The following is a 72089-nucleotide window of genomic DNA, read 5'->3' on the forward strand; positions in this document are numbered from 1 at the left end:
AGACAGAATATCCAGTTTAATTACTAACTCAAGTGTGGCTAGTCTTCCTAGTTAAAACTAAAATTACGATGCTTAAAAACTAAAAGAGAATCAAGATCATACTCTCCAATCTAAGCTATCATCAACTGTCTTTATTTTTTTCTAATTGGAATCATCAATTGTCTTTTGTTGCCAATTAAATTGCAAAGATCTAATGAAAAGGATGAAAAATAGTCTCGTGTTTGATAAAGGCTGTCTTGTGTCCTTTGGAAGTTTCGGTCTGGAAGATTTTGCGGGATATAGTTGGGAAGTATACCCAGGAAGAAAGCTACACGTGGGGCCCTCAAAGATCTGTAAAGATCTATGGGAAACGCGGTAGACCGTAGAGCGGAGAAAAGCATAATGGTAGAGGAGGGAAGGTGGTTGGTGGGTCCCGAGGAGTATTGCGGAGGCCGCATCCCATTCCCCATAGGCTGCGTGCCCCCGAATGCAGCCACAAGATGGCGCCACGTCAGCTCCAGAGAGAGGATGACACGTGGCAGATGGAAGGCTATCATGGGATTACGTCGACAATGATTGTGGGGCGGACCGACAAGGGCCTACCATATGGTTAATTAGCAAAAGGACATGGACATGGTAACTTCATGCCCCTTTGTGCCATCTTTTCACTTAACCACCAAATGTCACGCCCTACATGTTTGTTTTATTTTTGCCGAAGTTATGGGACCACTTTTTTTACACCCATTCAGTGATGAAGCTCGGCCTACCTTTACCACACTATCAATTATTATGTAAGGAATGCTTAAGCATGGCAAGCTCTAGCAAGTAATTTCAAAAAATTAGGGTTTGAATTTTTAAAATTTATTAATTGTCAAAAGAGCTCACCAGCGAAGTTTATAACTCTGTCTCCGAAGATAATATCAAACCCCAGCTTGTAGAGCTACTTGTAAGATAGTTTTCAGATATTTCTTATTATGTGGGTTTATCTAAGATGTATCCAGTCGAACTAAGGATGAATTTGTTGGTGTTAATTAGTTGAAAGGTGTTCATCTCAAAATATTAATAAGAGATTTTTCAAATGTAAAGATTTGGTGTACATAGATCTATGTTCAAGCCATGTTACATCCCACTTAAATTGTTTATCATATTTGAGTTTCGAATGTAAAACTAATTATAGTATTTGTAGTATCTTGCATATCGCCAACTCTGCTTTAGATTTGGACTGGCTTTATCACAACATCAAGCTATGTATCTAAATGTTCTATCTAAACTGAAACTCTTTTTTTTATTTTTTTTTGAAAATTGAATGAAAATTGAAACTTATTCCACCACCATTAATTCTATTTGCATATCTTATATCCATAAATTGTATCTTCAGTAGAAAATCTATATGACTAGCTTTTATTGCCTAAAATGGTAAAGACATAGGCTGTGTGAAATACATACAGCTCATATTATATAAAATCTCCTTAGTTATAATATTATAATTATCAGAGCTAAAACCTAAAATTAGCTGCGTGCATGTTTATTAAAATCATTGTTCATGTATTCAATCAATATTGTTTTCTACTGATTGTGATGTATAAAGTAACCTTTGCCTTATTTAGTTAGTTACTTCATCTTTTAGTTGACATGTTTGTTGTCTTTCAACAATTCTGTCACCAACCATCTTTATTTTAATTGAAGTTCCACAGCACTATGAAGCTAAAATTTTATATTTATCTTCCTAAACAAATAATCAACCTCTAGGTGTCAAGTCAACCCAATGGCAACTACATGTATCATAAATTATCTGGATGTCTGATAAGTAGTCTAATAGTATAAAAATCATTCTTAAATACATTCACTATATCTTTTTAATTCAAATCAATCTATATGGTTCTAATGTTTTATTTTTCTTGGAACTATTTCTATTTCTCTTATATTTGAGAGACACAATGGAGAAGCCATAATCTAGATCCAAATCAAGAGCCTCTCCGGTATGGAGAAGGATGCTAATTAACTAAGATGAACCCAATTGGCTATATTTGCCCCCAATATAATATTTGATTAACCTATCTAAATCACTATCTAGTTTTATATTAAAAAAATTATCTTTTTTTTTTTCCTTGCCATTGTATACATTTTTTTATATATATATAATTTTATTTGAAGGATTTACTTAGTACATTGTGTATTAGTCAGCAATTTTTGTATCTTGTATATAAAATAGGTCAACAAAAGCTATATTATGGCCCTGCCGGTCAACTGGCATAAAATAAGAAGAGGAAAATCTTTATAGAATATTTTTGGCTTAACATGCAAGTTGAAGATTACTTGAAAACTCAAAGTTTGAGCTAATCAAAGTAAAAATAAGTAGTGTATTTTTAAATTCCTATGATATGCAGTCCAAACAACGTCATCATTTAAGTTGAGGTTGTGATTGAGCTTTTTAACCTTTAGGACTATGTTGATGAGTCAGACTCATGTGCATCCTTATGAATCTCTAATGAAGGGTCAACTTTGGTTGGATTAATTTTTTTGCATGAGAACCAAATCTAATTGTTCAAGAGTGCTTATGCAGTCTTAGTGATATGATATAAGGTTTGTCCTACTAACCTACTACATCACTCTTTCAGCACTAGGTCAGCTCTTCTCAAATATTACTAAAATCTTCTGAAAGGTTATAACCCAACATCAGGCCAAATTTCTGGCTCGAACTACACTGATCAAGTCGAGGTTAACCTCTTTGGCAAAAGCCAGCAGTTCGAATAAGAAGATTACCAAAAGAACAAGAAGATAAAGGCACAGGTAGTCATAAATAGCAAAACAACACTAATAATTTCATGATATAAAAGGAAAGCCTTCAGATTTAGGCAATTTTGCTTACCAGGCTTGGTGGGAGCCCTCACGCAGCTGATGCTGGCCACCCCATCGAGATGACTGATGTATCACGTGTGATTCTTTTGCTTCACTTTTCCACCAAAGATATACCTATTTAAAATACGTACCTCCAAGATTACTTATATCTCCCAGAAGGTATACATAACAATATAATATAAATATAAAAATATTACGAGTATTTTACTGAATTCTGTCTCCACGGGCAACGGCGTCGCAACCAACAACGGCCCGAGATAAAAGAAAACGGTCACCCCGGTTTGGGGCACGTGCCGACCGTCCGTCCCGAAAGGGAAGGAGGGAGCTGGGCCCCACCGGACAGCCGGCCAGCACCCAAATTGCGAACCTAATGATCGGGTCGAGCCCACGCCGGACCGAGAGCCGCCACGTACTGACGCTGCGTGCATCATTCCGGCCCCACACCCGCCCCGCTTTCCCTTTGGAACCGAGTCCGGACTCGAGGTTTATTTGCCGGGCTTCTGCTTCCATGGATCGTTTGATTTGATTTCCATTTGGAGAAGAGTCTCCATCGGAATGCTTAGGGCGGTTGAGGGGCCCCGCCTGAGGAAAGCGACCCACGGCAAAGTGAAGATGTGGAAGGGAAGGGGCAGAGAGAAAAGGAGAGGAATACTCATTGTTAAGAGCCAGCCAACCAACCACAGAGAGGCAAATTGGTCCCCCCAGCCACTGGTTCCTTTGAGTTCCCATAATGCCCTCACAGCACCACCACGTTACTTCCATTACTAACAGCAGTGGTCGCAACCTCACAAACAGTTGCAAACTTGGAAGAAGAAGCAGCAGCAGATCATAGAGAGGCTTGCTGTTCGATCTATTACGTCACCTTGGCCTGTGTCATACTGTGGGTTTATTTATTTCCCTTGTTATAGTTTCTTGATGCCTTTCGCCCTGGGTGGTGGAAGGGAGGGAGGGAGGGAGGGAGGGAGAGAGAGAGAGAGCTCGGTCTTCTGGATACTCTTGTCACGGCCTTTTTAATAAAGGTGGTATCCCGTTATCTGTGCTCCGTTATGTTGCTATTGATCTCTAATCTCTTTTCCTTGCTGTTTGGCTTGGGACAGGAGGAAGGAAACGGATATTGTGATCGATCTGGTCGCTATCCGTAGAGGGTGGAGGTGGTGGCGGTTGCGGCCAAGCGGGGCCAAAGGAAAGGGAAGGAAAGGGCTCTTTCTATTTCTCTTTCCGGCCCTCCCGCCATTCCTCCCGGAATTGGAGCCTTTTCCCGCAATCCATCCATCCTTTCCACCGGATCTCTCAGTAGCTCCGCTGATAGAGAAAGCTAACGAGCAAGAAAAAAAGAGAACGAGAGACCTATTAAATATATTTGCATCTATTATCTCTGGACTTTGGGGTGGGGTTATTTAACGCCGAAGCAGCTCTTGCTTTGCCCTATTCCTCAGCCTCTCCTGTGTACTCCTCGCGCGGTCTTTAGAGTTTGTTTTTCTCTGTCTCTTGGGGGGTGGTGGCATTCGGATCTCATCGTTCGCGGGGCCTCGGAAAAGGTTAATAAAAGGGGCGGGAGGGAGGACGAGGACGTACGGCAGCTCAAATCCCGAGGGTTTGTGTCACGCGAGACGACAAAAGGAGGAACAGCAAAAGCTTTCTCCAGTTTCCACCTCTTTTGAGCTGACTCGGATGATCGAGCGTTGCCCAACCTCACGACGTCCGCATTGCACATACCAGCAACAGAGGCTCCACTGAGTGGAGTTTCTTTTTGCATCAACGTTGTTTCTCAGCTTCTTTTGACAGTGAGCTCTCTCTCTCTCTCTCTCTCTCTCTGTTAGATGTATGACTATGATATGGTTTGTGTTTCTTTTTGTTTAATTTGTCTCTTTGGTTTAATGTATGAAGAGATCGACGAGAACTATCCTAATCTAAGCCTAGTGATGGTATGGTTTGTTTCATGCTCATGTTGTTATCGGATCTTATCTAAGATAGTTCAGGGGATAGGCATGTAAATCTTCATGTTTTGCTTTTGTTTGTAAAGATGAAGCTTAAAATATATCCAAAGAACATGAGAGATCTACGGAGCCTAGAAGGAAAGGAAGTATTGCTAAAACAACGCAAGCCTTCATACTAAACGGGTACATATAACACATTTAGTTTCCATCTATGAACTATTGAGGTCTTATATGATGAGCGAGACGAATTTTCTTGTCTTTTCCTTTTTGTTTTTGTAGAAGTTTAATATATTCATTTATTTGTTGTCTCCTATTTCAAACAACAATATAGACAAAATAAGTTAGACGTTAGGTTTAACAGTTGTGCACGTTTGGTGCCTTGAAGCAGTGGAAGAGTTCCATCGATCTGTGTTCACTGGCTGTACAGAAAAAGCCTATAATTAATGAGAAGAAAAAAGAACAAAAAGAGAAATATATTGTCATATACCATTCATGGGGACAAGTACATAATTACTTGGGTTGATATGCATCCATGATGCCTTCTTAGTTGTAGTATTTCATCATAGTTTATTGAGTAAGATGAGAAGTTTCTATCTCACATAATTGTTAGCCACTTATGAGTTACTTGCTTAATCATTGTATTTGTAAAGCAACATTTTCTTTTACCGTATTTAATATATATCAAATATGGTGCTTCTATACATTTTCTTGGTGAAAAATCTGAAGTTCTAGAAATATATCTAGTATTAGCTAATATTGATTTTTTTGGTAAATTAGATAATTTAAATTAAACAAGAATAGATATATTCATAGGAGTTAAAAAATAAAATATGAAAAAATAGATAGGAAGATTAGCTGAGAATGTCCATAGAGTAGATTTCAGATGGTTCATTATGAATGATGCCATCCAGTGAGTAACATTATTAGTTTCTCTATAAATATGTAAAACCTCAAAAGATAGTAATAATTGCATTAGTCTCCAGCAAGTTTGCAGAAGAGGATGAAATCTACTCTCAACAGGAGGATAATTAGAAAAAGCGATCTGATAATCATTATAAAATCATCTTGTAAATAAATATTTGGAGCCCATAATGTGTGAAGCCCTCTAATTAGCAATATTCTTTTTAAGTAATATGATTCTTTTCTCTATAGTTAGTAAAGAGGCACTATATCCAATGTTGTCCTAGTGAAGCAATTTATGAGTAACATGCATAATAGCCCAGCTATATACCTTATTTTCTTGTGAAAGGATTAGATAGATCATTTTTAAGAATGATGGAGATGTTTAACTGGCTTACTTGTATTTAGTACTTATATTTGTTCTCACTTTTAATAGGCACTTTGGGCTAGATAGCGGAGTAAAATATTCAATTCCCACGCATAGTTCTTAGTTTCAGTTGTCAATATTCTTAAAGGTCACTCAAATCTTGAAATGCTTTATTCAATGGATAAAAGGAACATGAAGTGTTTAATTTCTTTCAATGTTAAAAAAATAGAAATAGAGAAAAAAAAGATGTAAAAAAAAGAAAATAAAAAAATAACAGTTGTTCCATTTGCATAGGATAGATTTATTAATTTACTTAACATTTGTGATATAATAAGCTTCCAATATATATATATATATATATATATACACACACACACACACTTGTAACTACCGAAAAACCATCATTTGCTTTTGTAACTCTCTACCCGCATATATTGTATTTACATAAATATTTTCTGTAACAACTTAGAATCTCACCAAAAAGAGGGATTATTTAGATTCTCTAGTCCTGCATAAGTATTTATATGGCTAAGTGTTCAAATCTATATAAGTCCAATTATAAGTACCATAAATTTAATCTCAAATACCATCATTAGCTCATAGTCAATCCAAAAAGACTTGTACTATAATATCTCCTAATCCACATATATAGTTATAAACTAGGTTTGCTGCAATACTATTTATAATAACTCGAAATCTCATCTAAAAAAACTAGTTAAAAGATGTTATATATTTAGATTTCTTAGTTTTGTATAAATATCCAAAATTTACCTATTGCATAGCTAATATAGGACTAAATACATGCATATACGAATCCTCACATATTTGGATACAAATGCTTATACATTTGGAATGAATTTATGAATCTGCAGATTTTTCTAGAGAAATAGATTGGTTACACATTAGTTGACAAGACCACATATGATTGAAAATTTTAGTTTTTTGCTAAGTATATATCAAGTACCATATGTTGATATGAAACATATAGCTAATGATTATTCTAATTTACAAATCCTCATTTTTTGTAATTGTTAAACATATTGGTCCATCAGAACATATACTTCTCTCCTGTATATTTAAATTCATTGTATATATATAGACTAGTTAGTCATTTATGCTAGCTAAATTTGAATGGAAAGTTTCGTCACTCAGTGAAGCCTGGCGAGTTGTTACCTGGTGTGTTATGCAGATTCTAAGTTTGAACCCAAAATCGAAGGAAGAATAAAATATCATATGTTTTTATTCTGCATGTTATGATAAAATTGTGTTCACTTTATGAAGCATGCTTCTATAATTTAATTCCGTCTAACTTTTGTCATCAGTATTTCAATCATATTTCATTCTTGAAAGAATTACTATAGTCCATTTTAGAATATAATACTATAGATTACATAATATGCTTATATTTGTACACTGCATCATAACAGGCCTCCTCAGTAGCTATGAATTCTCATGCAATAATATATGAATTTCCCTTTTTGTCCTTAATTTTCTGTGTTTTTTTCCCTTTTTGAGAATGATTAGGAAACCTGCTTGTCACTTAAGCAGAACTTTTTCTTACACAAATTTCAGTAACCAACTGCTTTTTGGCACCCTCACCCTCTGAAGTAAATGACATTCCATTTTTATCCACAACAAATCGCCATCAAGTGTAGTATGTATACTTCCACTTGAGTTATGAAGTCTCTTTTATCATAGGCATTCTCAAAACCTTTCTCAGTTAGGACATGCATCACAGAATTGTCAAATATGTTTCAGCCTTTAAATAGTATACAATTGCAATAACCGGAGGTCAAGCACGTTAAAATCATGGTCAAGATCATATGCATGCATTTGCGGACTCTTAGATATATGATGAAGTTCATAAATTAAGATGATATTTGATTGGAGAGAGCAGGGGTCTAGAATCGGAATCGGAATGGATGACTTCCATTTCAATCGTTTGGTTGGGAGGAGTCCTATTTCGATTTCGATTCCAGAGTGGAATGGGAATGGTTCAATTTATATAGAACTCAATCCCTACTATCCTCTATGAATTCAAATTTTCATTTCAATTCCGATTCTGATTTCGATTCCGGTCACGAACCAAATGCTTCGAGAGATTTGACCATTTCGATTCCGATTCCAAGCCATTCCGATTTCCATTCCCTTTCTAATTCCGGTTGCTATCCAAACATCCCCTAAAAGGAATTATGTTATGAGTACTTTTTCTATGGAAGCACAGGACCCAAGTTAAAAGAACTAACAATGATCATGATAGAAAACAGAGTAGGCAGCATGTGTAGATTTTAAAATTTTGAAAACATATAGTGAAAAATAAATCGGGTTAAACCCTTTAACCCCACATGTAAGATACCAGATTTAAACATATCTAAGCCCAAAAGAAAGCACATATAATTAATCTGAAATTTAAGAAAAATATGAGATCATATCTCATTACCTTTGCGCGGGTAGAAATTCACCACTTCAGATGATTTTGGATTCATAGAAGATGGAGCCGTACATGTGTCCGGCCTCTACGGGTATCCACCGGGATCAATCTCAAACTTTTCTTCTCGTAGAAGATTCTTCTTCTCAAAAAGAACCTTGGCTTTGAGGACTATGATCAACTCTTTTGATCTTAACTGAGAGATCAACTCCTTGATCTGCAGCCTTCTTCTTCTTCTCCTCGATCCTTGATCTCTAAGTCTTCAGAACTCCTTCTAGACGTGAGGAAAAGAGAACACCCAACCTTTGGGCATGGAAAGGAAGAATATGAGAGAGAGGAGGCATGGAGATGGAGAGAGAGAAGATTTTCTCGATGAAAAATCAATCATAAGAAATCTTAGAGACCTCCCTTTAAATAGACATAAGCCCTGACACATATTAGGAACCCTGTCATCTTAAAAAAGTAGATCCTTATCTCATAAGAATCTTCTACCTTTTAAATATGATTTATACCAAATAAAATCAGATATAAAAGGTAATTAATCAGTCCTTTTAAGCATGTACAATAGCCATCCATGGAATATATGTCAGGTGGTTGGGACGTCAACTCTTTGCGCCCCATAAAGGGATCCCAGTCATAAGAGATGGGGCATGGATCCCACCCTCTCTCCTTCACGCCATGACACATAAGAGAGGGTGGTCCTCTCTAGGATATGGCGCTCAATAATTTTCAAAAAAAAAAATTACGCCACCCATTCTTCTATCTATTCCACATGCATACTTAGAGATAATTACGAAATATGAAGGAGATAATGTTAGGATAATTATGCCAACTAATTGACTTAATTAAATCCTCTTAAACTTATAATTAAGAGCCCAATTAAACCCAAATGAATTTAGATTAGGTTCAAGGCTATGGACTTGATCAAATCAATGTTCCGAGAAGAATTAGGTTTAACCATGTGCTAGCATGATTCTCATAAACCTAATAGAGTTTCAAATAAACCTTAACCCAATTGGAACTTCATAAGTCCAATTGGCAAATTCGAGATTAAATCCCTTAATGTGTGACCCCATAGGTTTCATTCTATCTGGTAGTGAGATATATTATGATCTCTATTACAATATCATCGAAACTCTTTTCGCTGGATTGGAATATTTTTAATTCTACCCTTCGAGGGCCATCGATCATCAAGATGACACCCGATGAGTCTTACAATCCATCAGTAATATTTAGCAGTATGTAGTGGCGACCCAGTAGAATAAAAATATGAACCTTTAGGTACGTTAACGTATAATTTAGTCTTTTTATTGTGAGTCCCGACTTGACGAAGGTCATGAAAAACTCGTCAAACCCCATCATCAGTCTTATATAAAATTGACTCGACTTGAGTTCATTTGTAAATCCCATGAAAACTCTTTTTCAGTATTCATACTTGCTTTGGCCAAAGATTTTCTAAACTCAATCTCACAGATCACATAGGACTTCTCCTTTTCTACCAAGGTCAATAAATTTCATTTAAGTGCATCCTACTCCAAACAGTGAATCTGAACCTACTGAAGCCAACATACACAGCAAGGATCCGAATGACTAGAAACCAAGGAAATGTGCAGTCAAACTCAGTAGCCTCACTGCGAATAGTCAATATCACCGCAGGTCAAAGGACCACTCATACCACTGATGAGTGAGTAGATATCTATGTGGTTCTTGTGTCGGTCACGCTGAGTGCAAGTTGTTCTCTAACAACCACCTGCACCTTCATCCCAGTGTCTCTACACTGCAGACCCAAGACTCATCTGCCCATAAGGAAGGTGAACCGTGCACCGATCTCGAATGGATTGATCACTGTCCTCCGTAATGATCTCTTGATCGGGAGCATTTAGAAATTAACCATTAATTAATATATGTCTTAAATTCTTAACTCTTTAAGAATATACAAAAATTATTTTTATTAATTTTTAGGATAAATCATAGACACATAAGCATGATTGGAAAGAAAAAGCCCTTTATTTATAATGAAAGTATTACAAGTATAAATTTAGGCCCTGAAAATACATAATGTGTCAGCCAACAATTGACTTCTAGAACATAAATCCAACAGACCATACAAGCATGCCAATTAATCACATATTAACTATTTTATTAAGTAAAAAATGTTGATGCTGTTAGAAAGCTTAATTAATGACATAAATATTGCTATTCTTGCTCTTTTTGTTGTCATATGAAATCTCTTACTAGATATCAGACTTTTTAGACCCCTACTGCTAAAGTCATAACCATGCATTGCAACATATATTATATACTCCTTAACTTTCATTGTACATCAAATTCTTATGGGATCTTCTTCCTGCATCACTAGTGAGGATTTCAATTCGCTTAAATATTTCCATTTTACATGATCCGCAGGTACCGACTACATCACATAGAGAACATGACTACGTTTTCAAATGTACCCCCAGGATTTCGTTTCCACCCCACTGACGAAGAACTTGTGGACTACTATCTTAGAAAAAAGATAGCATCAAGAAGGATTGACCTAGATGTCATAAAAGATGTTGATTTGTACAAGATTGAGCCGTGGGACCTTCAAGGTAGAAATTTCATGGATGGCTAATGCTGGTTATGCCATAATAATTTTTCTTTTTTTTTACATATATATGTATTTTTTGTTTTAACTTTGCACTGCCTGCCTTGCTTATTTCACCAGAGAAATGTAAGATAGGGACAGAAGAGCAGAACGAGTGGTACTTTTTTAGCCATAAAGATAAGAAGTATCCAACTGGAACTCGCACCAATAGGGCGACGGCAGCTGGATTTTGGAAGGCAACTGGAAGGGACAAGCCAATATATTCAAAGAACAACTTGATTGGAATGAGGAAGACCTTAGTCTTTTATAAGGGTCGAGCACCAAATGGTCAGAAGTCAGACTGGATCATGCATGAGTATCGGCTTGAAACAAACGAAAATGGGACTCCCCAGGCAAGTTCACATATTGATATTGATTGCTTATATATGCAGAACATAGAACGCTGGGAAATAGTGAATACATTCATTTTCTTGGGCTGCCTACCTTTCTTACTAATAATCTGAAGAGGAAAATATGTTAAAAGGGAAGATATATTTTCTTTGGAATAGAATGCGATACGTAACAATTTCTTACACTTCTTAAGTCTAATATAGTCCAGAAGATCTTTTTTATAGTATTGCTGCCCTGATTTTCTTTGCAAAGAATTACAAATTAATCAACAAGGTTTAATGAACTCAGGAAGTATTATTGCCAAAATTAAAAGTTTTATTTGATGTTCTCCTCATGAGTACAAACATATGACAACTGTTGTAAGTTATCTAATAATCAACTTTATGTAAGAAATATAATTATTCAATAATCAAGTTTGTGCAAGAAACATAAAGAGAGGATGGATTCACTTTGCCAGTTAAAGTACAGATCATTGGAGGCAACAAGTTTTCTTAGTAGAGAGTGGAATAAATAATAAATACTGATGATTTTTTTTGTGAGAAATAATTGATCATTATTTGATCAAACATTATAAAACAACTACTACATCAACTAATATATGGTGCTGTTATAGTCGTACATTATCGGGTTCGAAACAAAGATGAAATACTACTAGACTTCTTTTTTTTTTTTCGGAGAAGTACATATTAGGACTTTTAAAATCAGATAATTAAAAAAGTAATGGATGTTGACATGCTTTTGTGAGGAATAAGTATGACTACCAAATCAAACGTTATCAGTTACACATTCACGTTGTGGAAGCAATATCACTCGTGTATAAGATCATCTTAAAGCTTTTTTTTTGTTAGAATTAGTAAATATCAGTAGCCAGATGTTTCATAAAACTTTTGTTGTATGGATGGGTCCCTTGAGCATGTCACTGACTGCACTTTTCTCCAGCCAAACCGGCAATCCAATCTTTCCAATGAATATTTTTCTTTGAGACTATTAGCTGCAGCTTCCTCGACTCTATTGCATTTTTTTTTCAGGAAGAGGGATGGGTGGTCTGCAGGGTGTTTAAGAAGAAAGTAACAGCTATAAGAGGAGCGAGCGAGCATGAGTCGCCATGTTGGTATGATGAACAGTCCTCTTTCATGCCAGATCTAGATTCTCCGAAGCAGATAGCTCCGCATCCCGACATGGCCTACCATCACCATCTCTATTCTTGCAAACCGGAGCAAGATCTGCCCCACCTCATGCCGAACGACTCATTCCTTCAGCTCCCTCAGCTAGAGAGCCCCAAGCTTCCCAATAATGTCAACCATGGATGTGCTCTCCAGTCATCTACAATTAGGCCTGAAGAACCAATACAACATGGTCACCAGCTTCAGATTATCTCACTCTATAACCCTAGTGGAGGCACTGATCAGTCAGTGGAGCAAGTGACTGACTGGAGGGTTCTCGATAAGTTTGTGGCATCTCAGCTTAGCCATGATGATCATGTATCCAAAGAACCGAACTACTCCAATTCAGCCCAAGGCTTTCATGTTTCTGACAAGCAAGAAGCCACAATAGCATATGCTTCAACATCCACCTCCAGTGGGCAAATCAATCTATGGAAGTGAAGACTGCATGTATAGCGATGCAGCTATATATACGTATATATACATACTGATCGTAGGAATTTACAGCATTAAACCAATGGACAAGCTATGATAATGAAGGTTTCTGTACAAAATATTAAAAAAATTGTAGCATTTGGGGTTGCATCCAACCTTTGTAATATTGGTTAATATCCCCAAGCTAGTTAGACAGAGAATTCTGCTGTTAATAAAGTAATAGATGGATGGCAAAGCCGGGGGTTTCGGTAACTGGCTCGGCACTCCAAGGAGGAGGTGTCTTCCAGGCAGCACAGCCTGTATGTAATGGTCTTTATCAAGCAGTCCATTGTTGGGCAGCCATGTAGGCTGTCAACAAATTAATGTCGACAGAATCTGTCGATGTATTTCTATTTACTTTTTAATCGAAATGGAATTGGGTCAAACAGGTTTTTTCTTTTATTGAAACAATTTTTGTCTAGAAATTTTCTTCCAGTGAAAATAAAATATGTAAATTATTTTTCTTTGATAGACATGGCAACAGTGAATGCGCACTTGATAAAATGGCCAATGTGGATGAAACAATTTAATCTAAAAACTCACGATATATTCATTGGCAATAATATTAATATGATTTCTGGAGGATGAGAATTCATGGTATGCATGTTTTGGGTTTAATTATGAAAGTGATACAAAGTGAGTTTATACGCACATCTCAAGTGACATGGATGGCTCATGTTTTGATATTTAAGCTAAGAAAAAACCATAAATTCTTTTAGAAAGAGAAATATATTATATAAATGCGATCTAAAAGGAAAATGCCAAGATACAGTATCCTACAATGTTCTAGCTTCTGTTATTTGTACTCATTCTGTTGACAAGTATCTGATATATGTTTGACTGTACAGGTCCTCTAGATGCACAAGTTTGGGCTCTTTTATTTGTGGGCCAAGTCCATGGACCGGTGACGTAACGGCCGGAATTATCTCTCAAACTTTTAAATGTTCATTCCTCTTAGTTCTCTAACCTAAGTATGGAGACAAACCAAATGCCCTCATGTTCTCGAATCTTCGATGGTACTGATTGACTTTTAAGAAAGCGAATGCTGATGAAGGGAAGATTTCTTGCAAGTAAGTTTCTTGCATTTTAATTCAAATAAGATGAAATGACTCAATGTGGCTGTAATTCTTGAAATGTACGAGGAAAACATGAGAAAATGCTTAAAAAGTCGACAGCTTTAGCTGCAATATTAATTGTCTCCGACTGGTCAGTCTTAAACTTGGCAAAATAAGTAAAACGAACTAAGAAAAACTATATATGTTACTGAAAAGTTTGAAACTGCAGGAATGTTCCAATAACAGCCTGAACTTATAAAGGCTTAAATGAAAAAAAATATTTTTGAATATTCAAAAATTAGTTTTTCCTATATCATTGGTTCGGTGTGATGATAAAATTCCATTCCTTAATTACGAGTACACTTGATTGTATAGCAGATCGTTACCATCTTAAAGAAGAACTTTGAGATCAATACTAGTAGGAATATACAAAAGGTCATAAAACTTATCAGTTTTTCCTATGTCATTGATTCAGTGCGATGATAAAGTTCCATTCTCTACTAGTACACTTGAATGTATGGCAGATCGTTACTATCTTAAAGGAGAACTTTGAGATCAACACTATTAGGGATATATAAAAGGTCATAAAACTTATCAAGCATCGTTCGGCCTATATGATAACTCTGTTAGCCATCTAGGAAAAGAGAAACGTGTTCCTTATATCAAGGGCTCTGAGGTCACTGGACTCACAAGAGCAAGCATGTGTAATGCACGTGAGAGGTGGTATATACATATAGATGACCGGAGCCTCACAATTACCATTTCACAACCAACCAGAAAAAAGTAAATCCTTTGGGGCCAAGCAAGATGATGCTCCCGTAAAAAGGGTATGAAGTTTGATTCTTCCAGAATTAGTTATTCTGGGAACGATTAAGAATGGAGCGTTGCACGAGTTTGGAGTTGGAGTACAAGAATGCTTCATGCATTGAAAGATAAAACATTGTATCATGCAAGATATCTGAAAAATAGCACTACTTTTTCCCCTAGATTTAAAAAAAAAAAAATGATGCAAATAAGCTAGCACATTATAATTTTTTTCTTTGGGGATATATATTTATATATACTTTTTCCCTCAGATTTAAAAAAAAAAATGATGCAAATAAGCTAGCACATAATAAATTTTTTCTTTGGGTATATGTATATATATATATATATATATATACATTAAAAAAAAAACTCGAGAACATGATATTATAGCACTTTTGGAGTAGAATGGTTATTTTTTTATAAATTTTTTTTTTCTCTCTATGAGATTTAGGCTGATTTACTCCCAAGATATTTTGGATATTTATGAATATAAATCTAATTCTGTTATATTTTACTAGTTGTATTGATCCAATCCATGAATTTCATAAAATTTTGTCTTAATCATCCAAACAAGTATCGCAAACCCTCACAATTATTCTATACTTGATTTGTGTTTAGGTCAAGGCTTATTTGTTGAAATCATCCACATGTTAAATTTTTTATATGGCAAAAATATTTAGACTTTACAACAGCCTTTCCGAATAATATTCACCAGATACGTATGTCTGTTGATGTCTCAGATTTCCTCAACAAAAAGGCATAGCATGATATTGTGCCTTTTGGTAACCACGTCTGGTGTTAAACAAATGTGGCCATGCATCATTAAAACATGCCAAGTTGAAAATTGAAAAATTCTATGGAACTCAAACAAGTGTCACAACCATTTAAACTTTTTGGACAAAACACATCCATCCCACGCGCTGGATCGTAGATGATCACTTGATCATATAGCAAATCACGGGAAGTTACATTCTTCTATATAAAACGGAAGGAAATTATAGGAAAGGTTCATCATTAAACCATAGTACCTGGTCTGCGTACAAATCCGCAGGATCCTGTAACCATGGGGCGCGTCGTAGACCACCGTTCGTTTTAGATCGGACGCGTGTTAAAGAGAATCGAACTCGGACTCTTTGCGGCCCGACGCGCATATATAAGGCCCTTTCTCCTCTCCTCCACTCTATCTTCTTTCTCTGCTCCCACGCCCGCCGCTTCGAAGATGGGAGACTACAACGATGCCATGATGCGCAACAACGCCGCTGTCCAGGCCCGCACGAAAGCCCAGAACCGAGCTAACGTCCTTCAGCTAAAACTGGTACTCTCCCTCGCTCTCTCTCCTCTCGATCCCTAGCTTTCTTTTGATTCGTTTCGTAAACCCTAATTCCTCGGGCTCTCGAGGATCTGCTTTTTTTTTTCCTTCTCTTGCTATCTGATTCGATTACCATAATCCTGTGGTTTGGGATTTCAATCTGGAATTAGGTTTTGGTGATATATTAATTCTGTTTTGTTAGTCAAGGATTTCTTGCGCTCGGACTAAATCGATTATTTTTCTTGTTAAAATTGAGTTGATTTAGTTGTATCGATTTGTTTGAATATATTGTTTTTTTCCCTTTTTTTTGTTTCTTTTCCTTTCTTTTTCTTTTGGATGATGAAAGATTTGAGAGATTTTACGTTGACTTTCTGCATATGAGTGACATTTTTTTTTGTTTGGCCTCTGTGGTGGTTGGTTTTATTGCAGATTGGGCAGAGTCATCCAACTGGCCTTACCACCAATCTTTTGAAGCTATTTGAACCCCGGCCTCCTTTGGAGTATAAGCCTCCTATCGACAAGAGGAAATGCCCTCCATATACTGGTATATTTGCTTTGTGCTGTTCATCGTTACTTCTTTTCTTTTTTTTTTTGTGCTAATGAGGTTGATGTTCTGTGGTATTGACTGTAACATTCCTTTGCAGGCATGGCACAGTTGGTGAGTCATTTTGCCGAGCCTGGGGATCCTGAATATGCTCCGCCCGTCGAAAAGGGTGAAACTATGGTAGTTTTTCTCTTTAAATGTTACAATTCAAATGCATGTGATTTTTGTCTGCCATCTTCTCATATTCTCTGATTTGTCATAGCATTGTCTTCTCATATTCTCTGATTTGTCATAGCATTGGTATAATTCTTCTTTTCTTTTCTTTAATGCGGCTAGGATAAAATGCAACATGCACAGAACAGATCACTTGATTGTGCTTATGATCCATTTACTATGCTAGCTAAGTGCTGGATATTGTCATTATTTTGTTGGTGGAAAATTTGTTACATGATAATTGTTCATGGTTTGCAACATCTTTAGTGTCATTGCTATGTTATTTTGTTGTTGTATAGCTAGAAAAAGAGAATGTATTTTAAACTTGCTCAACAAGCCTTTTACCATTTTTATGGGTGGTTGGATCATATAGATCATATCATGATTGATTGAAGTAGGAGAGGGGAGATTTCTCTCAATGGATCACATAATACCCCCAAAGCTGCTGAACGTTACCTCTTATAAAGAGGCTTGTCCGGCTATAAGTCCTACTCACAGAAGAATTCTCTAATAAGGAAATAATTTTAATCAAAATCAGTGACAAAACCCTCTAGACTTGAGACTGGTCGGCAACCTCTTTTTGAGTTCTTTTAGGACTCCTAAAAGAAAAACAATTGACTAAATCTAGTCAAGAAATATACTATTACAATCTGAAACAACCCTAGCCAAAAGAGATCGAATTATCCAAATGCCTAGGAAGAATCCAAACTGAACCATTAACATTTGGATTGTGAAAATGGTGAAGGGTTTCTTTCAATAGGGTCTATTTCTTGGCGGATATTGAATGTTTGGACAAGATTGGCCATCAATTATAGGTCTGCCTCAGCCTTGGAGAATCAGCATAGGGTATAGGACAATATAAAAAGTGTCATGTCAGAAGGTGGGTGGGCCTTCTTAGCATAGGGTAAAGGAGAATATAAAAAGTGTCATGCCATCAATTATAGGTCTGCCTCAGCCTTAGAGACTCAGCATAGGGTAGAGGACAATATAAAAGGTGTCAATTTCAGCTACGGTTTCATTGGATATCTTACAACTAGAATTCCGTTCTGAGCCTTCTATTCTTTGGTCACAGCCAATGTCAATAATGGTGATGGAGTTTTGGGGGGTGTTTGGTTCGCAATCGGAATCAAAATGGGAATGAAAATTGAAATTGTTTGAAATCGGAATCAGAATGGCCGAATCTCCCGAAATATTTGGTTCGTGATCGGAATCGGAATCGGAATGAAAATTTGAAGTCATAGAGGAGAGTAGGGATTGAGTTCTATATAGATTGTGCCATTCCCATTCCATCCTGAAATCGAAATAGGACTCCTCTCAACCAAACGGTTGGAATGGGAGTCAGCCATTCCGATTCCGATTCCGATTTCAGACCCCAACTCTTCCCAACCAAACACCCCCTTCATGTTTATGGGAGCACCAGCTAAGTACTTATATGGACCTTGGTTGTTGGTAGCAATGGTTTCTATAAAGAAAACTTGAGAGGAGCAGAGGAGGAACAAGTCGACTAGATCATAATGGGAGTGACTCAAATGAACTAAGTTGCTAAATTGCGGAGAAGTTACCTTGGTTAGGTGGATTCAAATTTTAAAAGGTTGCCAAAAATGTGCCGTATATGGCAGCCACAATCAATTGGCCATCCAGGTGATTGATAGGGCTCATGTATAAAACACTATTTGCTAAAAGTTAGCCGATAATGTGCAACATTATGTTGCCAATGGCTCTCGATTTGATTTACCCTAAATCTTGGATATGAAATCCGATGCAAACTAAGCAGCAGTGAATGCCATTGGAAGTGTTGATATTGTGAAAATTTTGAATTTGGAAGAGTAATCTTGGGGATTCCTTGTTTGTCAAGGAGGCAAATTAGGAAAATAATAAAAGGAAAGGAAATTTGCCAAAGCCAAAGCTAGCTATCAATGTCGAAATGCTTAAAAGGTTTTATGTTTTACTAACAGCCAAGCTTGATTAATTAGGCCAAGAACATCTAGTTGATGCATCTACGTTATTTACTCTTGATGGGTATGAATCTAAGGTGGCAACACAAATTGGGAATGATCGTCTACCTGCTTTGACACAGCCTAGGCCTTAGGATCCTACAAGGTAATTCATGAGGCTATGCTTAATATGGTCAAGGAGGTTATTGGTCTTAAGGCCTAAGTGCTAGTGCCAGCAGACTGATGGATGTTGGGCCATTTAGAGTAGATGGCACTTTTGATTTATCCAACAAGAAAGAGGATGCGTTTCATTTAGCAAACAATGAGTTCCCTCTATGCCAAGAGATCTTTATGCAAAATATTCTACTCGCTTGCAAACCCCCATCCCTCTAGAATCCCTAAAACCATTTTTCATGGCTTAAATCCTTGCGTGGAGTTGCTGAAGTTTCTCATGTGTACCAACTGCCAAGATACACGAGGCAGTTCTGTTTGCTCATCATCGTGTGAGCATTTAGACTAGCAGTAGGTCTTCTCAATTGTTAAATAATTTTACACCTCAACTCCAAGACATTGCTTGGATGGACGCTGGTTGTAATCAAGCTAACATGTAGTAATAACTTATTTTACTTACAGAAAAAAATCCTGAAGTTATTTGATGTTGACTTTTCTTTTACCAGCAAGGGCTGGCCAAAGGGATATGCACAGATGCTTCTTTATGGTCCTTTGGTTGCACTACTATTTGCTTTTGCATGCAAATGTGTCTGTCAGTGTGGTAGGAGGTTGTGGGTTGTGTGTGTGGGTGGGGGAGTATGTGGGTGTCTGGGTGGGCCTTCGTTGGTGTGGATGTTGGATGATATGTGGGTGTGCATGGACATGGGTGCTGCGCATGAGTGTGGATGTGCATGTGAGCATCTTGTTATATGGTGTTAGTTCACAATTTCGGGGGTGTTGTGAATATGTACTCCCAGAAAACAGCATAATTCTAATATCCCGTGAAGCATGCATGTTCCATGATCTAGTAAGATGTCACTTTATTGGACTGCATATTATAGATGTTTGTGTGTGATTGATAGTAAACATTAGCACTGAATGACTGTGTAACCTGAACTTTCTTCATTGGCTTGTCTTTCCAAACCACCCTTCTGATATATTTGTTCTCCCTAGACAACGCTATCGCATGGACATCAAACTGCCACTTTTTCACTTCAGACTCAGTTAAGTTATATGAAAGTAGCAAGCACAAGTGTTGAGTTAGCATTATGCAATAGTTAAAAAGTTGATTTGAATGCATGATAACCTCCACGGCTAATATTCTTGATTTTCTTTATACAAATAGTTTTATGAGAGAAGGCTTACCTGCATATGCTGATGTTAGTTCTGTTATAGCATCATTCTGAGCTTGATTACACTTGATGAACAGAGACACAAGCATGCAGAAGTATACATTCAGAGACAAAAAAGCAAATGCATGATCCTTGTATATCTTGTTGATTCTGCCGATCTTTTTACCCCACCTTGAAGCATTTTTTTGGTACAGGCACAGAAAAGAGCTAGAATCCACACGCTTCGGCTGGAGAAAGGTGCAATAAAAGCTGCTGAAGAACTTGAGAAATGTACATCTACTGTTCTTGAAAACAACTGAATAATTGCATGGTTCTTCATCCGGTGGTAATATGATTTTTCCCAATTTTTATGCAGATGATCCAAATAAAGACCCTAATATAACTGGGGATCCATACAAGACATTGTTTGTGGCAAAGCTTGTGAGTCATCAACTCTTTATTTGGTCCTTGTCGTTTTCCTTCTATACCGAGATTTGCCGTACCCATTGGTACCCATCATATTGACCGTACTGTACCATATCGGTACCAAACGGCACATGGTACGGGGATCGTATTGGTGCTCGGTACTATAATAGGATGGTACGGGGATTGAGACGGTGAATCTTGTTTTGTATGATGCTATTGTTCTTCATAAGAGGAGTAATGTGATTGACTGTTTTGGGAACTCTGTGCAGAACTATGAGACTACTGAGCATAGGATCAAAAGGGAGTTTGAAGCTTATGGGCCAATCAAACGGGTAAGTATTTTTGAGTAATCCCATTGGAAGCTCAAGTTATTAACCTTGGGTAAGGAGTTCAGTTATTCTAACTGGTAAAAACTAAAAGAAGGTTTATCTGACAATACTCTTGCTTTGCCTTCATGGAAGTTCTAGCTTCTAATTTCTGCTTTCAGGACTTGAGAAGTAATTTAAACTATTTCTTTTGGTGTCATAAATATTTTAATCTTGATGAAATTCAGGAGATATACTGTAATTATGAAATCATCACCTATATCCCTCTTTGTATGCTTTTTCTTTTAAAAAAAAAAAAGAAAAATCACTGGGAGCTTGGCATATAAGGGGAAGCAGGAATCATTTAACAGCATCTGATCTAGTTATTTTATGCATCCACCTCCTTTTGTGCACTTATCAATATAAATTTGTATCTTTTTCTCATGGCAAGATCTTTACAAGGTTCAGTTGTTTGTACATTTGGGTTAAGCTGTCATGCTCCTGTTCTTTTCTGCATACTAGACGAAAAAATGACCATGCAAACTTTTCGGCAAAATTATAATCCTTGAAGACCAACCTGATTTTTGGAACTTGAGATTTTTATTCTATTTTGACGGGCACAAAGAAAATGCAGAATATTTTTTGACTATTGAGTTATTAGTGCAAGAAATTTGGTAAATCAGGTATTTTTCTTGAATATGGTGGTGTCAGTTGTTGCAGTTCTGCCACCTATGATTAGTACCTACCCATTTTTTATACTTCAGTAGCGAACAAAATCTTATTTAGGCAGCTGTAAGATTTACTAGATAAATGAGTAGGGAGTTATGGTAGGTGCATTTGCTTGAGGTGATGAAGTTAGTTTGATCATATCTGTTCCTTTGGTAAATTTTTTTTTTGGATATGTTGATGACTAATGGAAATTATTTGGAGATCCTGAAGACTTGTTCAGTGGACAAGTTTGGAGTGCCGCAGGTAAACTCACCAGTTTTCTGTGCTTCCTCAGTGAGTTCTTGTTAGTGCTGTGTGCAAAATCATTTGAGGATTGAGACAACATCTTAGCATTCAATATAAATTATATGGTATGCTATGCATTTAGACTCCATGGCAAGTGCATTATCAATGATATTTTGCCAATAAAAATCCATAGTCTGCCCCAGAGTTACCAGAAGAGGTGTAAGTTCAAAGAATGCCATAATAAATGAATGGCACTTGGGGCAACTTGTATTGACAGCTTATGCAGAGAGAGGAAATAAATTTATGAAACTGAAGTTTGAATTTGATAATTTAGCAGGTATATAGGTTTGTTTTACAGTAATTGGCTCCAATTATTGGAAAACTATAATTGAGCACCATTCTATTCTTCAAATGTGATTACAATTGTAGTGCTGCATTTGGTAAGGGAAAACTTTGAACCTTGATGTGAGAACTGAGAAGAACGGAAAACATGTTGCTTATCTATCTCCATTTTCAAGGAGAGTTTATCTCCTTGCCTTTATCCCTCAGACCGTCTGATGCTGCATCAATATTCAACACATTTCAGGGAGTACTTAGCAACCTCCTCCACTGTTATTTAATTGTAACTATAACTCTTTTGCTGCTACTAAAAGTTTTATCTTCTGGTTACAATGGCCAGTGAAAAATCTATCTGCGATCCTGAGGATATCTTCTGGTATTATCTTCATTTTACATAGTGTATCTATTCTTTTTTAAAAAGTTCCTCGGTTGCACATCTGGCAAACGGTCACATTCATCAGTTTTTCTGCCAAGTCGATTGATATGGTGGAATTCATTCTGCATGGCGAAGCTGTACACCTTAAAAGGTGAGCACGGCTGGTGAGGCATAGTGCCTGTCTGTCGTGCGGATTTGGATTTACAATTCCTAAAAACTCCTTTTTGTATATGTAACATAATAATTGATTAGTTAACCCATTTTTTTTGTTGTTTTTGGAAACCTCTGCATCTATTTATTATACTTTTTATTAGCAACATTATATTTGAGAGCTTTTCAGGTCCGGCTGATTACCGACAAGGTGACAAATAAACCTAGAGGATATGCCTTCATCGAGTACATGCATACTCGGGATATGAAAAGTTTGTTTACGTTATTCCTTCAAAAAATTACATCTAATATTATTTTTATGGTACTGTATTCTCTGTGCATTTATGCTGATACATAGCATCATGTAGCTGCTTACAAGCAAGCTGATGGGAGGAAAGTGGATGGTAAGCGGGTACTTGTGGATGTTGAGCGTGGTAGAACTGTTCCAAATTGGCGACCTCGAAGATTGGGTGGTGGACTTGGATCAACCAGGATTGGAGGTGAAGAGGTTAATCAGAAGTATTCTGGCAGGTATTATTATTTTCTGAACTACTTTTATTTTAAAATTGTGCTGAAAATGGTTCTGGTATGGTACTGTACTAACACATGGTATGCCTTCATTTGTTGGCACAACAAAGATGAGGGTACTACGCTTGTTGGTATGGTCCTGTGATGTACCAGTAGTGGTACCTTACGGATATGATCTGGTATGGATTGATATGTACTGGTACTTGAGTTCATGATTTGGAGCCTCCTTCCTGTATAGTGACAATATTGAGATACTAATGTTGGAAAGAATAATTTTTTGTATGTAATTCTTGTTCAAAATAATTTTGGGTTGCTTCTGTGAGACAAACTTGTTTCACATTTCTTGCCTGGAATTAGAACCTGTACAAGACATGAGATGTTCCCTAAAATTTTTTTGGATGGTCTTTTTAATGATGTGCACTAGCTTTGTAAGTAGGGCTCCCAGGAGAATGAGGATGGAACCTTGTATGTAGTTTGTAAAGCGAAAAACAACACCAACAGCTTACCTAAAGCAGCAAAATTTGTTACTATAATCCTCCTTATAAAAAGCCATCAATGTTCTTTTGAATCACAATCCTAAGGATTTCATAATATTCCTAGTCCAACTAGACCTAAAGCAGGGCTTTAAAATGATCTTCCTAGTCAAAATAAAACTTAAAACTCAGCACTTAAATAAGCCCCAAAGCATGGAAAGAAAGTCCTAATTCTTCACCCTTGCTTTCTTGTTAGACCCCAGGTGAAATAGAAAGTAGGTTACCAGGTGTCTACCAGGTATGATTTTTTATTTTATTTTATTTTATTTTTTGATTGAAGGAGAGGCCACCCAAGTGTGAGTCATAACATAAAAATTTATTGTCAATAATAATAATAATATATAAGAAAATGATGTCTAAACATATTCAGGCTTTGAGTTCGGGGGCATGTTGTTCTAGAGGATTTTTTCAAGTCCAGCTCAGATTCTGTTTGGATCAACTCAGCAGGCCTCGGGCTGGCTAGAATCCCATCCTACCTGCATGCATAAACCGGTAAAAATTGCTAATTTACTCAGTTTTTTCTCGTTATCATCTGGTTTCTTGTGTACATGTAATATTAACTGCCTCCAGGTCTTTAAGATTCACAGTCTGATGGTCCAAGTAGAGAATCAGATCATATTTTATGAGGCTAGCTTCATTGGCTGCCTTTCCTGCACTCAGTGCTGGAATTCTTGTGTTCTTCCCACTTTGATTATTGTAACATATTACTTTTAAAAGAATATCATGGTCCTAGATACCCCTGGCCAATTTATAATGACAACAGGTTAGTTTTGGTGCATTGCATGGGTGAGGACTCATGTATCTATATTTACATATATTTGTGCATATATGTTTATGTATCTACGTTTATGTATGCATCTATGGATGTTGGACTACCTGTTGGACAGGTTGGATGTGATTTCAGCATGATCTTAGCCTGACCAACTTCTACTTAGGTCGTGCAAGAATAGATTTAAAATTTATTCTTTTGGTCCTCAATGTTTGGCGTGAATCAGGTCAAAGTAATCCAAATCATAAAAAATGTGAGAAATGCAATTCACCAGAACTCTATTCCCTGCTTCTTTTCTTGTTCTGACATGGTGCCTGGTGAGTGGTCCACCCCCATGGGAAACCTACCCCCATCTGTGTATTACACTAGTCTACAACTGCCACATGGGATAGGCAACCAAGCAGCGAATAGAGTGGTGATTGGTAGCAATACTGAAAACACATTTGATGGATTTGGTTTACCATATCGTTACCATTTTAATTTGGAGCAAAAAGAAATGTTTAAGATACAGTTTCTGGTTACTAAAATGTGTATTAAGTATCATCATTACAAGGCAATAACAATCATTACAAATGTTTACCATATGGTTACCGCTTTCATTTGGAGCCAAAAGTAATGTTTAAGATATAGTTTGGGTTACTAAAATGTATATTAAACATATCCTACAAGAAAATAACAATCATAACAAACATGTAGATATTATCAACTGTCATTTTGCATCAGTTCAGTAAGGAATCCAATTTTAAGTTTTCATCAATAACAAAAATTGATGATGCCTTCTTAAAGAAGTTATAACTAATAGCCCAATGGATTCTTAATTTGAGGGTCAGGGTGGATTGGAAAGAAGATATTGTAGTTCTCTGATTTATAATCAGGTCTTGTATGGTCCATATGTGATCCATTTACGAAAAATGTCAAATGTTTTGATCCAAGCTAGATCCATATAACTAGGGTTAGATAGGACCAGGCTGTTTCATGTCCAGCTTGGGAACATAATTTAATTAGCTTGCAGCCCTTAATATGTTTGCAGGTATTTGAATGAGTGATAAGAGGAACATACATCTCAGCATACTTTGAATTTTAATAATCCCTCAACTCATGGAAGAGAAAGCAAGAAAGTTATAGCCTTGGAACAATTACAAGACCAGTGAATGTTTCCCTATTTTTTTATGTGACAAATGTGTTCAGTTTTACCTGAGTTTTGAGCTGGGACAACGGACACAAGAAGTATAGGAACTATTGACTGCTCACCGCTGGCATAGATGCTTGACTCAGACTTCAATTGAGGTTCACATGCTAAACTAAAATTGCTTTTGACGGGTTTTTGATGGTATGCTAATTTTTATCAGTGCTTGACCTACTAAATTTAGAAGATGTTTGATAATTTCTTCATGTGTTTAGGCTGGGTTCCTCAACCTTAGTGTCATATAGATATCTAGATGGAGATAGGAGTCACTGCTTTAATATGTAATTGTGTTTAGGCTGTTCCTGGCCTTTGCCTTGTTCTTCTCCTTTGTGCTTTGAATCCAGCTTCTTTCCAAGTCTCTGATGACGTTCTAATTTGTCTGTGATGATATTCTTTCCAACCAGGGAGCAACAGCAGGGCGCATTGGAACATACTAGATCAGAAGAGCCTAGATCCAGGGATGACCGCCATTTGGATCGGTAGAACCATTTGTTGCATTGCTTGTTTATAGTTTAGGCATCTAGTATAATTGCTCTTTATTCTTAAATAGGCACTATTTAATACTGTTACTACATTTTGTTCTTTTCTCCCTTTTCTTTTTCCTATATGTGTACTCCATATATTCATCACTAAACATTGTTCCAGGGACAAGGGAAAATCTCGAGAACGAGGGAGGGAAAGGGAACGAGACCAGGAGAGGTCACATGAAAGGTCCCATGACAAGGCACGAGATCGTGATACAAGAGAAGATAGGCACCACCACAGAGACCGAGATAGGAATAGGGACAGAGACAGGGAAAGAGACCGTGGGCGAGACCGTGATCGAGCTCGTGACAGAGACAGGGAGAGAGACCGTGGCCGTGACTATGATAGAGATCGGGAACGTGATCGTGACCGTCCTCGGGAGAGGGAACGTGACAGAGATTATGACCATGCAAGCCATGAAAGAAACCGTGGGCAGTCACATGACAGGGATACTGACTATGATTATATGGAACCAAAGCATGATGGGGAGCTGCCTGAAGTGAAGGCAAGAGACTTTGATCATGGAGAACCAAATCATGGACAAGAGTGGTATGATGGGCCTAAGCATGGGAATGAACATGATTATCCATTTGAGCAACAGAGAAATCAGGAACAATATGATTTCCAACTCCATGGCCTCGGTGATCCTCAGAATGATTCAGAGCGCTCTAGGCGCCAAGACCATGAATACCATAACCATGTGCCTTATGATAAGGTGGATCATGTCAATTATCATGGTCAATTTAACCATGTTGAATCTGAATCACGTGAGGAGGGTGAGGCATTTGGTGACCAGGACTATGAGTAGCATCGCTCAGAGAGATTGCACTCACGGGAATATGGGAACTGAAGCTTAAACGCATGGTAAGTACTAATGACCAGTCTTAATTAATGTTTCAAACCTTTCAACGATTTTGCATAGCAATGCTCTATGCCTTTCGCACGGTTTCAACTTCATGAGTAGAGCAAAAATGCAGATCTATTGCTGCTGTTGTGAATCTCGAGACTATTCTGATTGTTTGATTTGTGGAGTCCGTAATTCTCTTGCAACCAAATGTTTGTATTTGTTTAGTGTTACATTTTTAGTTAAAACAGTCATGGGTGATGAACAAAGTTGCTGTAGTTGTTGCATCTTGTTTTCAGCTTTTATGCTGGTTGTTGACTCAAAAAGTGTCGAGCGGTTGTGTATAACGCTCAATCCTTTCCATTCGTTTCAGCTTGTCCATGGTTGTGATTTGCATTAATTTGCCTTCTGGAGATAAGGCATCTGGCCTTTTGCTGGTTCTACGTTTGCAATATATTGATGAGTTCATACAGATGTCATACACATGCTCAGGCCATATTCACAAAAGAGACTGCTGCGAAGGCAGGAATGAGGTTTGCTGAAACTTGGCAATCTGATCGCCATCGTCTTGTAGTAATTGTCCATATTCTGCTTGGAGGAACTCTATTAGTTGTCATTGGTATTCAAGGATTAGTCAGACGGAGGCCCAATGCATCCATGTTGCATCTAATAATGTCCTGACACTGTTCACTCATATCCATCCATTTTATGACTGGGAAGTAAAATGGTGTACGCTACCGAGAAATATTGGTGAATTTTCTGCATTTAGACAAACCACGAGAATTCAGTACTCTTGGTGTTTTGATGCAGTACTCTTGATTATTATAAATATTGTGGGTGAACTCCAACTGAAGAGTACGTAATATTTTGGAGGATTGATGATGTAGAGTGGAAGCTAGCCAGCTTGATCATTGATCAGCCAACCGTGGTCAAACTCATAGCCTACCATTAACAACTGCCTTACAACCCCGAAATTTCTGATCTTCCTATGTAAGTTACCATGTTATTGTCAGAAATTAAATTTGACCTCCTGAACTGTCAATTTCTTAGCATTACATTTCGAAGATAATGAGAAAAGAATGATCAATTGCTCTGTCCGTACGTAAAGAATGGTGTGTGTTCCTCCAGGCTAAGGTGTTACATTAGATCATAACCTGGCGTTCTTCATGAAAACATAGGATCAAAATAGTCCTTTGCTTTTGGAGGTTTATTACATATGCATCAAGCAAACAAAAATGGAAAATACTAACAGAGAAAATGAGCTAATAAATATTGGAGGACATAAAATATCAATCAAAACCATCAACCTTGATAGAGACTTCTAGAAACATGTACAGACAGATGTCCAATTGATATTTAAGGATTTAAGCTATACATCGGATCGAAAAATTTGATCATGCTATTAATTCCATAGAATGCCTCCGAAAGTGTTATTTGGATGCTAGCTTAGTAATTATTATTTTTATAAACAAATTTCATTAGAGGCTAATTTCTTAGGAACCCTCCATATTGGTTACACATGCTTTCCCCATATCCTCCGATATCTAAGATTTTTGGCTAGCCATCTGTTAGAGAATGGAAGGTGGTGCTAATGTTAAGTCTAGTCCCCAAAGATCTATGCAAACTTTTCCAAAATTAACATATAAATTTAATATCCAAGTATGTTTCCATAGTTATAGGAATGACATGCAACCTCACAATCTTTTTGATGTAGAGGTTAGCTACTTTTTCAAGGGAATAACCAACTATGTATTCCAAGGAATGAGCTACCTTTGTCAGTTGGCCCACAATTACTAAATTGCCTTATTGCCATTAGAGGTTTTGGGCAAACCTTTCACACAGTCAATGCTGGGAGATGGGGAGAGGATGCAATTATCCTCTTGATCTTTCATGCTCAGTTTTCATTTGCTGGCACACTAAATATTGTACAATAAGCCAAGCAATTTCTCTCTTCATTTTATTCCACCAAAAGGTTTCTCTTCAAATCTTGTACCACTTGGTGCTTCCGTGGTGAATATGAAGAGTATTGTAAGCCTATTTTAGAATCTTCTTTTTCAAGTCTTAAATATCATGCTAGACTTTAACTCTTTGAATTTGAAAAGAGAAAATCAACAATAATGAGCTTGATAATCCAATAAGTAACAACCTACTTCAACTAGTTAAATTAAGCAAATATTAAAGAAATTTAAATCAACAAACCCATATGGTGAAATAATACATTTTGATTAAAATAGAGTTTACAATCTAAATTTCATATGTAAAATTATTCAAATATCTCATATATACCAAATCTCAAATTCATCCCAACTTTACAGCCTATAAGACTATTAACGCATGCACAGCCTACAGCATGACTATAAAAATTAGATTGTAAAGTGGTAATACGTGCCTACATATAATCTCTATTAATGAGATCCAAATCATAGTCAGATTGAAATTCAAAAATATGCATATATCCAATTCAAAATATTCATAATTTACTAATATTCTAACAAATTTTTGAGGATAAGCACTTTCAAAATAGAATTCTTCCAAAGATTCAATATTTCTAAAGTATGTACAATTCATAGGAATGTTCCCATCATTTGTTACTTGCACTCCAAAAGAATTTTCAACAAATAGAATTTTTACTTGCTTGATCTAATTTACATAAAGACAAGAAGGATTTAGTGAACAACATATAGAAAGAATGCGACTAATTTAAAATATATAATTTAATATATATGCACTAATATAAATTTAAATAGTTTTCACAATATTTAATAAAAGAAAGTTTTGAAGAAATTCTTGTGGAGTAGTTAATCTATTTATTATTGGTGTAAGTAACATTCTACAATTTAAAATATTTTTATTAATTCAAAAGATATCTGATTCCAAAGAAAGTGTAAAGTACTATTATAAATACACTTGCATGGAAAAAATCTTTTATTTAAAACCTAATGGTTTAAAATCATATATATATCAAAATTATTGTCATACCCATATTCCAAGATAAATTTCTGAAACTTTTAGAACTCTAATTCACTTTTACTAATTTATTAAAAACCTTTAGGAGATCTTAAAAGCTATAAAAGATCAATCGTAATCCCTCATTTACAATCTAACTAAAGCCATAGTACTTCTACACCAATACAATGCTGCATAAAATTTATTACAAAATAAATGATAATTTTCTTATTTCATTGATCCTCAAAGGCTACACTAAACACTACAAGGTTGGTTCAGTTAAAATTTTTGAGATTTATGAATTTTAGAGCTAACCCGACCCATAGCCTAGATGGACTAAGAGATACTGGAGTATGGATCCATTGGTATTGATTATGACCTATCGTGGTGTTTATAAATAGATATATGGATTTGGACTCCTAGTTTAATGAAAATGCCAATACTTAAACTTGGAGAGTATGGACTTTTAGTCTCACATCGATTATTTGCTAAAAAAATTTTGGATATTTATATAAGATTAAGGAACCCAAATAATATTTTTCGACTAATTTTTTTAGATTAAATCCTACCTTGTGACAATCTTAAACTAATCCACACCTTCCCACCCCAACAAGAGAGAGAGAGAGAGAGAGAGCACTTAGCAATCATTGAGAGAAGTTTCTAGTACATTGTTAGGTGTATTTAAGATGCCTAAAAAAAGTGTACTCATTCACCTGCACATCATAATTTAGGAGATGATACTATTAATTAAATTTACTAACTAGAAATTTAAAACATACAAGCATTTGCTTGGAACATTGACATGTCTAATGTTTCTCAAATACAAACCAAGCTCAAGGAATGTCATAGTGGTGATGCATGCCATTGTATGCCATGCAAACAAATTGTAAAATTGCTATGTGCTGAATACTCGTACGTGCAATAACATGACAATTATAAATGTTATAGCGCGCAGAATGTTCATGGTCTAGGTTTTAGCATGCAGTGTCATACAACCATGGCACAATAATGATGAGAAAACAAAGATAATCATGGTGCAAGCAGATATGCGGGAATAATTACACATGGACATGAAGTTCTTTGCAATGTGCAAAAATTTAGCAATTAATGTTAAGTTTAGCAATGATCAAGTTACATTGCTAACAAAAGATAGAAACTTCCACACCCAGATAATTCTTAAAAGTTGTACATAATCTATATTCAAGTTAAAGCAATACAATTTGCATTTCGTGATTAGCCACCTTATCATTACCAGAAAGAGAAAGTGTCCGACCATAATGAAATTCTAGTCAAGTAGTACCACAGCAGAGAAGATGGATGCACGACATGAAGTTTAGCATCCTGAAATACCAGTTTAGATGGAGGAAAAGTCTAAACATAAGCGTCTAACATACTGCATGAACAATTTAGCAAAGAAGACAATCAGCTGCACTTTGAGATAACGTAAACTTGAATTAACTAGGAGCTTTAAATGCATGAAACAACAATTTAAAAATAGTAGTCAATCAGGGTACCGATGAGTTTCGAACATGTGGTTTGTGAGAAATTTTTTCTACTCCTCTCATCAAATAAATCAGTCTTTAATTTGAACAGCTTGTTTATTTAACTGGAGCCATCAAGGCTTCTTCCAATTACGTACCTGGCCAGCCTTATGATTCCTCAATCACCAATAATTCCTATCAAGAGCTACTTTTGACATTATTCCAAACATTTAAATCCTTAATCTTATTTTTCTTCCATGTAACCTTAAGAGAGACTTAGATTTCCCGGCTTCGATACTTCAACTAAGATCCCAACCTCCTGAATCTCTGTGCATGGCCAAGCCATTTCAAATAATGTTTTATCATACAATTTTATCCTTAATTTCTGTAAGAATCTAGCTTCAATTTTCATAAAATGGAGATATATGGATCTGTATGTTTCTGTATACAAGATAGAAAACAACCTTATACGTACTAAGAGCAAGCATAAATCTCATAGAGAATATTTGCTTTAAGGATACGTCGTCATTATATCCCTATAAAAGAACCTTGGACGCTGTTATATATATCAGGTTCATCAAGGTCCCATGGATAAAAAGGAGTCTCAACACAGTTTGGTTTGGACCAAGCAGTTGACAACAACCTATATGCATGGATATGTGCACAAAATGGGATCTCTCAAACCCTTCAGGCGTCCATTTTAAACGAAATAACCCTTCCCATTTCGAGTCAACAAATGATTCTCTAAACCAGATTCTAATCTGCCAAGGAGATATCCATCTTCTTGCAACAATGCAAGTCACTGGTAAAAGTTAAAAGATCACAAACCTCTATAACCGAAGACGACATGTCCACAAGTCCAAGATATGCAGGCCACGTTTTTCTACAGTTTGTTGGCTTTATCTTACGATAACTGAGCTGTGCGTGGAGGAGGTAAAACAGGGAACTCTAGCTCATTCCTATGGTTGTACTTACGTCACAGTGAAGGTAATTCTGGGAACGCCAAACCAAACAATTCAATCAGAAACTATACATTATTTTACACGGTTAAAATCACGAAAGCTTCTTTTGCTCATTCCATTACCCGATGTGGGCACCTTCTTAATCATGCCGGCCATCCATGTTTTGTCCTTTCCTCCTAAATTTAACAAAATATAAAACACTGCTAACGTCTGCACGCAGCAATGGACGTATCAAGCAAATATAATACTCATAGGATTATAGACTGGTGCAAAGTACTTGCCTACGCCCAGCCTTTTGAAGTTTTTTTTTTTTTTGGCCAAACCAGCGGCCTAAATCCTACGCGCGCGGTAGCACATTTAATGAGGCGTAGCAAAAGCTAAACGTGGCTCCTACCATGCAACAATGAACAAAATGGGTGTGTTAAAATTCACGTAAAGCAAGGAACGGAAAGCAAGCTTTTTTAAGATTCAAACCACGCGAGCTCGAGCCGGCCCAGATGCCGAACCAAAAGCCTAAACCGTACCATGAGAGCCGTACGATGTGGTACACGACCACCGGTTCGTACCTTAGGGTCGCAGGGCTACATGGCGAGCACCATCACATGGCCCCGATTGGAGCCACCCGATGTCACTGCAAGCGACCTCTCACCGCGGCCCCTCTCTTCCTCCCTTCTCCTAGACCGACCGTTCCCTCGGGTTGACCCGGCAATGACTCGGTCAACTTACTTTCTCTCTCTCATGCTTCGGTTAGTGAGACGGCTTGAGTTGACCTTAGAAGCAGTAACTCCTCTTTTTAGCTTATTATATATCCTTAGATTGCCCCATCCGTCACCCCCCCCCCCCCCCCCCCCCCCCCCACCTCCCCTCTCTTTTTTTAGGTTTTTTTTTTTTTTTTTTTTTTTTTGTGTTTTGTTTTTTTTGGGGTGGGGGCGTGTTGGCGGGGGGGTAAGGCTAAGATATTTCTAGATTCCCCATCTCAATCTTACAATGTGCAGGCCAGGTCCGACGTCCAAATATTACCTCGATGTGGATGCCTGGAATTTGTGGCCTCTTTTTCCCCTGGTCTTCTGAACTCTGTACTGATGTTGCATGGCAGAGAAGACAGCGAAAGAAGAGGGGTGGAAATGGAAGGGTGCTTTGGTATAGATCATGATGCAGAGGCATAGATATAGATGGATGGATAGAGAGATGGAGAGATGAGAGATGGAGGGGGTGCTCAGGTGGGAACACCCAACAACAACTTGGACAGACCGCATTAACTTCTTACCATCTCGTTTCTTTTTCTTTTTCTCGGTTTTTGGTCACCGTCTCCTCCTGCCTTAGTTCGTCTACACCGACAAGGTCACAAGGATCATCATAGCTCTGTGTCCTCACGTAACGCTGAGGGAGAGAGAGAGTGGGGGAGGGGGTGTTAAGAGTAGAAGTACAAAGATGGCGGAAAGCCAACAATAGTAGGTGGAGAAGGTGGCACCGTGGAAATGGAGGGGAGGGGGGAGTAATGGTATGGTAGTAAGAGACGACAAAATTTTGCCAAGTTCTCGTATCACGAGTTAATCGTACGTGATGCCCGGCCGTGATAGCCGCTGCACACGCAGATCCAAGGGCCTATATCTCCTGTATCCCCCCCTAAAAAAGGAGCATATATCTCTCTTTTTTTGACAAGGGCATATCTCTCTCTCCACTCTTCCTGCTAGCTCTACTTTGGCATTAACTACTTCCGGGGCCAGTTGAGGTGTTGACACGAGTGAAGCATCATAGCCCAATAATAGCAGCATGAACAATGGCGATATAATGGCTCCAAGAAGGAGAATGATGATGTGGCAGTAAGTAACCCCCTAGTTGATGGTATGGTTGTTGGTTGAAGCAGACCCATCAAAGCCGGATAAAATGGAAATACGTACAACCCATACGTATTTGTACTTGTCGCTTCATGGTTGGATTGGTCCACCAGCTCAGTAGTGGATCTGGTCTAACCAATAATTAGTACAGATGATGTGGGTGGAGATTGGGGGTATGAGCTGGTCCTTCGGGTTCACATCTCACTTGGCAAGGAGTACCAATAGCCAAGGACTGGTCACTCCAAGGCAGGCCAAAATAATACGAGAGCTAACTAAAGCTAAAGTTAGGAAGCATGAGTGTGTGGTGTGGGTGCAGTGCAGGCTTTGGTGTAAATGGAGAAAGAGGGGGTCGGTCTGGGTGCGGTGAAAAAGTGGAAGCACAAGTCAGGAAAGGAGAGGGGAGAATGGTTGGCTCGCATGTGGGGTGGTCGACGCTCGGTTTTGGGCTCAGAAGTTAGAAGACTTTGGTCGGACAGAGGAGCCTAGAAATGTGTGAAGGATGGCGAGAAAATTAAAGAACCGGTGCCAAACTAGACATAGCTCAAAATGAGTTAGCAAGGATAATAAAAGGAAAAGAAAGAAAACAAGAGAATTTTAACAAGGGACAAAGGTGGTAAAGATGAGAGGGAGAGAAGGGGAATTTAGAGAGAGAGAGAGAGAGAGAGGGATATCTGCCTCCTGCTGCTGCTGCTGCTCTTTTGTTACCGAGTGAGGGTGGGGTAGTGTGCGGTCAAATCATAAAAAGTAGAAGCTTTTCTTTTGTCTTTTCTTTTTATTTTCACTATGTGTTTGTTTGTATTTGAACTTTTGAGGCAAAGATATCACCCTGAGGAGGCGGAGACGGAGGCGGAGGCTGAGCGGGCTATGCCCCTCTCTACACTACAACTACAACTGCACTGCAGCTATTCTGGGCTATTGCCCGGGAGGCAGAAGAGAGGATCGGGGAAACGAGAAACGCATGGACCCTCCACATACTCTCTTTCTTGCTGCCCTCTTTTTTTTTTTTTTTTTTTTTTTTTTTTTGAGGAGGTCTTTCTTGCAGTTTTCTCTGGTTCTTTCTGGCTCATTACTATACGAAAACAACGGGTGAGCGATGGAAAGCTAAGCGGCCAACGCAAACGTCCCTTTCTCGCTCCTCTCCCCCACCTCTGCCGCCCCTGCCCCCTCTCTCCCTCCCTCTCCCATTGGAAATGCCGACCACCACACACCAGTCTCAGTCTTCACCTCTCCTCTCTCTCTTGGGGACCCTTACCATGGGAGTTTGACGGAGGGACACACATAGGGGAGGGGTCATTTTCACCGTTCATTCCGGTATACCCACGACACACGGAGATCGTCACACCTCAAAGATGTGTTTGAGGAAAAAGACGTTGATCTGATGGTCCTTATCCATCAAATCCTTGGACACTCCAAACAGGATACACCACCACCCTGCTGATCATTGTCGTGCTTTGGTCTCCCGGAACCTTTAATTTTAGGCAAACCCACGTTGTCTAACATGCTAACATGTGTCGTTTCTACGTAAAGTCCGCATAGAAGGTCCCCCACATATATCTTTATTATTATCTCACCTGAGAGGCTGAGCCCCCCAGGCGTATGTTAGCTTCCTGGCTCATCATAGCTCCTGTTAATAACTTATTATGAAGCATCGTCCATGAGACGAGATATACATTACATGATTACCATACATTCGCCCATGCATCAGTGCCAACAGTAACTTCAAGCAATTCCCCTTCACTCAAGTCATTCTGATTGCTTTATTTACCTTTTATTTTTATCTCTGTAACAGCGGTTAGCTGTCCTGTGTGTTATAAAAGAGGGTCATAGAGAGAGAGAGATAGAGAGTTGGGTTGGGGGTTGGCTTGGTCTATATCTCTCTCTTTCTCACCCTCTTGCTAAGCCATTCACCCATCCAACCAAGACTTCTTTCTTGCTCTCCCTTTCCTCCTTTCTTCTCTTTCTTTCCACCATCTTTCCGTTCATTCTCTTCCCTCTCTCTCTTTCTCTCTCTTTCCTTCTCCCCATCCTACCTATTATCAAATCAGAACAACAGATCCGAGGTTATTGAATCAGCGGTCAATCAAAGCATCAAATCGAGGCATCAAATCAAATCAAATCACATCATCACATCAAAGGGAGGAGGTGAAAAGAAAGAAATTCCATCCCGCAGAGATCTTCTTCGGTTGGTCAATCAAATCAGGAGCAGCGCAGCAGCAGAAGAGAGGAAGCAGCATGTCATCCTCCTCAGCCGCCTTTTCTCTTGACCAGCTCTCCCCACCACCCTCCGAGCAGCTCTGCTACGTCCATTGCAACTTTTGTGACACCGTCCTCGCGGTATATGCCATTATTCTCTTTCTTCCCCCCACCTCTTCTTGTCTCTCCTCCTCTTTCTCTTTCTCTACTCCCTAATGTACTCTTCATTTCCTCTTCTTCCTCTCTTTTGTTTGTCTTTCGGTCATCTTTCAAGCCTGATATGACTTGCCCAATTTGGTGTTGGTTGGTTGGTTTTTCTCTTGTATTCGCTTTCTCACTCTGTGGAGTGGCAGGTGAGTGTTCCTTGCAGCAGTTTGTTCAAAACAGTGACGGTGAGGTGCGGCCACTGCACCAACCTCCTCTCCGTCAACATGCGGGGACTGCTCCTCCCCGCCGCCAACCAGCTCGGCCTCGGACACCCCTTCCTGGCTCCCTCACCCCACAATCTCTTGGTACCCACTTCGAGCTCCTGGACCTCTTCTTCTTTACTTAAATTTCACTAGCTTCTTCTTTTGAAGTTTCTTCAAGCTTGGTGCATGTTATCGCTTCTTCTTCTACTTCTTCTTGATCTTCTTTTATTTGTTGGTTATTTCCGGTGCTTCTTGTTCTTTTATCTACGGTCTAATTGTTAGGATGAGATACCGTGCCCCCCGCCGAGCTTGCTGATGGATCAGCCCAGCCTCAACAACAATAACAGCAACGGCAACCACAACCACAATCACAACACGATGGCGCCTGCCCGGGGGACCGAAGAAGAGCTCCCCCAGAACCAAGTTGTCAACAGACGTGAGTAGATTCTTCTTGCCTTCTTCTTTCCTTTTTCCCTCTTCTCCCGCTCTGATTCCTTAATGGTCGTTTCTTTCTGTAGTTTTATGCTGTTGTTATCAAAAACCCCTCTTTTCCTTGAAATATAAAACTGATGGAAGTGAAGATAAAATAATATAAACAGTTGCACCAAATGTCTTTTCGGTGAAATTCTTCCTACTTCATTCTCAAGATCTATACCATCCTATCAAGAAAATGTGGAATATCATGCCCAAAAACAGTTCCATGTAAACATTGGTTGCTGTCTTCTGGTCTGCTCTACAGGAGCAATGCCATTCGATGCATTAAACTCCAAGCTCCCACCTTCTTTCTCCTGACATCCTGTGGCTATAGTAGGCCTTTCCTCATCTCTCCTCCTTTTCCTGTCCGGAAATCAAACCCCATGTTATCATGTCCAAAATACTATATGCAATTGCTTAATTTAACAAAGAACTCAAAGATTAGTTCAGGATCTACTGATTAATAACAAGCTTTCTTCTATTAGTCTTCTAGCTGGTCTTCTATTTCTTTGTAAAAGGCTAAACACAAGATTAACTACTGTTTTTGGTTGCTTTTGTTTTGTGGGTGCAGCTCCAGAGAAGAGGCAGAGAGTTCCATCGGCATACAACAGATTTATCAAGTAAGTAGAAGTCCAAACTTCGATTTCCTAACACCAAGGAGAGGAAGAAAGAAGAAGAAAAAGAGCTCTTCTTTATTTTTTCTATGTCTCTCTTAGTTATTGATGCTGAGAAGCTTTGTTTTTTTGTAATCTTAGGGACGAAATCCAACGCATCAAGGCTGGGAATCCGGACATCACCCACAGAGAGGCATTCAGCGCCGCTGCTAAGAACGTAAGAGTTTAAGACTGCTTTCCCTCTCTTTACTGCCCTACTTCGGGGCCCCTAACTGGGCCACCTCTCTCATTCTTTTTTAGGGTTTCCATTTATTAACATACTAACGTTCTTCTCCCTCATTCTTAGTGGGCCCACTTCCCCCACATCCATTTTGGCCTGATGCCCGATCAGGGTCTGAGGAAGAACAGCGTCCGCCAGCAGGTAAAGGAAATTAAGAAGAAACCCACTTCCTTATATACACAAAAACTAAAGTAGTTTTCTAAGCTTAGCCTCTGATGGCCTCCTCTGGGGCCTGTTTTCCTTCTTCACGGACTTCCCTTTTAGGGTTTTGATTGGTTAACTTTCTTCTTTTTATATGCATATATATATATAATATGTAGGAGGGAGAGGACGTTCTTCTCAAGGACGGGTTCTACGCAGCCGCGGCAGCCAACATGGGGATCACTCCGTTCTAGGCGGCAAGGACGCTGGCTGGCTGGTTCTAGGGTTTTCGTTGGCTTGTGCTGCTACTACTGTTAGGGGTTCCTCTTTCTTTCCCAGCTTTATTATGCTGAGAGGAAGTGTCAACAGCCTTTATTTCTAGGGTTTCTCTTTCTTCCTTTCTTTTTCTCTCCTTGGTTTCAATGTCGAGTAAAGAGAGGCGGTATTCTGTCGAGAACGCCTGTGGAAAAGGTCGGTATGCTGCCTTTTATTCCAGACGTGTTGTTATGGACAAATATATCTTTGAAACTACTTATGACTCTACCGTTCCCGTTTGCTTTCTCTTTTATCTCTGCTCTTCTTCTTCCTTCTCTCTTTGCTCAGAGACCCTTTTGTGAGATTTTTAAGCCTTTATTTGGTATCCAATTCGCTTTTATCGTATACATGACAAGGTTCCTTCTAAGGGCACTGCTATTAGTGGTAAGATTAGGTTTCTTTCCAGAACATTTTTAGAACTATTCTGGAGAACTGATATAGGTAATAGACATTGGAACTCTCACCTGCTAATTAGTCCAGTCGTCTCTCGATTGCACCTTCTATTTTCTCTGAATGTCAACAATGTTGATATGTGCACGGGGAAAGGAACTAAATGGAGAGAATGAGAAACACACTAGAAACGACGATGAAAGAAGAGAGCAAGTGTCAATATATGTAGATCGCGAGAGCAATTTGATGCCAAATTAATTCTGGAGCAAGTTTTCGCTGTCACAACTAGCAACAGTTTTTGGCTGTCTAAATGGTTTTGTGCGGTTCCTAACCTCCCTTTTGTTCAAAAAATGGGGAAAAAAAACTCTAGGGGAAAAATGATGAACTGGGGAAAAAATATTTCCACCTCCTTGCTGATCATGTCATTTCAGCACAAATTTCTGGGCATTGGCAACCCTGCTTCCAGGTCGGTTAGGGTTCAATTGCTATGGATGTGTCGAGAATTCTTATTGATTGAGTCCAGTGGTCCATAGTCCTTCTCCCTAGCTCATATATCGGTGTCGGGGCTTCAACAAGCACAAAGGAGGCTCCGCGTTGTATTCTTGTCTAGGATAATAATTAAATCTAATAAGAATTCCTACCTTCTTTGTCTAAAATACGCTTGTTTTGTGCACAAGCTTAGGACAGAGAGTGCAATAGTCTCAACTTTTATTTTCAAGAGATACTGTTGCTGCACCATATTTGCTTAAAGGAGTGATACACTGGCACTACCAGACAGACTTCGCCCAATAGGTTCAATTCTTGATATTTAAACTGAATTCCCGTGTGCATATACATGCCCATTCTGACACGAATTCAAAATTTTCACAGGCACACTCCCTGTCACCAAAATGATCCTATGATATTTATGAACTATTTTTACTGTGGCAGATACTCCGGTATGCCAATGTGACAATATTACAGTCCATGGATCTGCATTAGGCGCAATTCTCTCGGTTATTAAACTTATCATTTGAGGTTCTCAGTTATGATTATGTCCACTGCACTGGCATTTGTCTCGCAAATGGAACATTGGTGGTTGGTTGGCACTTTTCACGGCTCTTGCACTGTTGAGAGGTTACTGAATTCAAACTACGAAGGCTGCACTCTGCTGTTATTCTCAAAAATAAAGATAAAATGAAATGAACTAAGGTCCTTGTCCTTAAGTGGTTGCAGAAACTCGGACCTCATTTTGGTTGCACTTGTTAAGCTTGGTGCATGAGGATATAATCGTCACTCAAACGAAAGAAAGCGGGGCAGCCTTGAACTGGGAATAAACATCCGCTTCAGGTTAATTGTTTCTGAGAGAGGACGAGTGTTAAGATTTGATTCTTTGAGATTCGATCCACACTGAGCCCACAATGAGGTCCGCGATGAAGAACGGAGTCTAATGAGCCCAAGATCAGCCCAAACGGAGACGGATGAAGGAGATATACTCGATAGAAGATGCAATGAAAATCAAAGCGGCGGAGGCCGACCACAGCGTGCGGCTCGGCCGCGAGCGCGTGGTCCAATGTACAGACACGCGGGCACACGCGGGCATGGCCCAGGCCCAACCGGGCGCGCGCTGCACGGCCCATGCAATACCCCTCACGCAGTCCATGCGCAGTGCGTGGATCAACAGTGCATCGGAACCTGTGTGGACAGAGCGGACGTTTCTACTTAGTTTCTCGCGGTCCACAGTGGACCGACGAGCATTTTCCTATGATTTCTCATGGTCTACGGTAGTGTTTGTGGACCTATTGCATGATCGGACAGCTTGGAGCATTGCCGGTCTTGATCTGACAGATCTGGAAGTTGTTTGGTGCTGTTAAGAAGCCTGATTCATTTTGGATTCGGGATTGAGATCGTTCATAGGCCTATAGAATCACCTATTGACAGAACAGAGGTGTATGCGGTTGGTTGTTCAATAGAGGACCCAGAGCAGTAGCAGAGGCGAAGTACCGACGGAGAGCAGGAGCAGGGTGCTTCAGGCAGATTGTCAGGCAACGGACAGCGATCGTTTCAGGAGTTCAGGGAGATCTTCTTAAAGAGAGCTTTTGTGAGGGAGAGCTTCTTGTGAGGGAGAGAATAGGTGTACGAGGGTTGAGGTGTGATATCCTCTTGTAATTTTTTTCTTTTCTTATAATGAAGCTTGCATGCTCTGTAGAGACGAGCTTTTTCTGACTAATCTACGTATTTGATTATTTTTATTTTATTTATTCTTTTTTTCTACTACGATGCATGATATCGAAAATGTCCTGTGGAGGTGGTGTCCTGGTCAGATATCCCCAGCAAATGATATCAGAGCAAGGTGGTATCAGAACGCAGATTGCGGCGGTGGTGAGCAAGATTGAAGATGGAGAAGACAGGATCAATCAACATGGAGATCAATAGGTTTAATGGAAAGAGCAATTTCTCCTTATCGCAGGTAAGGGTAAAGGACATGCTCATCCAGCAAGGGTTGATCGATACTCTCTTATGTGAGGAGAAACCGATCATCATGGAGGTGCAGAATTGGAGATAACTTCAGATGCAGACGGTGAGTACGATCCGCTTGTACCTAGCGAATGAGATGGTGATTCATATGCTTGGCGAGACTTTCCCAACGATACTGTGGTCGAAGCTCGAGGAGTTGTATATGGTGAAGTTTCTCACCAATATCTTCTTCTTTTGGAGATAGTTCTACCAGCTGCGGATGATTAAGGGATAGAGCGTGCTGAAGCATCTCAGTCACTTTCAGAAGATCCTCACCGACCTTCTCAGTATTGACGAGAAAGTTGAGAAGAAGATCAAAGCGCTGGTCTTGCTAGCATCACTTCTCTTTCATATGAGTCCTTAGTGACTACTCTTCTAGTGAGAAAGAGCATCATCAAGATGAACGAGGTCACTGCGGCGATTCTTCAAAATGAGGTTCTCAGGAGGGAGAACCCAACTTCGAGCTCAGATGGCAGCTAAGCTTTGGTGGTTTCTGAAGGAGTAGGAGGCGATAGACGGAGCGATAGAAGATCACGACAAAGGCGGTCCAAGTTCAGGATAAGGGATTTGAGCAACACCAGATGTTATCAATGTGACGAGTTAGAGCATCTAGTCAGAGATTGCTCTCAACTTAGAGATTAAATGAGGGCTACTGCAGCGACGGTCAGTAGCGAGTCAGAGAGTGATGTCCTGGAGATATCTGATGAGGTATCTACTTCTTTCCAGCATTGAATTTTAGATTTTGCATGCACCTATCATGTATATTGTAAAGAGGAGCAGTTTGACTCTCCGGAGAGCAGTGAGAATACTGTTTATCTATCGGATGGATCGAGCTGTATGATCAGAGGCATCGGGATGGTCAGCTGGAAGACACATAATGGTGTAGTAGGAGATTGGGAGAGGTCCAATACATATCCGATTTCAGGTGAAATCTTATCTCACTGAGCAGACTGGATTTGAGAGGCTACATGACGGTAGCTGGCGGAAGAATCCTGAAGGTGTTGCACGGCGATAGGATTATTCTGAAGGGAAAGAAGAGAACAAGAGAACATTACTACCTAGCAGGGAGCCCAGTGCGAGGTGGAGCTTCAGAAGTCAGGAGGAGCCCAAAGTGAGGTGGAGCTCCAGATGGAGGTGGATCGGGCACGAAACGGGAGACTCGGGAGGATGAGAGGCGATATTGCAGGGTGAGATTCTTATTGCTGTAGGATGATACCTCAAGCAGATCTCAGATCAGGAGGAGCACAGTATACGATGGAGATGGGATTGAGCGGCTTGGCTCGACTCCCATGTCTATTTATCCATGATTAGCAGGCGATTGTCCTAGGACATGGGGGCGAGAAGATCCAGAAGCTCTCAGAGTTAGGAGGAAGCCGAATGTCGAGTCGAGGTGGAGATTGTTAGGATTTGATGTCTCAAAATTCGATCCACACTGAGTCTACAGCAAGGTCCGTGATGACGAACGAAGTCCAACGAGCTCAAGATCAGCTCAAATGGAGATCGAATGAAGGAGATACACTCGATAGAAAATGATACGAAAATCAGAATGGTGGAGGCCGGCAGCAGGCTGGCAAAGGCCGTGGTGGCGCGATCGCACGTGGCAGCATGCGGACGCACGGGCATGCGTGGGCGCGGACGCACAGGCCTAGGCATGTGCACTGCGCGGCCCGTGCGATACCCCTCACACGGTCCATGCATAGTGCGTGGACCGGCGGTCCACGAGGACCCGCATGGATCGATATTTTCTCTTAGTTTCTCACGGTCCACGATGGACCGACGAGCATTTCTTTATGGTTTCTCACAGTCTACGGTGGTTTTCGTAGACCTGTTGCACGATCGGACGGCTTGGAGTGTTGTCGGTTTTGATCTGACGGGTCTGGAAGCTGTTTGGTGCTATTAGGAAGCCTGATTCATTTTGGATTCAGGATTGAGCTCATTTAGAGGCCTATAAAATCACCTGTTGACAGAACAAAGGTGTGTGCGGTTGGTTATTCGGTAGAGGACCCAGAGCAGCAGCAGAGGTTAGATGCCGACAGAGAGTAAGAGTAGGGTGTTTCTAGCAGGCTATCAGACAGCGGACAGCGGTCACTTCAGAGGTTCAGAGAGATCTTCCTAAAGAGAGAGCTTTTATGAAGGAGAGCTTCTTGTGAGAGAAAGATTGAATGTACGAGGATTGAGGGTGTGATCTCTTCTTATAATTTTTTTCTTTTCTCATAGTGAAGCTTGCATATCCCGTGGAGTTGGATCTTTTCTAGCTGATCGATATATTTGATTATTTTTATTTTATTTTATTTTTTTTACTATAATATTTGGTATCAAAAAAATTATGCGAAGATGATATTCTGATTAGACATCCTCAACAGACAAGAAGTAGTGCAAGTCCCCCACTGATCTGTCAAACCAATGGAGCTGTCGGGGGTTTGGTGTCTTCGGACTTGGATTTCAAATGTCGCATGTTGGAGAACCTCTGGATCTCATGTTTGCTTTCAGAGTCATCAAGACACCTATCACGTTCAATTTGATCTTTTTGCAGACAGATAATATCAATTTTGCCTTGGTCTTGATGAGTTTACAAACACATCTCCTCTTGTCAGGAAACTCAAGTACTCTGACATTCCAAGTGATATCACAAATACCTTGGTAAATGACTCTATATCACTGTCACCATCAAACTTTCCAAACCTCAGCTAAAAATTTTACCCTCTATTCCAAAAAATTATGTTTCTGTGTCAACATAGAATTGTTGACAGATTGACCCATTAGGGTGGATAGGGGTTGTATCTTTCACGTGAAGGAAGGATTCAACTTTCGTGCGAACACACCGTTGGATCATCCAATGCACAGCTCTCACGGCAATCCAAACTCCATTATCCATCTGCTCAAATCTCAAAGTGATCAGTGAGTGATCAAACGGTGCATTTGTGTGAGGGAAGGCGAAGCCTTCTTTGGTACAAAAGATGCAACCCCATCCCCATCAGAGTAGCCGATCACCATTCCATAAGAGCAGGCATCTGCCAAGCCTCTACTCGGAGAATATAATTAGTTTTTTTTAGACCTTTAAACAATAGAATCTAAGGAGAAAAATAAAATTACATGGATCTACAATTTGTCCACTTATGGTTCCATTGGAATTTTTCCTTTCAACAATCAAAGACTAAACATGGAACTAGCAATGATGCATATGTGGAAGGACGGTACACCATGCATGGTCCTGCTGATTCATTGATGTCCACAATGTTCACATTAGGTTTTGAAGTTGCTTCGTTTGGTTTATGGCTCACTATAGCCTCTGTACCATCACAATAATGTGGAGTTGCAGTATCTCATCAACCCTCTCTCTACATCAACTATATAGCTGCGATCTAGAACCAGATTTCTATGAGGACACTCGTAGGTATGTGTTTAGTCTAACATCAATTATGTATCATAGAAATCCGAAATACAGAATCAAAAAATCTAAATAATATTTATGACTTATTTTTTGGATAATATTTTATATCCAATAAATATTATCAGAGTGGATTCCGCTCGTGATTTATGTGGATTAAGAGATTTTGCAGCATGGACACTTTTGAGATTGACTATAGGCTAACCATCATATTTCTAATTGAATTTGTTTAAATTTAGATCCTTAACTTGGTAAGGATACTAAGACTAAAACGAAAAGAGCATGCAAGGACTCGTGCAGTTGTGTATTGAAAAAAACTTGAATATTTATAAAGGACTAAATAATCCAGATAATAGCTTCTACCTAGTTTTTTGGATGAGATCCTAGGTCATAATAATTTCAATCACATTTGGTACCACATGGATGCTAAGATCTTGTTCCATTTTAGTTCTGCATGATGAGTGCAAAGACCATGTAATGTTGAGTATCCTGAAGATGCTCTTTTTTGATAAGATCCTGTGGAAGCTCTTGACACGAACGTATTATGAATTATTTGTTATTAACTTGTGCTTCATAGGTATGGTTGTAGAGTCTGGAAATGAAATTGCAAGTCTTTACTCTTTACTCTTTCTTCTTTCTATACTTTTCATCGCGATGCATTCTGGAATCTCCTCCTTCACTTGTATTTACCTAAACTATTACACTTCTTTCATGAATATATCATTTTTAATTATGCAAAATTGTTTCAGTATATCTAGACTAGAACTTCAAATTACAATCATAGTATGCTGGAATCTGGGAGAGTGAATCAACTCTTCATAGAATGACATTTCAATCCCTCTTGTTAACTTCACTTCTAACATTAATGCTGCTTTGAGCGCAAGGGCAAATCTGACAACTTCAGATTGTGCCAAATATTTAGCATGATAATGTTTTATATAATTAACTACAATTTAGGCTCCATCATGGTTCCGATATGCTTGATGGTGTGGAAAATTGGATGCCTGATTTTTTTCAAATTAGTCTTAAGTTGTCATGTGGAACAGGCTTCAATTTGAACCTCAAGCGGAATGGTGATCACGGGATTATTTGCACCACCAATGGGTGGAAGTATGTTTGTAGTAACTCTAACCAACAACAAACAATAATTGACGAAACAGTGATAGCAACAAAAACCACAAAACAGGAGCCTAGTAATAGTACAAGTAACTTTAGTTAGACACGTGACTAGCAATGAAGATGATCTAATGGAGTTCAGGGGTAGCGTACACCTTATTCAAGGACGTTTAGTTCATGCATTATAAAATGTCTTTGGCTCATCCATTTCCATAATGCAACCAAGAAAAATAAGAACTTCACTACTAATTGCATCAATATTCTCATTACAATTCCACTTTGTCCTTTAATAATCTTGTATCTAGAACGCTTTACTCCCTTTTAAATGCTTCAACCTAAGGAGCCAATGTCGGAGTACCACCTCTTGCCATAAAAGTCCTGAACTTAGCAAACAAAAGCTAGAAAATTTTCTCTTTTAAAAGTTAAATTTTAGAATTAGACACTCGAGTATTGAAAAAAAAACTCAAAAAAAAAAAAAAAAAACAATGTATAAATGAATCATTTAATGAAAGAAATGATATGAACGATAAAGAGTGAAAGAAGCCCAATACATATGCCCTAAATGTAGCTTGCAACAATATAACACAAAACATATCAAGCTCTAGAGGCCATATCCTTTTCGAATTGTGAAAGTTCAGAAATAAAGTCTAAAATCTTAGCCAATTTCAATCATGAAATTCCTAGGAAAACCAATTTAAGCCTGCTTTTGGCCTCAAAAGAAAAATAAAAAGGAGGGCTTGATTGACTTAAAAACGGAACTCCGGAAAGTAATTAGCAATTAGATATGTTTGCAATGCACAAAAAGCTAAAATGTGGAGGGCTGCGTGGAAATTTCTGTGAAGCATCAACCTCCTGACCACATTTCCCCTGCAAAACCATCCCCACCTGCCCGTGTATGGCATTTAATTGGGGAGGAATAGTGATGCACCACACAGATGAGTATGTGTTTGAAGGGCAAGGCTGATGACCATCACATGCTTGCCTAGCAATGCCTTATCAGACCATTTGTGTTTCAAAAATTATTAGGTAAAATCACATAAGATTTGAAGTTTTTGGAGAAGAATAAGAATTAAATTAAATTCCACTTTCATGTCGCCAACTGCAAGTTGTGTACAAATTTAATTTTCAATGCCTTCACATTCCAATCCTAACTGGTAATTTCTTTTAAAACATTTTTACCGCACTCTAGTAGATCCCAACTACCAACTTTAGACTACTCCAGTGAAAAGGACCATGTTTACGTAGTTATGAACATCATGGCCTGGAAATTTTATTCACAGAGATACATCCCTTTGAGAATGTCGTAGAATTCCACAGCAATGCCCGAAGGGTAAATGATGAAGGAAGAAAACATCCATGTAAAATTCCGAAATAAAGTTCCATTGCGTTGCTATATGTTTTGCATGCTCATAAAAAAACTACTGAATTATTGGATTTGAGGAGGTTAAAAACACCATTTTTGCCATCGCCATGGCAACAAAAGAGAACTCATGCACAACTTCTTATCTTATCTAGACCTACATAGCTATAAAGGCTTATTAGGACAGCTTTCTTGGCTAGTCTTCAGTTAAGATTGTAGACAATGTCGAACAGTGATGACAATTAATGACGAAGTGAAAAAGAAGAAGAAGAAAGAAAGAAAGAGACTACGACAGATGTCAGCCCATGCGTTAATTATTTGGAGCGACAGAGGCATGTTGGGCATTCATGAAGTGACTGTTGATACAGTGGGAGGTATGGGAAATGATGGGCCATGCGATAATGAGCACACTGGAGCCGCCAAACACTTGTTCATGCTTTAACTTGTCCACAAGTCCCACTGAGTGGGTCTGGTTCAGACAAAAAGAAATGCCTCCATTCCATTACATGCGGGGGCAAGAGTTGGAGCTTTGAAACAGGGATGAGAGATGTCAGGAAGAAAAGGCTGAGCTAATGAGAACAAGATACAGGGATTATTTTTGAGGGCGAAGTGTTGGTCTTGTCAATAACCATAAGTGTGTGGATGCGATCCATCCATGGAGAATACGATGGATAACGGTGTAATAAGACTTAGGGTTCCAGGGCTTTCAGAAGTTATCAGATTGTAGTTGTTTAGTTTTGGGTATCATGTCTTCCACTTACCATGAGCTGGGTTACACTGGCTGCAGAGATACGATGCACCGTTTTTCCTGCCTTTAGAACAAGGCTCCCTAGATCCCCAAGGATCATTTTCCAATCATGAACAGATATTGGTATTTCTTCCCAATTTTTTTAACCTCCTCTGGCTGTTGGAAATGGATATTCTTGGCAAGACAATTCATCACAGCTCATAACAGCCAGAGCAAACAATCAAGAAAGATGATCGTTCGTTTCGTAATCAGAGGAGATTCACATCCCATAACCAAAGGAGGTTTGCTGCATAATTATTTGTTAAATAAGACGTATGAGTTACAATTTATAATTACCTTCTCCTGTTAATTAATATATGTTTAGAGATTCATAAGAAAATAGATGGTGAAAAGTCTTTTGAATTCCTCTTTTGTCTCTGCATTCTATGGCATCAGAGCAGAATGCTCTCTGCATCACAGACCGAGATGTAGCAATTCAAGCATGGTGAAGAACAAACCAGCGATGACAAACCAGAGCTTTCTATGGAAATCACAGTTCTACCTGATCCTTTGTAGCTCACAAGTTCTTCATCACATTGAGGACGATGAACCTGCAACTATCGTCAAAGGAGGGATCGAGAAAGTGAATCTAAAATATGAAATCTTGTCTAAAAAATGACAGAATTCTTACTAGTTGGCTTCTAAAAACCATGACAGGAAGTCCTTCGTTTAGTTGTCGGATATAGCACCACAAGACAAATCTGGAGATGCTTGGAGGTACATTTTCTCACATCTACAAAGGAGAAGAAATGCAACTAAAGCTTTAACTGGCTGTGATGAAGGGAAATCAGCCATTGGATGAGTTTGTCAGGAAGTTCAAAATCTTATGTCAGTCTCATAGCTATACAACAGACCATGCAGTGGACAAAGTCTTCCAACTGTCAAGATCCTTGGGACCTCATTACTAGGTCTGTGACTTGGCAGTTCTATCAAAACCATCATATCTAACTCTCAGTCAATAAGTGTAATGGGTTTACAGGGCTTGGGACAGCAGCTAGCTTTGCAAGATGATGAAGAACAAGCAAAGGCACCAAATCATGCTCATGCCTTTATTGCTCGAGGGGGAAGAGCCGTGGCAAGAACAATGGAAAGTGTAACTTCAACTCCCAATGAAGGGGCTTTGTCCGAGATGATGGATATAACAGAAACTCCTTCATGAATAACCACCCACGACCTCAATGAGGAACTTCTCAAAACAATCAGCAAGCATCATCACAAGCTGCACAACAATTTCTCCAAAGTGATGTTCTTTGTCAGATTTGTGGAATTGTTGGTCATACTGCAATAAAGTGTTGGTATGGATTTAATCATGCATACCAAAGTGAAGACTTACCTCGAGCCTTTACAGCAACATCTGCTTAATTATGGAGATCCGAGCTTTTATGTGGACACCAGGACAAGCTCACACATGACATTCGACCTGTATTCTTCATACCATTTCTGACATGTGCTCAATGTTCATATTGTTGATGGCACGCTCTCCCTGCGATGCTTAATGGAACATCATCTATGGGGTTTATTTTGAATTGAAGAATGTGTTGGTAGTGCCTGTATTAAAGAACCTACTTTTGGTTAGTTCATTCAAGAAATATTCATGCATGTTTGAGTTCTCATCCTCTGGTTTTGTGATAAAGGATCTGATAACAAATTTTAACAGAAGTGAGTAAAAAGGGACAACTCTATGCACTGGATGAACAAACAGAACATGCACTGGCTGCAATTAAGGAAGACAAGGCTGGAGAATCAATGACATCAGCATTTAGGTCATCCCCTTTCTCGTATTTTGGAAACTTTAGCTTCAAAAAATATTATCAAAGTTTCTTCTTGGACACAGCCATCTAGATTGTGCACAGCTTGCCAAAAGTTGTAAACTTCCTTTTTTGAATAAAAATGAAAAACCAGAGTTCCTTTTCAAAAGGTTCATGTTGATTTATGGCGTCCTTTGTTCTATTCAACATATTCAATATGATGTCATTTTTGTGATGACTTCAGCAGGTTTACATGGCTTTATCCTCTCAAAAGGACATCTGTTTTTTTTTTTTTTAATTATTTTTACCTGCTTTCTAAAATTTTTGAGGATGATCTAGAACCAATATGAAAAGACCATCAAGGTCCTCCAGTGTGATGAGAGAGGTGAGTTCGCAAAAATTGGTTCTCTAACACAGCTCAGTGTGGAACTAGAAAAATGTCTTGCCTCATAACTCTTGAACAAAATGGCATTGTAGAAGGAAGTATCATCAGATTGTGGAAATAGGATTAAAATGCTCATTCATTCCAATTTGCCGTTGAAGTACTTGGCTTGAAACTTTTCCAACAGCAACATAGTTAACCAATTTCCTGCACCAGTACTTGGCTTGGACACACCTTCCTATAGATTGTTTCAAAAGAATCTGGACTATTCATTTTTGAAATTTTTTAGTTCCTATGCTATCCATATCGTAGAAACTATGCATCATACAAGCTTTAGCCTCGATCTATATGATGTTTGTTCATTGGTTACAGCCCCCTTCATAAAGGATATCGATGTCTAAATCCATCTACACGAAGGATGTACAATTCCTGACATGTAGTATTTGATGAGACATTTTCTACCAAAATATTCTTGAATATTTATCAAAAAGTGCTGATATGCAAGGTAGCTAAATGCATACCCAGATAAAGATGAAGGGATACGAGAACCAATACAGTTATAATCCTCTTCTCCAAGCGATGTGCAAAATTCTAATGACATAAACTATGTTACCTGCAGCTAGATTGAATTTCATCACACACTTTGAAGATCCAAGCTCAACCACATTACATTCAAGCCATCCTGAGCCAATGCAAGTTGAACCGACCCACTTAGCCTCACCAGATACCATTCTAGTAGCATCAACAATCAATGGCTCAGACACCTCCAGCCATTCTAATGGACTTATAACAACTACAGATACAAATTCATCAGTCCAATGTCCTACAGAATCAAGAAATACAAGCCCGACACAACATAGCCTACCCCGTGTAGGTTGTTGGAATCACCATCTAGCTTAAAACAAGCTAGGAATCTTAGGGGAGATCCTAAAAGAAAAATAAGTCTCCTCTATTCTAATCTAGGGTTTTGTGCATGCAAATAAAATAAGAAAGGAGATGAAAGAGAGGGAGAGAAAGGAAGGGGGATGGTGGTGCCCAAACTCTTCAGAAGCTCATTCTACTTCTTCCTTGGTTACAATAGGATCTAGGGTTTAGAGTTTCACGAAAGTAAGAGATGTTAAAAGACGGAAAGTTTAAGGTTAAGGCTAGGGTTTTTGTGCAATGAATTTGTCGAGTTTTCCTATTCTTGCAGATACATCACTTGTCGTTCACGTATAACCATGAAACAAATAGTTCCCTTCAACTTATACTAAATATTAGAGATCATGCTCCTAAAATATTGGCAACCAGAGATCTAGCTTTAACTTGCTTGTTTAGGTCTAAGTGGATATGAGCAACTTCAACAGCAGACTATACCAAAAGAACACTGTACATCACTAATTTTGAGTGGTTAAAAAAAATAGTTTTTAAGTTAGGTAATGTGCTACATAAAGATGTCTTGGATCTTCATTTGTGGAGTATATGAATGTATGCATGCATTCACGTAGATAGGCATACATTTATAACTTGGCTTTCCTGAATGGCTTGAAGAAATAGAATGTAAAATCTGCAAGCAGTAGGAACGGATAACAATAGTTCTAACCCTAAAGTTGGTGTGGTACCGCCAGACAAGTTAAAGGAACAGAGAGAAGGGAATAAGCTCATTGGTGTATTCTTTCTCACCCAAGAGAAAGAAGCACTAATAAACTCCCAGATCCAGTAACCAACTATGTTGCATGAGCTCCCTAGTCACACAAGCATTCTCCTTCAGTTTACAAAGTAAACAATAGATATTGTCTGACTTTAAATAAAACATAGTTTAAATTTTGCATATTATGGTCCTGATTAGACATGTCAAGAAAGGGATCTAGCAATTCTTCTCTTTTCTCCACAAAAAAAAAAAAAGGGGGGGGCAAAAGGCAAACCTTATCATAGTGGCATCATGCTAACTACTGCAAAAAATGGAATCTTAACAGATGAACTAACGAATAAGCAAAGAACATACCTGCTCCATTCGCATGAAGGCATCAATATATTGAGTAAAGGCAGAGTAAGCCAGCTGACAGCTAGATGTGACAAGATCTGGTGGCCAACTACGCTGCAGATTATAGAGAATGGCCTGATAATTATACACAAAAGATCCAATAGCATTAGAAATACATTTAGCAGCTTAGTAAACAAAAATGATAATTACCTAAATGTAAACCAGTATCTATTCCATACTACAGATATTTGGATTTGGACAGCCATGTTTAATTAAAAACATGTCAGGGCGTACTGTCTACCTGTTCAGAAGTTAAAAAGAAATGGCAATTATGTAGATTAGCCAGCTCTAGAATTGCACATAACCTCATCCAGACTATATATAGTCTGGATGAGGTTATGTGCGTGTGCGTGCGTGCGTGTGTGTAACAGAATTTCATCACCCAATAAGAAATAGTTACAGAAGGACTGCAAATTATAATATAATATACCTTACTTTAGCAAATTAACAGGAAAGTGGGCTAGCACATAAAATTTAGAAGCCTACATGGAATTTGTCACAAGAAAATACTTGAGCTTTTTCAGGCTGAAGAAGGACACTGTTTCCAATACGATGAGGGATGAGGCCTTGAAGTAAAAGTGCACTTCAGTAATCATAAGAAAAAACAAGATTTAATACAAATCATCATTAGGATGCAACTTTTTATCTAAATAAATGGGCACCACTAAAAAGATCTGCGAAACTAGCTTTAAGCTAGATATCTGCCTTGGAAATAAGTAAACAATGATGGCTCAGGGCCAAAGTAACATCGCTAAAACAAAATAAAGGATTCTAAAAATTCTCACACCAACTGCTCCTCCTAACCCTGATAGACCTTGATTATGGAATGCTGCACATCCTGTTCTGATAGATACAAAGCACAATATTTGGAATTGAATCCCATATATTAATTCTTAGCACACTATCCAAAATAAATTGTAATTCAGAGAAGAAACTCGACTAAATCAATTGACAGAAACATCTTATAGCTGAGATCTAGACCTACTCACAGCATTCACAATGAAGAGTCCACCATATACAGCCAATTTGGAAGCCCTATCCTGTATACTGTTATATACCAGACAAAGATGTAAAAATTCAGGTTGCAGAACCAAATGCATGGCCTTCAGAAGCAAGTGGAAATGCTGTGTATCAGAACTAAAAAATATGCCATGTAAGCCATAGATCTGAAACAAGATAGTGTTATCCAAAAAAGTAGCCCTTGAACTTGTACCAAAAAAATTCATGCCCCACCACAAATTCAATTAAAAATCCAAATGTATATTTCATTAAACTTTGTAATCCTTCAAGTTATTAGTACAATCTTCCCAATGCCCTTTATACTATCTCCTATACCGAAAGGACATCACTACTATTTCCATTTACAGTGTTAATTATGCAATTATACTGCCTCCTTCAAGTCATTCAGATACACCCTACACTGAATCACTGTCTTCCCAACCCGAAACCCTGGAACCACAGTAAACTCGACCTTCGGCCGTGACTTCTTCCCATGGTCCGAGCCGAACATGACTGCCCTTCGGACAATACTCTCCATGTAAACCATGGAGAATTCAGTCCCCCCTGCCACCTGAAAGATTTCCACCGCCGGATCATATGCCCACGCCAACTTGTGGAGTGTCCACATCGAGCTGGCCATGTTCACAAATGGCTCATAAAGAGGGCTTGAGGACTGCAGCGAACCCCACATGGACTCCCCATGGTATGAATCCCCCCAAAAAGTGGACTCCATGCCTGGATGAATGAGCTGATGATACTTCCTCTCACAGAACTTTGCAAAATCGCAACTTGGACTTCCACTGATCAGCTCCAATGGATCAACGGTCGAATGCTCGATGAATTGCACAAGAGAATTCATTCTCCGAGTACTTACATCAATCCCGTCAGACCCAACTCCACCACTATCTTCCAAACAGAAGCCAGCAGAATCGAACCCTCCAAACATCCCCAAACAAATATAGGACAGAATGGCATAGCGGCAATGCCCCGGCTTCGCGTAATCCACATTCGGGTAGATCGAATTGGCCGCCAAATCCAAATCCCACCCGGATCTCTTCATCAAATCCACCAAGCACCGTGCGAATCGGTGCACGACCCTGCAAGTGTCCTTGAGCACCGAGTCAAAGACGCCAATCGACAGCAGGGCCTCGACTTTCCCATCCGGCGGGGCGCAGGCCCTGTCGAGCCGCCTCGCGAGCTTCGAATTGGCCTCCTCAATGTCCCGAAGCCTCTGCCTCAGGGCGGCCGCCTCGGCGTCCTTCTTGTCGATGTCGGATTGGAGCTGGTTGACGACGGCGTCGAAGGTGCGGAGGAGGTTCTGGTTCTCCTGCACCTGGGCCTGCAAATGGGACGAGAGGGGAAGAACCGGCCTAGAGCTAGGGCTAGGGTTTTGCAAGTAGGAGTGCTTCAAGTCGGATAAGCGGCGGAGGTGGGAGACGGCGGTGCGGTCGGCGGAGCGGACGGCGTCGGGGAGGAGGGGTGAGTGGGCGGTCTGGAGGTGGAGGTAGGCTGCCTGGAAGGAGGAAAGGGTAGCGAAGAGGGCGGGAATTAGGGTTTCGGGGTCGGCCTGCGGGGGTTGGGGGAGAGGGTCGGGCTTCAGGACGACGACGCGCTGGCCGGTGATGATCTCTTCGGGGACGGGGTCGAGATCGACGGCGGCGGAGATGCTCTCCCGCTCCTCCCCCTCCTCCTCTTCGTCCTCGGCAAAGAACTCGATGGTTTTGGTCTTGAAGGCTAGTGCGAATTTCTGAAGCATTTTGGGCGAGAGATGGAGCGGTCCGAGTCCCACCAACGGGTCACAAAAAGGGCATTGGGATGGAAGGATGAGCTCAGGAGCGAGGGAGGGGGGCTTTTCTAATCTTTTTCCTCTCTTTTCCAAGTTTCTTTCTCTCACTTTGCCTTGGGAGTTCTGCTTTTGTTTTTGGAGTGGGGGAGAAGAAGAGGAAGGGACTGAGGAGAGAAGAAGGGATACTGGTTGATGAGATAAGAGGAGAAAGGGGGAAAAGGGAAGTATCCGGAGAAGTCCCAGTGGAGAAGTTTTGTCTCCTGAGGTGTCAATGAGGTGGGCTTCTTTTTGTGATTTTTTTTTTCTTGGCTTTTGCTTCTTCTTTTTTTTTTTTTCATGCGTCACGCTTGATGGGATCATATAATTTTATTAGCAATGATAATGGAGGACAAATCCGCCGCACTTTGCATTAAATAATGCATGATAATCTCTTTGATTAACACTTTTCCTTTTGTTAGAAGATTTTACTAACTACTTTAGTGAGACCTAATCAATTGAGAACTGTGATGCGTGGGCTGTGGAACTAGATTTGTTAATGAATGATTAGTCTTTGGGTAAGACTAGCTCGACTGTGAGTGGTAGGGCATAAAATTTTTCCTCGTGTACTAATAATTAGTTTGGTGCAACAACTTGTTACGTGCAACAAAATAAGGTAGTTGGGTGCAGATAAGGGGACTTATTTGAGTTATTTGAATAAGCTCTGGTTTGGTCAACCTCTCTCTAAGTATGGGTGGGAGAAGGTGAATCCAATTGGCTAGAGCCACAATTTGGTATGAGTTGGACATATTCCATTTGGACGAAGGTGAGATGTTTGCTTGCATTCACCAACTTGATTCCAAAGTTGTATTGAGTTAGGTTAATGGCTAAGGGTGTTTAGCAAATTGTGCATGACGAGAGAAAAAAATAAAATCTTGGGCCTCACCCAACCAAGCGGAAATAGCTGATATGCATTAGAATATTATTTCAAATTGTATATATTAATATGTATATGGTACATATGATGTTACCATATACGACAACCACATGTCGTCAAGCACAAAGGGTGCCTCATCAGAATCTTGCAGCTGTATCTATCAATTAAATAAAAAGTTGAATGTAGTAATCACTATATCTTAATCAGATAGCTGTTATCTTATGCCATTTAAAATCTCATATAGAAATTTTTTTGTGCACAATGGGTGGTGCAAAAAATTCGATATAGAGCACACCGTCTTATCCGATTGATCTATATAGTTATCACTTTTCAATATATATTTAATACCTATAGATCATTTTTTTGATTTAAAAATTTTGTATGACGAAAATATCTCTACTCTTTGGTTATGACATCTTTTTACAAAAATTATGACACCTGTTCAAAAAAATTATGACACTCCGATACTAAACAAAAAATTAAAAATATTAACCCTTCCTACCAATACTTACTGTAATCCATGGTCTAAATTATAAATCCCATAATATCATAATATGCCACAGATGATAAATATAGACGAAAACAGAATTATGACATATTTTCTTAAAAATTATGTCATCCTTCATAAAAATTATGACACCCCGATACTAAATAAAAAATCAAAAACAAGTGTCATAATTTTTTTAAAAAGATATCATAATTTTTATGAAGAAATATCATAATATATCGTAATTTTTTTCAAAAGATAGGAGCGTCATAATTTTTTTAAAAGAGTGTCATAATTTTTTTTATGAAGAAGTGTTGTAACCAATGGGCAGAAATATTTTTGTCATATAAAATTTTTAAATAAAAAAAAATCTGCAGACATTAAATATATATTAAAAAATAATGATTATGTAGATCAATCGGACAACATAGTGCACTCCACAATCAAATTTTCTACACCGTCCGCGGTGCACAAAGAATTTTTCAATCTCATAATAGCTCATCTCTCTCCAATGGACTTAACCACATAGTAATTGACATAGAAAATGTGAAGTTAGGTAGGAATTGGGTCTGCTGGTGGGTTTAGGTGGGACTTGGTGTCAGCTAAAGTCGGTTTTCAGGCGACTTACACGCCTACTCCATCATGCTAATTGCCCTCTTGATAAAAAAACATTCAGAAATGGACGTTTCAAAAAGTTAGTGCATCATCAATTGTCTTTTTCTTGATGGTAAAAGGAAGCTGGTAGAAAAGCCACCTATCATTTATCATCAAAAAAGATGTATACAATAACATTATTGTATGAATGAGAAGCGATTTAGATCGGCATTTGAAAATTGATTTCATGGTTCAAAGGCCAAAATAAAAGATTGTAATGATTTTAATAAAAAATACAGATAAACCTAGAAAAAATTAGAGAAACCAAAAAACTCTATAGAAATTAACAAAAGTAAGGAAAGACTTTCCTATTAATGTTAGTGCATAGAAGAACAAGAAGCAAAGGCATTGACAATAAGGTATGCAAAAACAAAGGCAACAAAGGTATATCAACCATTCAAGATCAACAAATACTTCACCTGTAAACACTAAAATTAACAATATTCATGATTCTCAATTAGTTGGTCAAAGCAGTTACCAAAAATGTCCTCCATGGGATCATTCTAGCAAGGGAAAATATGATCAAGTTTTTTACATGTATACTCTCTCAAATATTCAAATTTACATAAATACCCTTTCAAAATTGATATCTACATGTATACCTTTATAAAATATTTTTTTTTTGCATATGTACCCATATCATCTAACATCGTTAAAAATTAATGATTTAAAATTAAAATGACTAAAATATCCTTATGGATAGATGTGTATAAAGAAAAATTTATAAAGATATATATATAAATAATAATTTTATTAAGATATTTATACAAATTTGATTATTTGGAAGGGTATATATGCAAAAAAATTCTTTACATAAATACACCTCTGGCCTCTCTTGGTTTGTTAATTCTTTCCTCATTCCAATAGAAAAAAATTAACATATACAACTAAAATAATAAATTTACTTACTTTATTAATTTACATAGATAAGATGATCTTTTTATCAAATAATAGATTAAAACTATTTTATCTAGAAAATAAACAGATCGTAACCATCCATATTTTCTCTAATGTATAACAATATGCTTCTAAAAAAAATATTTAAATATGATATTAGATGAATAGCTTATACCTTTACATAGAATAGACATAGTTATGTATTTGGACATTATATAACAATAAAAATTTATAATCTTATTATATTTTATTTTAAAAATTTTTATCACAAATATCTTTGAAAAATGTATAAGGTATATCATGTTGTTATAAGATGGATATAATCATCCCATCTTGCATAAAAATAAAATATAATATGATATTTTAATATATAAAATATTATATAATATTATCATTATATTATTATATTTTGTAATATGCTACTACATTGTAGAATAAGAAAGTCTAAATCTATCTAGATGAAATAGATAAAAATTAAATTAGAATTTTTTACGTGTATATCCTTCTAAACATTCAAATTTGCATGAATTTTCTCATGAAATTGCTATTTGTATATATACCCTTATAAATTTTTTTTTGCACATCTACCCAAAAAGATATTTTAGTCATTTAAATTTTAAATCATTAATTTTTTAATGACGTTAAATGATGTGGGTATATGTGCAAAAAAAAAAGAAAGATATATATGCAAAATAAGTATTTTATGAGGGTATATATATATAAATATCAATTTTGAAAGAATATTCATATAAATTTGAATGTTTAGGAGGGTATAAAAGCAAAAAATTCTTCTAGTAAGAAAAAATATGAAACTTAAAAATTTCAAAAATAATAAACCACTAGCTAGTTGTATTTATAAGATTTATGAAAAAAATGAGATCCATGCATTGACTATGTAGTTACTTGTACAAAATGAACAATATCATAACTAATTTAGATGGGATGGGGTTCAGAAGTAAGATCAACTAAACCAAAATTATGAAATGCTAAAACTTCTAATCTATAATTTTTTTTTTCAATATAACAATGGTAATATGAGAGTTAAGATCTAGCTTCTGTCCAAATTTGAGAAGTTCTATAATAATTATCTATTTCTAAAAAAACTCAATCCTAATCATGAGAGGAATGTGATTCAAATTTTGAAAATGACTCCACAAGTATAAATGGAGGATCTTGTACCATAGTTTTGTACATATTAATTAGAAGAAAATAAAAAGCATTTTCTCTACTTTTATCTAATTTATCTTTTAACGAAAAAAATAAGGAATTCAACCCTAATTAGGGGATTTGAACATCGCTAGAATAAATAGAGGAATTATGCAATGGTTTGATTCATATTAATGGAAGTAAAGGGCTTAGAATTTCGCTTTCAAAATTAGTAATATTCTCTATTATTTATCCTAAGATATTTAAGTTTGGAGGATTGAAGAACCTTTATCTTCTTCTTGATCTGACTAAGTTGGTCTCAGAGCATCAACCCTTTTATTTATAAGGTCCTAGTTTATGGTTGAGACTCAATGGGTGGCAAAACAGAAGGAGAAAAATTTTGATGCTTGAAACATTTCAATGAATAAAGGTGAGAAAGGCTTCTACATTAGCAGAAAATGATGTGAGAGGATGTCTCATTCAACTAAAGATAAAAATCACACAACTCAGACAAATGCCTTTGGCTTCTCGGATACTCTCAACAGAAAGCCATCTCTGATGTCTAGTGATGATGATCAATTCTCCATTAAAAAGGACAATCGATTTTCAAGTACTCAAAATATTGATAGGGACTCAGAAGTTTTCTTATCTTTAATTTTAATTTAGCTGGAGACAAATTTGCAAAAATAGAGGAAGCTGTGATTAAAGAGGATCATTAGAATATGTTGCAGACCAATTTGGCTACTTTGGGTATGCTTTGACAGAGTTTAGGTTTAAAAAATGAATCAAAATTTCAAGAAGATTATAGAATCAAAACACCTGATAGAATAAATATATAATATTTGAAAATTGACTTCCTGTTAGGGATTTTATATCAAGCGAGATATCAACATCTAAACCCTAATCCCAATGAAAGAAGTTCTACACTCCATTGGATGATTACTTTCTCTAATAGCTGGCCTTCTTAAGCTCGAAGGAAAACTAGCCTGTGCTATATCCACTTTTGTTGAACAAGAAGAAGCTTCCGCAAAGAGGTAAGGCAACTCCAGGATGACATTTTAATTGCTCAAAATGTGTTTCTCCTCATGCCTGCACCAAAGGTATGATGCTAGTGGATTAGCTGGATAATTAGATTGTTAGAATTCAAGTTTTCATATAAATGCGCGGATTCAATGGTTAAAACTTTAAAATTGCACTGTCTCCATGTCAGTCCCTCTAATCTTTCAGCGTCAACTGAGAGTGATTCATTGATACCATGTTTATTGGGCCTAGTGGTTCTGGTCCAAGAAAAGCTAGCCAGTCCCGATCTGTTAATGGACTCCGTCCTGTGCCCCCACAGCTTTTTTCTAACATCCAGGAAGGTTACAGTGCTGCCTCTTAAACTCTCTTGTATCATTTCGTTTCTCGCACGGAAGACAAAGCAATGCTTTCCATCGTAATACTTACGAGTTTATGGGATGGGATTGTTTTGGCCATACAAAGAATGCACAAGCAAGGCATGTTCACCAATCTTAACAATGGAATCCATTAAAATTTTTTAGAGACAAAGTTGGGAATCTATCCTTAGAAGGGAAACAGCATTTAGAGGATGGGCCAAATGAAGTGTATAGATATGGCGGAAGTTGGTAGGTATTGCTTTTATAATATTGATACCCCTTGCTTTATGAGTAGGTTCTCTTGTTGTTGCATTGAAGGCTGACAACATGATAGCCATGGATTCCCATGGTAGCCTTGACATCAATTTAACAGAAAAAAGGGGAAGCATAAAAAGAGAAGGACCGAAAGCGCCATGGGCACCATAAAAAGGACCCGAGTATGCATTCTTTTCTTGGGATCACAGGCTGGAATCATATTTGTTCAGTGAATTAAGTGGGGGACAGGTGGTATACTGCATGGATTTCTGGTTGCGGTTTGTGAGCCCCCCAAGTCTAACAAGCATGACACCATCTCTTCTCCTGTTTACATTGGGTGGCAACGGGGCTTCCCCAGCCCCAGGGAAAGTGGCAAATGAGCTTGGCCTGGGGACCGCTTCTAATGATCCTGTCTATCAGTGGACTCTGCACGCCGGGCACAGATACCCGAACAGAGAAGCAGTTGGTACCTTTTTAATAGTGTTTATAACAAGGATAGAACTACAACTTTTGTTGATTTGTCCCAGCATTTCTACAATGGCCATAGTTTAAAACAAAAGTTTGGAGTTATTACGTTCGGATTAATATTCTTTTTAGGATCTTATCTGCTTGTTGAGATGAAAATGATCAAGGATAAAATTTTATCCATCTCATTAACCCTCATGACTTTCAGCACTAACAAGAGCCTAAATTCTTCTAAATTCATAGGGAAAGAGAGTAAATAGAGGTGTTAAAATTATTTACAGAATCACTTCAGTGATGTTGATGAGATGAAAACGACCTCTCCATATTTAGAGGTCAGAGGTCTGGCCTAGTGGTACCACCAGCCCCAGCTCAGGCCAAGTAATGAGCTGTTGCACACCCTTTTTGTCCAGGCAACCTTGTCTCTCCCTTTGGAAATTAGGTCCATTGGATGGTTAAGGCTATCTACCCACACTGTGTTTATTTTTTAGGATCATTACTTGCTTCATGGGCGTTCCACTTCGATTCTTCAGTAACTACATCCATCAAACAAGCCCTCGCAAAACTTCGAAGTGGGTTTGAGTATTTTCAAGCATAGCATCACATAATTTCAGCGCAATTATAAAATCCACTGCTACCATCCAGCAAGCTTTCCAGGTGTATCAATAGGCCCTTCTCGAATATTGTTATAGAGTTCTTATAACTTGACAGCTAAAATTGGATGGACAAAGGGCCCTGCAGTGGATCAGGTTAAGATTTGGAACAATAGAAGATAGGATGTGAATGCCTGAATGATACAGGGAACCAACTGGAAAGACCATGACATATTGATGTTTAGTTATTTGTCAAGATAGCCGTACTAATCAATGCAAGTAGCTCGCGCACATAACTCCCATTAGTCATATTCCAATGTGGGGAAATGTTATCCACACTTTGCCGTGACTACCGAGATTGTGGCCACAGAAACCTTGGCCCGTGGAAGAAATTTCAATTTAAGTGACCGGAAAACTCTTTTACAAGGCCAAATGGAATAGAAACAGTAAACGATGATAGGTAGAAGAATGGTTGGTCCCCCCAGAACCCAAACTTAGAAATAGATGGGTACAATCTAGTAAACAAGTTACGTGTCAGAGAGAACACATATAAACAGGAAAACATGTGCATGGAGCGTACGACCCAAAACCCCATAATTGTTCATGAGATGATGTTCACTCACAAGAACAATCGGATTTTATATGGCAATGTGGCAACTGAAACCAGGAGCAGCATCCAAACGAGCAAATTGCTTCTTGCGTATGTAATTGAAGAAGAGGAAGTTGCTTAATGATGAGGAGTCTCCTCACTGAATTTTTTTTTTTAAAAAAAAAGAAAAAAGCCAAAATATCAATAATTGTAAACCTCAAGGAACAACAACACGTACATCATGCTAAGAGGCCTATTTTCTAGCATAAAGTACATACAATTTATTAACGTACTTCTTATTCTTTTTGGTGGAGACCACAGCATGGGGCATCGATCGGCCGCACAAGCAATTGTTTTTTTGTGAGTCTTTTCTGAAAGGTATTTCTCTTGTACTCAATTTTTTTTAATCTTTCGTATAATCAAATATCTGTTTGGTTAGTTTCTCTATCTGGTTATTTATCCGTTAATTCTTTGCATTCTCATTCTATCAAAAATTTTAAATATATTATTAAGACAAGCCAACTCTCAATCCTGATCATCTTAATTAATCTAGCATGCCATGTTAACATAATTTTAGGAATCACATATTAGTTTATAATAATTTTTTTATTTATATAATTTCATAATATTTTTTTTGTTAGCATGATTGTATATCATTTTTTTATTAATATGGTTCTATATCAATTATTATTATTATTATTATTATTTATAAAATTTATATATTAATATAAATAAATTTTGAAATATATTGTATAAAATTGAAATAAAAATAATAATAAAAAAAATTTTCCCGTGTCTAAATATTTTAACATGCTAGTGATCTAATCAACCACTAGTTTAATTTTTCATAAAACAATATCAAAATTTGCTTGAGGTGTAGTTATATTTGAAGTACAACCACTTTCGACACACTACAATAACTTATTGCTAGGTATGACAACAATGCAGACAACTATTAGCCTACCGCTCCATCGGCTCCACGAAAGCTCCAGTGCTGTTTTTTTTTTTTTTTTCTAAGCACATTACAGTAGTAAATTAGGGAGAGTAAATGACCATTTGATTCAAGCAAAAAAAAAAAAAAAAATGTTACAGCCAACTCTGTCATCTATCATCATTGATGAATATCTATAAAATAATATCTTCATAGATCGAAATTGTATCTGACGGAGACCTTCTGATAGTTAAGTCGGAGAGAGAATTGGTGAACAGTAGATTTGAAAGTTAAAAGTAGTAAAATTCTCATCCAGAAATGTCTTATCCGTACTGTTTCCTTATCTTCTTTTTATAGATGAATCTGATGTAACCGTCGAGCATGTGATTCCGCTTTTTATGGTGCGAAATCATCGGACCATAATCATAGAGTTAGTGAGTCATTAATTTTTAGTAATTACCGTGACACATAGTTGATAATCATTCACAACGGTTACAGCATGTTGAGCTGATTAGTCGATTATATGTCAGTAATCCTACTATGTCGATAAAACATTCGAGTGACCATCAGCCAGTAGCTCTGATATGTCGGCGGCCTTAGGTTGGAGATTGTTTAAATTATCTGTTGTTGATCGGTTTGTTGATCAGTAATAACCGAGTGTCAGTCAATACTCTGACTATGAGTCGGTGCCAGCTGATGTAAGGTCGGAGTGGTATGTTCGATCGATCGGCCTTTATTGAGTCGAGTGTCGGGTGATTGACTTGAGTCAGGGGTCGATTGATTTTCTCCAACAATTACCTCCTACTCCCAAATCCAAGGTGAATTGATGTGTGCTATTATGTGGTTTGTCATATTAGACGAAGGGAGTCTTTTCAAGTTATGTCGAATCCTAATTTGGCTACTAGCTCCTTCGGGATGAGAGCATCAGCTATTTTCATCATTTTAATGAGTACAAAATCATTATGAGACTGCCATATTGACAGGATGATTCGGTATCAGATGTCAGTGTCAGACATCGTTTCGGAAAGGCGAATCGACGCCAGTCGATATAATTTTGACAAGTAGATTTTTGTTGCATGTCCGGATGTCATTGGGTTGGAGTTTTTCATATGGATAATGATGACGTGGCTCGATCTGGAGTAGGTGCGTCGAACTGTCCGAATGATGATTGGCCCAGATGTTGCCACGTGTCAATATCTGGTAAGGTCTTGATTTTACCGCTCCAATTCTGGCTATTGAGGGATCCTATATATAGGATCGCTTTCAGCCAACTTTTTACTTTTCATTTATCCTTTTTGCTACGGAAGCTTTGGCGGAGGATTGTCTAGGGCTTCCTTTTCTTGTCCTCTTCTTTTTTGAGTTTCAGGTCAAGTCCTTGTCTTTTAAGCCATCCTCTTCTTTAGCTTTCTTTTCTTCCATGGCTAGAGGTGTTTCTTCTTGGGATGGTTAGTCGGAGAATCCGGCAGGCGAATCTCAGTCGGGTCCGGAGGTGGATGCTTCTTCACTTTCAGAGTCGAATGTCGAGCGCCTTTGGGAACAGTATTGTATCCCGGAGTAATATCAGCTCTTCACCCCTAGGGCTGATGGTCGGGTGAATACCCCTCCTTCAGGCCATGTGACTTTTTAAATCGAAGATCTTCGGGCGGGTCTTCAAGTTTCGATTTCGGAGTTCGTCCGGAATATCTTGGATTATTATGGTTTTTGCCCCACTCAGCTGGCATCGAACTCGATCTGGCTAATAATCAGTTTTATCTTGTTGTGTCGGTTGTTGTCGATTGAACCTCGTTTTCTCTTTTACGTACTTTTTTATCCTCCGACCCCATCCAAAGGCTCGAGGATGATGGTTCTTCAACCTTCGAAAAGATCTTTCTTTTATTATCGATCTTTCATCATCCATTCATAGATGGAAGAATCAGTTTTTTTTGCTTCTTCCTCTCTCCCTTGGGGTTTTTCTTTTCATTGGGACGATCCAAGAACCAATCCCAATGACAACAGTCGAGTAGAGGTGGTCGGTTGAAGGACATGGCGGTCCCACCGCAGAAGGAGCTTGTGATCGAATAGATCCTTTATGATGTCGGTCTTAGTTCGGTCACCCATCTAGGTATAGTGTAGTTGATCATTTCTTACTTTATTCTCCTTTTGCCTATTGAGTCATACTGACTTTTGTTGTACTTGCAGCCATGCAACCAAGGATGCGAGTGTCGAGCACCGACATTCGTCAACACGCTGTCAGGAAGAGGGCAACAACCGAGGCTGGGCCTTCTCGGCCACGGAAAAAGAATCAAGCTGCTGCTTCGGCACAGACTCAAGCTGCCGCTTCAACGCCAGCGCCAGCTGTTGTTTCAACCGGAGAACCCGATGCACCATCTGTGTTAGTTCCTGAGCCGATCCTAGCACTGTCGGCCCCGATAGTGCTTCTTGCCATACCGTCTGAAAGGATGGTGAGGGAGACTATCGAAGCAACATCGATAGTTCCATCAACTAAGGAGGTTCGGGCCAAGGCAGTTGGACCTGAACAATCTATAGCTGTGCCAGTTGCTCCTTCAGTTGGGGTACAGTCGAGTTCAAGCTTTCCCTCACTTTTGAATGTGGGGCCGCCAACAAGGGACTGGGGGAAAGCTTCGATGACTCTGATGTAAGATGCAGTGTCGGAGGGCCACACGATTCACTTCGACATTCAAGTGCCTGGTGATGAGTCGGCCCTACCCAATCTGACATTAGCCAAGGGACTGTGCCAAGCCGCTCTTCTTTCGGTTGATCGGAGAATCAGAGAAACCGAACGGTGGCTGAGATGTTCTCGTCCTTTTATCCGATGATACTCGGGGTAAGTTTTTCTTCACTTCTCTTTTTTTTTTAACCAACTTATCTTCTGTCTGTAGTTGATCCACGACATGTTCGATTTGGAAGCTGGCTACATAAAGTTCGGTGACTTTCATCGATCATGGATGAATAAGGTGGCAGCCGCTGATGCTGAGAAGGCAGCTGCTCTCGAACAACTTAGGTTGACAGCTAAGCGGGAAGCCAAGCTTCAGGAGGAGTTTTTCGGTTGACAGTGACCTAGCATCTTCTGGAGCCAAACTTGGGTCAGCCCACAAGAATATTTTGGTTTTTGAATCATGAATCAAGAGCAAGAAACACTTGATCCACCAGCTTCGACGGGAGCGAGACAGATGCATCGCAGAACTCGAAGCCGAACGTCAACGACATCGAGCTAGCCTGGAAAGGTTGGCACTGACCGAAGAGGAGTTATCTTCTACGTGAGTCGATGCTGATTTGGCGAAGGCGGAAGCAGAGTCAGCAAAGGAGGCATTAAGTCGGGCAATTGAGGACTTCAAGGGTTCAGAAGAATTCAAGGAGGAGATCCTCGAAAGCGGCTTCGCTTCATACTGCATCGGGTATGAAGACGACCGTGATGCGGTCGAAAAATTATATCCGAACCTCGATTTGAGTAGCATGTCCCTCCGGGGTTGGAAGACGGGACTGTCGAAGAAGAAGCTGCGCCGACTCAAGATAAACACTGATCGAGCCTGAAGTTGTCCCAGTCGCTGATTCTACACCAGAGCAAAGGGGTAGGAGCGACGACGAATCTTGATCGATGTATTTTATTTTATTTTTTTTTTGTAATCAGATATCTGTAATCAGACTTCGGTCTATTTTATAATCTCTTTTTGACAATGAATAAAAAAAATTTTCTTTTAAGTCCAAGCTTTTTTTCTGCTCGTTTGCAATGTTAAGTCCGCAATGTAAAGCAGCCATCGAACATTGATCGGTGATCTGAACATTCGGTAGGACTTGTAGAACTATCCCATTAGTTGCATAGTTTTGACGTACTTAATAGGAGTTAGGATAACGATGGTAAGTCGAATATTCTGTACCCGACTCTTGATCGAATTTGTACGTTAGATCATCCGATAATCGATGGCAAGCTAAATATCTCTCTACCGGTTGTAGCCAAGTCGGTACAATTTCAATACGATCTTAATCATAGTGGCGTTCCATTCCGCTTAGTTAGGACTAAGTCGGCATATTAGTCTTTCGACTACGATCAATTTTTACAGTAGAAAGCCGACATGGAATACCGAAGTATAGTTGGTAATATGGCTTTTGCAGTGAAAGTCTTTATACTTGATGTTGGTTTTTTATAGTGAAAAACTGCAGTCGGTATGATATAGTCGACATTAAGACAGCTGATTCTCTAACTTTTATAGTGAAAGCCGACATATAGACGATAGTTGATAGAAATTGACCAAGGCTTGTGATTCTGAAATTTTGTATTGCATTCCAAACAAATGTATACATGAGCAATTTCATTGGTAACACACCTTTAGATTGTCGGCATTCCATATTTGAAAAATTACTGACCCTTCAAGAGTTTCTAGCCGATATGCGCCCGATCTAAGTATTTCAGATACTCTGTAAGGTCCTTTTCAATTTGGAAACAACTTTTCTTGATCCAAAAGTTTTGAGATTTCTGCTTTTCTTAGGACTAGATCTCCTAGTCGAAAGATCTTCGGCTTGACTCTTGCATTATAATATCGGATTATCCTTGTCGATATGCAGCCATCCGAACTTGAGCTTGCTGTCAGAGTTCTGGAAGGAGATCTAAGTCAGTTCTCCAACATTTAGAATTTCTCGGCTCGCTATATTATTCCACCCTTGTTGATGGCAGTCCGATTTCAAGTGGGATCATTGCTTCTGTCCCATAAGCTAAATTAAAGGGGGGTTCTCCAGTTGGTATGCGAAGAGTTATTTAATATGCCCATAAGATCGGATATAGCTCTTCTATCCAGAAGTCTTTGGCTTCATTTAGTCAGGTTTTGAGCTCGTGCAGGATTGTTCGGTTGGTTACCTCCATCTCGCCATTTGATTGTGGATGGCTGACAGATGTGAGTTTGTGTATAATATGAAATTTCGCACAGAACTCTCTAAAATTTTAATTATCGAATTATTAATCATTATCGGTGATGATGGTGTGCGGTAAACGAATCTGTAGATGATGAATTTTTGAATAAGTCTTCCATCTTACTTTCAGTGATTTATGCCAGATGTTCAGCTTCTATCCATTTGGTGAAATAGTAATGACGATCACTATAAACTTCCTCTGATCAGATGCCAGAGGAAAAGGACTAAGTATGTCAATTTTCTATTATGCAAAGGGCCATGGCACCATAATCGATGTCAGCTGACTAGCTGGTTGATGTTATATATTTGCATATTTCTGACAAGATTTACATCTTCGAACAAGTTCAAGTGTATCTTTCTTCATGGTGGGCCAATAGTATCCTTGTCGCAAGACTTTATAAGCTAAAGATTTACCTCCCAAATAGTTTTCACAAATCCCTTCATGCACTTCTCTAAGTGCATAATCGCATATGTTGGTCCCAAACATTTTAGTAAGGAAAGAGAAACGATCTTTTGTAGAGATGGCCATTCATTATTACATATTGAGAGGCCGTCCATCGGAGTCATTTGGCTTCTGAAGAATCTTCAAAGAGAATCCCTTGGTCAAGTATTGGACGATCGGATCCATCCAGCTTGATTCAATAGTGAGTTGCAATACTTCTTCGACTTTGTCGATACTCGACTATTCAAGATATTCAATAAATGTCCGATCTAGTAAGTTGAAAGTAGTAGTAGTTAGTCAGGAGAGTATGTCGGTCCGAGCATTTTCAGTTCTCAGAATGTGAAAGATCTCAAAATATTTTAAAGTTGATATAAAATCTTTCACCTTCTGAAGGTACTTCATCATAATGGGATCTCGAGCTTCAAATTCACCCTTGATCTATCCAGCGATTAGTTGTGAGTCGGTAAAATCTTCAGATTGTCGATCTCAAATTTTTTAACTATCTTCAAACCAGCTAAGAGCACTTCATACTCTGCTTAATTATTTGAAGCTTTGAAGTTAAACCGATAGACATATTCAGTAACTATCCCCTTGAAATTTGTGAGAATGAGGCCAGCTCCACTACCTTGCACATTTGATGCTCCATCGATGTGCAGCACCCATGCCGACCTTTGGTCGGATTCGAGAGTCGTAGCCTACCTTATTATGTTGTTATCTGTATCTACTGATTTATTATTGGATATTGTACATTCGATGATGAAGTCGGCTAAAACTTACGTCTTCATGGTCGGTCGTGGGCGATATTGTATGTCAAATTTGCCAAACTTTACTACCCACTTTGCCATCTACCTGACATATCAGGTCGATGTAACATTGTCTTCAGTGGCTAATCTGTCAAAACTATAATCGAATGTATTTGGAAGTATGGACGAAGTTGTTGTGCCAATATGATTAGAGCATAGATCATTTTTTCTGCTCTTGAGTATCATACTTCGGCATTGTCGAGCACCTTATTGGTGTAGTAGATTAGTCGATAGATTCGGTATTCATCTTCCTAGATATGTACCGAACTAATCGCTTCTGTGGAAGTCGCCAAATAGAGATACAACGTCTCTCCGACCTTCGATTTGTAAGCAAAGGTGGAGAAGCAAGGTACTTTTTCAACTCTTCAAAGGACTGTCGGCATTCATCCGACCATGAAAAATCCTTCATCTGTCGTAAGATTTTGAAAAATGGCAAACATCTCTCGACCGACTTAGAAATGAATCGACTGAGTACGGTGATCCTCTCGTTGAGTTGCTGTATCTCTTTCTTTGAGTTCGGATGCTTCATGTCGATGATGGCTTTTATCTTTTCGGGATTAGCTTCGATTCTTCATTGTGAGATAAGAAATCCAAAGAATTTCTTAAAAATTATCTCAAACACATACTTAGTCGGATTCAACTTCATCTAATATCGTTGAAGTGTGGTAAAGGCTTCCTCCAAGCCCGACCATGGTCTGCAGTTTGGGGACTCTTCACCAGCATGTCGTTCACATATACTTTCATATTTCATCCGATCTACGCTTTGAAGATCTTATTGATGAGCCGTTGGTAGGTAGCTCCGATATTTTTCAAACCAAAAGGCATTACTTTGTAGTAGTATATGCCTTTGTCGGTTACGAAGGCTGTGTGTTCTTTATCTTTTGGTACCATCCAGATTTGATTATACCCGATGAAAGCATCCATGAAACTCAAAAGTCGATGGTCTGAAGTCGCATCAACCAGTTGATCAATCTTCGACAGTGAAAAGTTATCTTTTGGACAGGCCTCATTTAAATCTGTATAGTCGATGCCTATTCTCCACTTTTCATTGGCCTTTCTCACCATTACTACATTGGCAAGCCAATCAGGGTATGTGGCTTCTCTAATGAAATTCGCTGCGAGGAGCTTGTCAACTTCTTCATCAATGATCTTTTATCTTTCAGGGGCAAAAGGTCGTTTCTTCTGTCTCACCAGCTTGATGTTCGAGTTGATGTTAAGTCAGTGAGTTATTACTTTTGAAAAAATTTCGGACATATCAGTGGTCGATCAAACAAATATGTCAGCGTTTGTTCTAAGTAAATTTACTAACTGTTACCGCTCTGGATCGGACAGTTGTGATCCAATTTGGACCATTTTCTCAGGATCTTCTTCTTTTAACAGGATTGAGATTAGTTGTTCAGCTGGTTCACCCCTCTCCTGACTCTCTCTTTGGTCTAATTTATCGACAGTAGGGAGTCTTCAGGTTTATTATTTTGGGTGGAGATAAGGAAGCGACGTCGGATAAGTTGTTGATCTCCATGCATCTCTCCAACTTCATTTCTTGTCAAAATTGGACCAGTAGATGGTATGTTGAAACCACTGCTTTTAGAGCGTTAAGTCCAATTCGTTCGAGTAGGGCATTATAAGCCTAAGAACTCGAACTATCATGAACGTTATGAAGACAGTACTTTATTGTGGTTCAGTTTTAGTGGTCAAAGAGAGAGAGATTTCTCCTTTCACTGTGACAGCATTTCTATGAAGCTGACCAATGGCATCGAGACTTTTCTGAGTCGATTAGTCGTAGTCGCATTCGGGAGAAAGTGAGTAAAAGAGAACGTCAGTCAAACTTTCATTATCTACAAATTTTTTTTTACATCATAATTAGCTATTATTGTCAAAACAATAACAGCATCATCATGGGAGTCTGAATTCTTCGAACATCCTTTCTAAAAAAATTATTACATTATTGAGTCGTCATCTTTTCGCCGACTCGTCTTCAGAAGTTGCCCCCCAGTTCGATCTCCGGAGATCATGTTGATCACTCCTGCAGTCGGCTGATTATTTATAGCTTCCTCCATTTACGACTGAGGTTGTCGATCGGTAAGGGTTGAGTCGGCAGATCTTTCCAGTACTTTTTGAGATAGCCTCATCGAATCAGGACCTCTATCTTATCCCTGAGTTGGATACATTGTTTGGTATCGTGATTATGATCACGATGGAACTGATAATATTTCTTTCGATCACGGTTCCTCGATGGCATTTTCATCGGGGGAGGGTGTCGTAGATATTCTACTTCTTCGATCTCCTTGAGGATCTATGCATGAGGAG

The 72089-nt window shown here is 38.6% G+C and overlaps 4 protein-coding genes across 5 annotated transcripts; 3 read left to right on the plus strand and 1 right to left on the minus strand.

Moving 5' to 3' along the window:
• The first annotated feature begins 3939 nt into the window (after positions 1-3939).
• On the plus strand, positions 3940-13459 carry LOC105054039 (NAC domain-containing protein 7-like). The gene is made up of 4 exons (XM_073245863.1): positions 3940-4622; positions 10877-11061; positions 11178-11453; positions 12480-13459. The coding sequence occupies exons 2-4, from the start codon at positions 10902-10904 to the stop codon at positions 13049-13051; spliced, it is 1008 nt and encodes a 335-aa protein (XP_073101964.1). The 5' UTR covers positions 3940-4622; positions 10877-10901; the 3' UTR covers positions 13052-13459.
• Positions 13460-16104: 2645 nt separating this feature from the next.
• On the plus strand, positions 16105-27603 carry LOC105054037 (U1 small nuclear ribonucleoprotein 70 kDa). Of its 2 annotated transcripts, XM_010935414.4 has the most exons (10): positions 16105-16261; positions 16685-16799; positions 16900-16979; positions 20484-20559; positions 20645-20709; positions 20964-21026; positions 23009-23090; positions 23187-23349; positions 26239-26313; positions 26480-27603. In XM_010935414.4, exons 1-10 carry the CDS (start codon positions 16166-16168, stop codon positions 27165-27167), a joined length of 1503 nt encoding a protein of 500 aa, XP_010933716.1. In that variant the 5' UTR covers positions 16105-16165; the 3' UTR covers positions 27168-27603. The 2 variants fall into 2 exon arrangements, with proteins under 2 accessions (XP_010933716.1, XP_010933717.1); XM_010935415.4 differs by lacking the exon at positions 26239-26313.
• An 8731-nt stretch (positions 27604-36334) lies between these two features.
• On the plus strand, positions 36335-39096 carry LOC105054036 (protein YABBY 4). The gene is made up of 7 exons (XM_010935413.4): positions 36335-36764; positions 36977-37135; positions 37316-37469; positions 38079-38127; positions 38263-38338; positions 38468-38542; positions 38722-39096. Exons 1-7 carry the CDS (start codon positions 36663-36665, stop codon positions 38794-38796), a joined length of 690 nt encoding a protein of 229 aa, XP_010933715.1. The 5' UTR covers positions 36335-36662; the 3' UTR covers positions 38797-39096.
• Positions 39097-53786: 14690 nt separating this feature from the next.
• On the minus strand, positions 53787-55574 carry LOC105054035 (protein GRAVITROPIC IN THE LIGHT 1-like). The gene has a single exon (XM_010935412.3). The coding sequence runs from the start codon at positions 55300-55302 to the stop codon at positions 53929-53931; it is 1374 nt and encodes a 457-aa protein (XP_010933714.1). The 5' UTR covers positions 55303-55574; the 3' UTR covers positions 53787-53928.
• Positions 55575-72089: the final 16515 nt, after the last annotated feature.

The sequence above is a fragment of the Elaeis guineensis genome, chromosome 11, assembly GCF_000442705.2.
Source record: "Elaeis guineensis isolate ETL-2024a chromosome 11, EG11, whole genome shotgun sequence".
In the NCBI taxonomy this organism is placed as follows: domain Eukaryota; kingdom Viridiplantae; phylum Streptophyta; class Magnoliopsida; order Arecales; family Arecaceae; genus Elaeis; species Elaeis guineensis.

Bases quoted from the DNA above. Each gene is read 5' to 3' on its own strand.
- LOC105054039 (XM_073245863.1), top strand. From the start codon at position 10,902: ATGACTACGTTTTCAAATGTACCCCCAGGATTTCGTTTCCACCCCACT. The intron at 11,062-11,177 runs GTAGAAATTTCA...TTATTTCACCAG, and splicing joins TGAGCCGTGGGACCTTCAAG to AGAAATGTAAGATAGGGACA. The intron at 11,454-12,479 runs GTTCACATATTG...TTTTTCAGGAAG, and splicing joins AAATGGGACTCCCCAGGCAA to AGGGATGGGTGGTCTGCAGG.
- LOC105054035 (XM_010935412.3), bottom strand. From the start codon at position 55,302: ATGCTTCAGAAATTCGCACTAGCCTTCAAGACCAAAACCATCGAGTTC.
- LOC105054037 (XM_010935414.4), top strand. From the start codon at position 16,166: ATGGGAGACTACAACGATGCCATGATGCGCAACAACGCCGCTGTCCAG. The intron at 23,091-23,186 runs GTTTGTTTACGT...AGCATCATGTAG, and splicing joins GCATACTCGGGATATGAAAA to CTGCTTACAAGCAAGCTGAT. The intron at 26,314-26,479 runs GTAGAACCATTT...ACATTGTTCCAG, and splicing joins GATGACCGCCATTTGGATCG to GGACAAGGGAAAATCTCGAG.
- LOC105054036 (XM_010935413.4), top strand. From the start codon at position 36,663: ATGTCATCCTCCTCAGCCGCCTTTTCTCTTGACCAGCTCTCCCCACCA. The intron at 38,339-38,467 runs GTAAGAGTTTAA...CCTCATTCTTAG, and splicing joins TCAGCGCCGCTGCTAAGAAC to TGGGCCCACTTCCCCCACAT. The intron at 38,543-38,721 runs GTAAAGGAAATT...TATAATATGTAG, and splicing joins AGAACAGCGTCCGCCAGCAG to GAGGGAGAGGACGTTCTTCT.